At 42.2% G+C, this 72,089-nt stretch overlaps 1 protein-coding gene across 1 annotated transcript; it reads right to left on the bottom strand.

Annotated features, from left to right (window-relative positions):
• Nucleotides 1–18,771: 18,771 nt before the first annotated feature.
• pik3r4 (phosphoinositide-3-kinase, regulatory subunit 4) lies at nucleotides 18,772–71,502 on the bottom strand. The gene is made up of 19 exons (XM_055650959.1): nucleotides 70,717–71,502; nucleotides 67,041–67,174; nucleotides 62,763–63,345; nucleotides 61,991–62,125; nucleotides 61,640–61,861; nucleotides 56,673–56,846; nucleotides 55,488–55,633; nucleotides 53,639–53,842; nucleotides 48,133–48,334; nucleotides 44,693–44,886; nucleotides 41,134–41,359; nucleotides 40,090–40,255; nucleotides 38,533–38,697; nucleotides 32,820–33,031; nucleotides 32,420–32,551; nucleotides 28,655–28,755; nucleotides 26,810–26,898; nucleotides 22,260–22,380; nucleotides 18,772–19,550 (listed from the first exon to the last, which is right to left on the bottom strand). Exons 1-19 carry the CDS (start codon nucleotides 71,444–71,446, stop codon nucleotides 19,380–19,382), a joined length of 4,107 nt encoding a protein of 1,368 aa, XP_055506934.1. The 5' UTR covers nucleotides 71,447–71,502; the 3' UTR covers nucleotides 18,772–19,379.
• Between the last annotated feature and the right edge of the window lie 587 nt (nucleotides 71,503–72,089).

Here is a 72,089-nt window from a genome sequence, read left to right as displayed (position 1 = left end):
CACCTTCACTGGAAGCTCATTCCACACAGCCACCACTCTCCGAGTAAAGAAGTTCCCCCTCATGTTACCCCTAAACTTCTGTCCCTTAATTCTCAAGTCATGTCCCCTTGTTTGAATCTTCCCTACTCTCAGTGGGAAAAGCTTATCCACGTCAACTCTGTCTATCCCTCTCATCACTTTGAAGACCTCTATCAAGTCCCCCCCTTAACCTTCGGCGCTCCAAAGAATAAAGACCTAACTTGTTCAACCTTTCTCTGTAACTTAGTTGCTGAAACCCAGGCAACATTCTAGTAATCTCCTCTGTACTCTCTATTTTGTTGACATCCTTCCTATAATTAGGCGACCAAAATTGTACACCATACTCCAGAATTGGTCCCACCAATGCCTTGTACAATTTTAACATTACATCCCAACTTCTATACTCAATGCTCTGATTTATAAAGGCCAGCACACCAAAAACTTTCTTTACCACCCTATCTACATGAGATTCCACTTTCAGGGAACTGTGCACAGTTATTCCCAGATCCCTCTGTTCACCTGCATTCTTCAATTCCAGATCATTGATGTACATGGCAAACAACAGTGGACCCAACACAGATTCCTGTGGCACCCCACTAGTCACTGGCCTCCAACCTGACAAACAACCATCCACCATTACTCTCTGGCATCTCCCATTCAGCCATTGTTGAATCCATCTTGCTACTCCACCATTAATACCCAACAATTGAACCTTCTTAATCAACCTTCCGTGAGGAACCTTGTCAAAGGCCTTACTGAAATCCATATAGACAACATCCACTGTTTTACCCTCATAAATTTCCCGAGTAAACTCTTCAAGCTTGCTCTAAGCTGCTTACAAGCTTGCAAGCTGCTCTAAGAATCCATCTCGCAGGCTCTCTACAAACACTCTTTCTTGGGGTCCTGAACCAAACTGATTTTCCCAGTCTACCTGCATATTGAAATCCCCCATCACCACAATGGCATTACCTTTGTTACATGCCAGTTTTAACTCCTGCTGCAACTTACACCTTACATCCGGGCTACTATTTGGGGGTCTGTAGATAACACCAATTAGTGTCTTCTTGCCTTTACAATTCCTCAACTCAATCTGCAGTGACTCTACCTCGTCAGTCCCTATGTCTTCCTTCCCAAGTGACTGAATTCCATCTCTCATCAGCAGAGCTACCCCCCCCCCCCCCCCCCCCCCCCCCCCCCTCCCCCCCTCCTCTGCCCACCTGCCTGTCCTTCCAATAGGATGTATAACCCTGAATATTAACCCAGGCCCGATCCTCCTGCAGCCATGTCTCAGTAATACCCACAATGTCATATTCCCTTTAACTCTGTCCTTGACTATCCCATTTGACACCCCCTCCCCTTATTTAGTTTTAAATCACCCGTGTAGCAGTTGATTGACTCACGGCTGGTGGGCTGGCAGTTCACTCATGGCTATTCCTTGAAATTCCATATCAAGCAGTGCAGGCCACCAAATTCAACTTTATACCATTTCAAGCAGAGTACAGGCCACCAAATTCAATTTCATACCATTTCAAGCAGAGTGCAGGCCACTAAATTCAATTTCAATTTCATTCCATTTCAAGCAGTGTGCAGGCCACCATATTCAAATTCATTTCATACCATTTCAAGCAGTGTGCAGGCCACCAAATTCAAAACTATTTCATACCAATTCAAGCAGAGGGCAGGCCACCAAATTCATTTCATACCATTTCAAGCAGAGTGCAGGCTACCAATTCATTTCATTTCAAGCAGAGTTCAGTTCACTCATAGCATAGACTCACAGTTCTGGACTCAACTCTCACTCACAGTCTTCCACGGTGTCCAGCCTCCGGGGCTTTATACTCCTGGCCCCCCGGAAGGGGCGCTACCTTCATCACGGTGATTGACAGGCGAGAGGACCAATCAGCTGATCTCAAGATTTGTAAACATTCATAACTTTTTTATTTTTCAACGATTGGAAAAATCCTCAGGGCTGCCTCAGCGGAGGAGAACTGTGAGTAAGATGGCCAGAAATCATAGCGATATATGGTGCCGTTTTTTCTAAAATCAATATACAGCGTAGACAGGAATTGGTCAAGATGAGACTTTTAGTTATATAGATGGTATTATCATTGTATAAGTAGTAGAAACACAGAACTGTGGCTGCTGGTTAATTCGCAAACGGACACAAATTGCTGGAGTACTCAGCAGGTCAGGCATTTCTTGCCGAGACCCTTGCTTTAACAATAATCACAATACTATTTGATTGTAGTGGCCATATTAAAATATGACAACATTAAAATGAAAATATACATTTAAATGTAAAATTCTTATGCATTTAAAATATTTTACTAATTGTTTAAGCTATAGTTTGAACAACCGCTTGATAAATGCCTAAATAAAATATTTATTAAATTGTTACCAAAGTTTATTAAATTGTTATCAAAAAATTGCATTAAAATCTTTGGGGAGACAGGGAGGGAGAGACTGAACATTCCTTTCTTTTGACTATCAGCAGTCCATCATTTATTGCATTATAATGGCAGAAAATGGAAATTCTAAAGAAATTGTGCCCAAAAATAGAAATCATACGCATAAGCATAAGAGCATAAATAATTGCTCAATTGGATGGATCTGGAGTTTTCCATTATCATTTTAATTTCTGTACTTTGTCTGGGTTTTGTAAAATATATCATATGCTTTTAATTTAAAACTATGATGAATAATATCTTTGGAAGGGTTTGACCGTAAGCTAGTAAGCAATTCTCGCAATGGTCAACGCATTTGCAAGTGGTTGCATCTTCATAATCAAAACATCATTCTTGGCAATTAACCATTGTTGATGATTAATTCAATTGAGGCATTTGAAAACTAATTTCAACCATGTCTTGTCTTGTCAATTATATTTTCTCTATCACACTTATTCATTTTGGGGATCTGCACATCTCTTGACATGGCCAGCATTTGTTGCGCATCCCTAACTGACACTAATGAGTTGATTCTTTGTACCTATATAGGTTTTCTCGTGAATGTGTTCCCAGTATGCTTTTCACACAGAGTATATGTAAGGTCATAAGTGATTGGAGCAGAATTAGGCCATTCAGCCCATCAAGTCTTCTCCGCATTCAATCATGGCTGATCCACCTCTCCCTCCTAACCCCATTCCCCTGCCTTCTCCCCATAACCCTTGACACCAGTATATGGAACAAGCTGCCAGAGGAGGTAGTTGAGGCAGGTACTATAGCAACATGTAAAAGTCATTTTGGCAGGTATATGGATAAGAAAAACCTGGAGGGATATGGGCCAAACATGGGTAGGTGGGACTAATGTAGATGGGCATCTTGGTCAGCACAGGTAATTTGGGCCGAAGGGCCTGTTTCCGTTGTATGACTCTATGGCTCTAAGATTTTTGTTTTTTACATTAATGAGGATAATGTTTTTTTTTTAAATATCTCCATCAGTTAAATGTCATTATTATGTTTTAATTTTAATACCTGTAGTAAAATGTAGTTATTTAATTTTTTCAACTTTGAAATGTCTCTGATTAATAAATACATTCAGAAAACTCTTTGATAGCACAAGCTTAGTTTAGTTTTTTAGTTTAGATATACAGCACGGAAACGGCCCATTGAGTCCGCGCCGACCAGCAATCCCAGCACACTAACACTATCCCACCACACACACTAGGGGCAATTTACAATTTTAATAAGCCTAAGCTACATATCTGTACGTCTTTGGAGCGTGGGAGGAAACAGTAGCATCTGGTGAAAACCCACGCAGGTTCACAGGGAGGACGTACAAACTCCGTAGAGACAGCATCCATAGTCAGGATCAAACCCAGGTCTCTGACACTGTAAGGCAGTAACTCTACCGCTGCACCACTGTACTGCCCGTCAGCTGTCAGAATGCCAGTAGCGCTGTTAATGGGTTGGGACTTGGAGTAGGAATGAGTAGGTTAACCTATAATAAGCGTTTGCCGGCACTGGGCCAGTACTCGCAGGAGGTTAGAAGACTGAGGGGGGACCTCATTGAAACATACAGAATAGTGAAAGGCTTGGATAGTGTGAATGTGGAGAGAATGTTTCCACTAGTGAGAGAGTCTAGGACTAGAGGCCATAGCCTCAGAATTAAAGGACGTTCTTTTAGGAAGGAGATAAGGAGAAATGTCTTTAGTCAGAGGGTGGTGAATCTGTGGAATTCAGGCTGTGGAGGGCGTCAGTGGATATTTTTAAGGCAGAGATAGATTGATTCTTGATTAGTGCAGATGTCAGAGGTTATGGGGTGAAGGCAGGAGAATGGGATTAGGAAGGAGAGATAGATCAGCCATGATTGAATGGCGGAGTAGACTTGATGGGCCAAATGACCTAATTCTACTCCTATTCCCTATGGCCTTATGACCTGATGACTAATTGGCGTCATCAGCAACAATGATGAGTTGGCCTACAGGGAGGAGGTCCAGCACTTAGCAGCATGGTGCGCTGACAACAACCTGACCCTTAACTCCAAGAAGACCAAGGAGCTCATTGTAGACTTCAGGAAGTCCAGGGGTGGCACGCACACCCCCATCCACATTAACGGGACGGAGGTGGAACGTGTTTCTAGCTTCAGGTTCCTGGGGGTCAACATCTCCGATGACCTCTCTTGGACCCACAATACCTCAACTCTGATCAAGAAGGCTCACCAGCGTCTCTTCTTCCTGAGGAGACTGAAGAAGGTCCATCTGTCTCCTCAGATCCTGGTGAACTTCTACCGCTGCACCATCAAGAGCATCCTTACCAACTGCATCACAGTATGGTATGGCAACTGCTCTGTCTCCGACTGGAAGGACTTGCAGAGGGTGGTGAAAATTGACCAACACATCACCGGTTCCACACTCCCCTCCATTGAGTCTGTCCAAAGCAAGCGCTGTCTGCGGAGGGCGCTCAGCATCGCCAAGGACTGCTCTCACCCCAACCATGGACTGTTTACCCTCCTACCATCCGGGAGGCGCTACAGGTCTCTCCGTTGCTGAACCAGCAGGTCGAGGAACAGCTTCTTCCCGGCGGCTGTCACTCTACTCAACAACGTACCTCGGTGACTGCCAATCACCCCCCGCCCCCCCCCCCCCCCCCCCCCCCCCCCCCCCCCCGGACACTCCTCCCACAGGACACTCCTCCCACAGGAAAAACTATGTCTGTATATATGCTAATGTAAATATTTATTCAAATCATATTCTATGTTGCTCTTCCAGGGAGATGCTAAATGCATTTCGTTGTCTCTGTACTGTACACTGACAATGACAATTAAAGTTGAATCTGAATCCGAATCTGAATCTGAATCTAATTAAATCCTAGCCCTGTGACCCAGGCTTCCCTCCAGCATGGAAAGGATACAGGATGTTGGGAGGAAGTGGAACTACAAAAGGTTGTAATGGTGGTACACAAAAGTGCTGGAGAAACTCAGCGGGTGCTGCAGCATCTATGGAGCGAAGGAAATAGGCAACGTTTCGGGCCGAAACCCTTCTTCAGACTGATCGGGGGTGGGGGGGGGGGGGGGGGGGGGGAGGGCAGGGTTGACTTAAGCAGCAACACAAAGGTCAGTTCAACTTTAACATAATCTGTCCCAGGATACTAGACTTCCATGCAAGAGAGCTGAAGTATAAACGTATGTCTTATTCAAATTGTACAGAGCTGTTATGATAAGATGCTTGGAAAAACATTTATTTTTATGTCTCCAAATTTAAGGAATGTAACATCAGCCTTGAAGTCGACGTTAACATTTCCATTCTTATTCCCTTTTATCTCCCCATTTTATCTCCCCATTATGCCCACCTATATCCCTCCCTCTGACTTCACATCTCACTCCTCCTCTTCTCTCCTTCACTGACATATTTTTGTGTCCTTTTCACCTCTTGCCACTTTCTCCACCTATCGAAAGCTCCCTCACCTCTACCCACGTATCACTTGCCAGGTTTTGACCCACCTACACCTCTCTCACACAACCATGTCCCCTTTACTACAATCGGTTGGAAGAGGGTGTCCCAACCCAAAGATCACCTGGCCATCGTCTCCACAGAAGCTGCCCGACCCATTGGGTTCATCCAGCACTTTGTGTTTAGTTTAGTTTAGTTTAGAGACACAGTGTGGAAACAGGCCCTTCGGCCCACGCCAACACTGTCCTACACACATTAGGAACATTTTACACTTATACCAAGCCAATTAACCTACAAACCTGTACGTCTTTGGAGTGTGGGAGGAAACCGAAGATCTCAGAGAAAACCCACGCAGTCATGGGGAGAATGTACACATTAGGGACAATTATCCAAGGAGGCGCCGTCTAGTATGGTTGCCCTGCCAGCAGCTGTTAGTCTTTTCACCCTTTTTAAAATTTTTAGCGAGTTAGTGTTTGTTTCGGAGGTCTTCTAGTCTTTTATGTGGTGCGTGGGGGGGGGAGGGAAGGGGGAAACTTTATTTCCTAGTCCCTACCTGGCTGGAGAGGGGTCTTCCCTCCGAGCTGCTTCTTCGCCCCCTCCGAGCGGCCTACCATCGGACCGGAGCGGCGTTTCCTGTCAGGACCGGGGCCGGGGCTGCAGCTTCGGCGGCGGCACAGCGCTGGGACACCATCACAGAGCGGGCGATGCCTTACCGGGTCGCCGTGCGGTAAGCTCCGGAGTGCTGAGACCGCTGACTCCAACATCCGAGGAGCTGTGGCTGCGGGCGGCGCTGGATTTAAAACACCGCGGAACCTGGGATGGAGATCGCCAGAATCGGAGCTCCAACCAGTCCGGCCTGAGGACTACGGGTGCAGCGGTCTCCGGGGACAAAGCGGCTGCTTCAGACATTCCAAGCCGCTGAGGAGAGTTCACCCGGCACCGGAGTTTCATTTTCCCGGCAAGAGGGCCTGAAGCATCGGGCTGCCGTAGCGGTGACTGCAGAGGCCACAATAATCCCGACTATGTGTGAACAGGAGATGGGACTGGACTTTGCTGCCTTCCCCCACAGTGGGAACCATTGTGGGGGGGATGTTTTTATGCTTATTGTTAAATTCTTTAATGTTGTGTCTTATCTTTATTCGTGTGCTGCATTGGAAAGTCAAATTTCACTACACCAATTGGTGTATGTGATCATAAATGTCCTTTGTATCCTTTGTACAAACTCCGTACAGACAGCACCCATAGTCAGGATCGAACCCGGGTCTCCAGCGCTGCATGTAAATTCACTCATTTGTTCACTGGATGAAGGGGTTATCTGAGCAGGATATTTTTTTAAGTCTATAATCACTGGAGATTCGAGACACGACTGGTGATCTCATTGAAGCACAAGGTTACGAGCGAAGTCTGCAATGTGGTTGTTACATTACATTGGAGTGTCTAGAATGAGGTCAATTAGAATCAGAAAAGGGATTTAGTCACTCAAGACTAATCTGATGGAAAATGTCCTCACACGGAGGGTTGTAAAGCTTTGTAATTCTTAGTGTAGGAAGGAACTGCAGATTCACACAAAATGCTGGAGTAACTCAGCGGGATAGGGAGCATCTCTGGAGAGAAGGAATGGGTGACGTTTCGGGTCGAGGCCCTTCTTCAAACACCCATTCCTTCTCTCCAAATATGGTGCCAGTCCTGCTGAGTTACTCCAACATTTTGTGTTTATCTTTGAAATTCTTTACCCTGTTAAGGCTCTGGGTGCTTCATCATAGTCAAGTGTAAGATCAACAGATGTTTAAGGGCCAGGAAAATCAAAGGGTAGAGAATGATGTGTAAAAGTGGGTCTGAGGTGCAAGATCACACAAAGCCACTGCATTCTGCACTATTTGTTCCAACCGAGCACCTCTTGATCATATTTGTACAGTTATCAGCCACGTTATCCTTAACAGCAGGAATACCAGGAATTACCCACATCTGATGTTAGATAAACAGATCTTAAATTTCCCGTTTGAGTTTGTTTACCCTAAATATTTGGAATTTTGGCATTTTTTTAAAAATCGAATGGGATAATCCTTAGATCAAAACAATTTTCAAGTTAGATTGGGGAAAGCTGCTTGCAGCTAAAACATTGTCCAACAAATGGAAGACTTTTAAATGGGAGATGGTGAGAGTTCAGGGACCACACATTCTTGTGAGTGTTGAAAGGAAGAATGGCAAAATGAGAATCGTGGATGACAAGGAATATTGTGGGCTTCTTCTTCTTGTTGCGTATGGCGTGCACAGCTTGGACAGTAGGACAACTTGACAGAGAATTTAGTTGAGGCCAGTTCATTGGCTATATTTAAGAGGGAGTTAGATGTGGCCCTTGTTGCTAAGGGGATCAGGGGGTATGGAGAGAAGGCAGGTACGGGATACTGAGTTGGATGATCAGCCATGATCATATTGAATGGCGGTGCAGGCTCGAAGGGCCGAATGGCCTACTCCTGCACCTAATTTCTATGTTTCTATTTGATTGTGCATGCCAGGTTCATTGCATTCATTGAAACAGGGTGGTCCATGTGAAGGTTGCAATCTTCCACCCCGTGGGCTTGCTGAAAGAAGAAAGGGGGAGCAGGGGGCACAGGTATAGGCAATTGAAAGCAGAAAAGTCCCTTCAGAAATACAGAGAGCATAGAAGAGGTCTTAAAATAGAGATCTTGAGAGGAATCCGTAGGGAGAATGCATAATCTTTTACCCAGAGTAGGGGAATCAAGAACAAGAAGACATCCTGTAGGTTTAAGGTGAGAGGACAACTATTTCACTTATATATGGGTATATGGAACAAGCTACCAGAGGAGGTGGCTGAGAAAGATACTATAACAGCATTTAAAAGAGTTTTGGCCAGGTAATGGATAGGAAGGGTTCAGTGAGATATGGGCCAAATGTGGACAAATGAGACTAGCTTAGATAATGCATCATGGTCAACATGGAGAAGTTGCGCTTGTCTATTTCAAGCCTATTTCAAGCCTATAATCAAGCCTATTTCAAGCCTATAACAAGCCTATTTCCTTCGCTCCATAGATGCTGCTGCACCCGCTGAGTTTCTCCAGCTTTTTTATGTACCTTGGACAAGTTGCGCTTGTCAGGACTTTATGCTTTCAATTGCCTAGACCTGTCATACGCTCCCCCTTTCTTCTTTCAGCAAACCCACAATATTCCCTGTTATCCAGAGTTCTCATTTTGCCATCTTTTCTTTCAATACTTACAAGAATGGCTTGCTCCGGAATTCACCATCTCAATAGACAATAGACAATAGGTGCAGGATTAGGCCATTTGGCCCTTTGAGCATTCAACGTGATCATGGCTGATCATCCCCAATCAGTACCCCGTTCCTGCCTTCTCCCCATATCCCCTGACTCCACTATTTTATAAGAGCCCTGTCTAGCTCTCTCTTGAAAGTATCCAGAGAACCGGCCTACACCGCCCTCTGAGGCAGAGAATTCCAGACTCACAACTCTCTGTGAGGAAAAAGTATTTCCACGTCTCCATTCTAAATGGCTTACCCCTTATTCTTAGATCTCCCATTTGTTGAATGTTGTTTTAGCCACGAGCAGCTTTTCCAAATCTAACGAAAATTGTTTTGATTTAAAATTGATCCCCCTAGATTCAAAAATTGCCAACATTCCTGTTGTGAGGCAAATGAAACTTTTACACTACTCGGAATTTACTTCACTTTATTTAAGCTTTAAGCAACTCATTTCTGTAATACATAACTTCAGAAATGACAGAAAAACCCATGTGGAGAGCAGGGGAGAGACAAGACTTTGCCTTCCATCACAGTGAGGTGGAGATTCACTGTGATGGATGTTTGTGTGAATTGTGTTGGTGTGTGTCTTGGTTCTTTCCTTGTATGGCTGCAGATACCAAATTTCGTTTGAACTTCATGTGAGGTTCAAATGACAAATAAACGGTATTGTATTGTGAAATGATTTTCTCATCTCGCTCCTAAAAGATTTCCCCCTTATCCTTAAACTGTGACCCCTTGTTCTGGACTTCCCCAACATCGGGAACAATCTTCCTGCATCTAGCCTGTCCAACCCGTTAAGAATTTTGTAAGTTTCTATAAGATCCCCCCTCAATCTTCTAAATTCTAGCGAGTACAAGCCGAGTGTATCCAGTCTTTCTTCATATGAAAGTCCTGACATCCCAGGAATCAGTCTGGTGATCAAGAAGGAACTGCAGATGCTGGAAGATCGAAGGTACACAAAATTGCTGGAGAAACTCAGCGGGTGCAGCAGCATCTATGGAGCGAAGGAAATAGGCGACGTTTCGGGCCGAAACCCCAATCAGTCTGGTGAACCTTCTCTGTACTCCCTCTATGGCAAGAATGTCTTTCCTCAGATTAGGAGACCAAAACTGTACACAATACCCCAGGTGTGGTCTCACCAAGACCCTGTACAACTGCAGTAGAACCTCCCTGCTCTTATACTCAAATCCTTTTGCCAAAGCCTAAAAGCCTGTACATCTTTGGAATGTGGGAGGAAACCAGAGCATCCAGAGAAAACCCATGTGGTCACGGGGAGAACATACAAACTCCGTACAGACAGCAGGCGTAATCAGGATCGAACCCGAGTCTCTGGCACTGTAAAGCAGTAACTCTACCGCCCTTATAGGCTATTAGGAGCAGTAGATGAGGCCATTCAGCCCCTCATCTACTCCGTCATTCAATCATGGTTGATCTATCTTTCCCTCTCAACTCCATTCTCCTGCCTTCTCCCCATAACCCTGACACCCGTACTAATGAAGAATCTGTCAATTCCCACCTTAAAAAATATCCATTGGCTTGGCCTCCACAGCCGCATGTGGCAATGTTTTCCACAGATTCACCACCCTCACCACATCTGACCAGGCATCACCAGCATCGCCTACGTTCCCATCAGTAATGGACACAATGTGCTGGAGTAAGTCAGCAGGTCAGGCAACATTTCTGGAGAACATGGACAGGTGATATTTTGGGCCGAGACCCTTTCCTTGACAGTAATAACTGTCGACACCCCACGTCTGCCTCAGCTCATCGGCAGCTGAAACCTCTCTTCATCCCTTTGCTGTCCTAGTTATTCCAGTACTCAGGGCCAGTTTCACATCTTCTGCCCAACATATCCTGAAGCAAATCTAATACTGCTGACCCCTGTTTAACCCACCCATTTTAATTCCCAGTTACTCATCCCTTGCCTACTTTAGCTCATCGGCTGGCAATGTCTCCATTGCACAATTGCTATCCATTTTCTAATCCTTCATGGCCTTTAATGGATCTTCCCACCCTCCCCACGCCATCCACACAGACAGTCACACTTACTGCATTGTGGCATGCAATTACAAATATTGGAATGTCTGTCCTTAATTGGTTCTGAGTTCTGTCAAGCCTCAGATTATTTGCTCCAGCAGTAGAACTGCTTCGATTCCAGGTTTTCGGTCTGGAATTCACTCCATAACACCAATTCCGGCACGCAGGGATTTAAGTTAGAAAGGTGATGTCAACTTTAAGGACACCTCCCATTAAACACAAGGGAACCATGTTATGGGAATAATGTTGTCAAGCAGAGACGTTTTACGAGGACGTTGATAGGACTCGAGGGCCTAAGCTACAGGGAGAGGTTGACAGGCTAGAACTCTATTCCTTGGAGCACAGGAGGTTGATGGGTGATCTTATAGAGGCGTATAAATTATAGGAGCAGGGAGATTCTACTGCAGTTGTACAGGGTCTTGGTGAGACCACACCTGGAGTATTGCGTACAGTTTTGGTCTCCTAATCTGATGAAGGACATTCTTGCCATAGAGGGAGCACAGAGAAGGTTCACCAGACTGATTCCTGGGATATCAGGACTTTCATATGAAGAAAGACTGGATAGACTCGGCTTGTACTCGCTAGAATTTAAAAGATTGAGGGGGGATCTTATAGAAATTTACAAAATTCTTAAGGGGTTGGACAGGCTAGATGCAGGAAGATTGTTCCCTATGTTGGGGAAGTCCAAAACAAGGGGTCACAGTTTAAGGATAAAGGGGAAATCCTTTAGGACCGAGATGAGGAAAACTTTTTTCACACAGAGAGTGGTGAATCTCTGGAATTCTGCCACAGAATGTAGTTGAGGCCAGTTCATTGGCTATATTTAAGATGGAGTTAGATGTGGCCCTTGTGGCTAAAGGGATCAGGGGGTATGGAGAGAAGGCAGGTACGGGATACTGAGTTGGATGATCAGCCATGATCATATTGAATGGCGGTGCAGGCTCGAAGGGCGTAATGGCCTACTCCTGCACCTATTTTCTATGTCTATGTCTACGAGAAGAATAGATCGGGTTAACGTACTGAGTCTCTTGCCAAGGGTGGGGGAATTGAGAACCAGAGGATATGGGTTTTGGGTGAGGTGGGGGGGAAGGATTTATTAGGAACCTGAGGAGTGATGTTTGCACACAAAGGGTGGTGGGTATATGTAATGAGCAGCCGGAGTAGATGGTTGAGACAGGTACTATCGCAATGTTTAAGAAACATTGAAATAAGTACATGGATAAGACAGGTTTAGAGGCATATCGGCCAAACACAGGCAGGTGGGACCAGTGTGGACGGGACAGGCTGATTGTTGTGGGCAAGTTGGGGTGAAGGGACTGGCTCCATGCTGTTTCATACTTTGTCTAGGCAACGCAGTGGAGTCCCTGCCTCACAGCACTAGAGCCTTGGTGGATGCTGGAGCAGTAATAATGAGGAACAAAGAAATAGTGGACATACGGAATATATTTTCTTGCATCAGTCTTCACAGTGGAAGACCCAAACAATATGCCAGAGTTTAGATTAGTTTATTGTCATGTGTACTGAGGTACAGTGAAAAGCTTTTGTTGCGTGTTATAACTGATCAACGGAAAGACTATACACTATTACCATCGAGCCATTCGCAGCATATGGATACATGACAAAGGGAATAATGTTCTGTGCAAGGCTAAGTCTGATTAAAGACAGTCTGAGCGTCTCCAATGAGGCAGATAGTAGCTCTGGACTGCTCTCTAGTTGTTGATAGGATGGTTCAGTTGCCTGAAAACAGATGGGAAGAAGCTGTTTGTGAATCTGGAGGTGGGCATTTTCACATTTCAATGCCACTTGCCTAATGGAAGAGGGGAGAGGGGAGAAGAGAGAGTGAGATTCATCCTTGATTATGCTGGGGGCCTTGCCGAGGCAGTGTGAAGTATAAACAAAGTCACTGGAAGGGAGTTTGGTTTGTGTGATGGTCTGGGCTGCATCTACAATTCTCTACAATTTATTGCAGTCTTGGATGGAGCTGGCTGTTCCCAAACCAAGCTGTGATGCATCCCGATAGATGCTTTCTACAGTGCATCTGTGGAAGATGGTGAGAGTTGTTGGGGACATCGTGAGTGGATGCTGCTTAGTTGGATTTTCAGATAGCCTTTGATAAGTTGCCTGAGGCTGCTAAACAAGATAAGAGCCCACGGTATTAGAGGCAAGGTACAAGAATGGATAGAAGAGTAGCAGTCACGGTGGTGCAGCGGTAGAGTTGCTGCCTTACAGCGAAAGCAGCGTCAGAGACCCGGGTTCGATCCTGACTGCGGGTGCTGTCTGTACGGAGTTTGTACGTTCTCCCCGTGACCTGCGTGGGTTTTCTCGGAGATCTCCGGTTTCCTCCCACACTCCAAAGACGTTCAGGTTTGAAACATGGAAACATAGAAATTAGGTGCAGGAGTAGAGGCCATTCGGCCCTTCGAGCCTGCACCGCCATTCAATATGATCCTGGCTGATCATCCAACTCAGTATCCCATGCCTTCTCTCCATACCCCCTGATCCCCTTAACCACAAAGGCCACATCTAACTCCCTCTTAAATATAGCCAATGAACTGGCCTCAACTCCCCTCTGCGGCAGAGAGTTCCACAGATTCACCACTGTGTGAAAAAAGTTCTTCTCATCTCGGTTTTAAAGGATTTCCCCCTTTTCCTTAAGATAAGGTTTGTAGGTTAATTGGCTTGGTAAATGTAAAAATTGTCCCTAGTGGGTGTAGGATGGTGTTAATCTGCGGGGAACGCTGGTCGGTGTGGACCTGGTGACCTGAAGGACCTGTTTCCACACTGTATCTCTAAACTAAACTAAATTGGCTGACTGGCAGAAAGCAGAGAGTGAGAATGGTGATGAGGAGGAATTTCTTTCGCCAACGGGTAGTCAACTGTGGAATTCATTACTACAGACATCAATGGAGGTCATGTCATTAGGTATTTTTAACGCAGAGATTGCTAGTTTTTTGATTAGTAAGGGTGGCAAAGGATACGGGGAGGAGGAAGGTGAATAACGTAGAGAGGGAAACATAGATCAGCCATGATCGAATGGCAGAACAGGCACAATAGGCCAAATGGCCTCATTCTGTTCCTATGTGCTATCTTAGAAAACAAAACCAAGGTCCTGTGGGTCAGAACCACACATAGAGTCATAGAGTGATACAGTGAAACCTGGTTCTTTGGCCCAACTCGCTCACAGCGGCCGACAATGTCCCAGCTACCCTAGTCCCACTTGCCTGCGCTTGGTCCACAACCCTCCAAACCTGTCCTATCCATGTACCTGTCCAACTGTTTCTTAAACGTTGGGATAGTCCCAGCCTCAACTACCTCCTCTGGCAACTTGTTCCATACATCCATCACCCTCTGTGTGAAATATGCTGAAACATTCCAACAACAGCAAAATTTACAAGCACTACGAGACTGTTAAATTGTACAACATCCAGATGGTTTGTCCAGTGGTTCACTTTCGAGAATTGTGGAGGAATAATTTTTAAAGGAATTTGGTGAATACACAGTGAATTGTTGAACAGTGAATAGAAAATTGTGATCTAACCACTTAAAAATGAAATTACTGCTTATAAAAACACTAAATACAAACAAACGAGGGTTTACAAACCTGTTGTGATGCTGCAAGTAAGAATTTCATTGTTCCGTTTTGGTAGATATGACAATTAAACACTCTTGACTTTCTAGGAATAAAAATAATAGTTCAACAACAGCTGAAAAAATATTGCTCTTGTGGAAATACAATTTGCCAAGTTCTTTTAAACTTGGGAAGCGGCAAAATAAACTTTGTGCCACGTTAAGTAGGGCCGAGATGGCCTGTTTCCATGCTGAAATTGTTATATGGTTATATGGTTAAACAATTTTGATGTCCAACAGAATTATTAAAAAAGTAAGGAAGAGCATTGGTCCTCCATTTTAATTGTTGTAGCATTTCCCAGAGGAAAGTTTGAACACACAATACTCCTAAACACAGTCTAGGTACGTGCACAAACACCGACACCTTTGCCCAGGTCCAAATTCCTCTTCTTCCAGTTCCCTTTGCCCGCTTTCCCCCTTCTCCGACTTCTCTTCCCTAGTTCCCATCCTCTCTCAAAGCTCCTTATCCCATTCCCTTCCAGCAAATATACACTTCCCTTTTCTCAATTCTAGTTTAGTTTAGAGATCTGGCATGGAAACAGGCCCTTCGGTCCACCGAGTCATTGCTGACCAACAACCACCCATGCACTAGTTCTATCCTACACATTGGGAACAATTTACAGAGGCCAATTGACCTAAAAACCTGCATGTTGGAGGAAACAGGAGCACCCGGAGAAAACCCACTGGGAGAAAATACAAACTCCATCCAGAAAGCTCCCAGTCAGAATGAAACCTGTGTCACTGGCACGGTAAGGCAGCAATTCTACCACTGCGCCATCTTCCTTTCAGCTTCTTTCCCTTGCATTCACCCCCTCAAACTCAGCCCCTTTAATGTACACAACACATTCTATTGTTAGTAAGAAGTTATTCGGCCCGAAACGTTGCCTATTTCCTTCGCTCCATAGATGCTGCTGCACCCGCTGAGTTTCTCCAGCACTTTTGTCTACCTTCTATTGTTGTGTATACTCCTGTTGTATTGCTTCATCCTTTCAGCACATGTTTTTGTTCCCCTTTTCTTTTGTGTACTTACCTAAATTCCTTTGACAGTATCTAAAGTTGTTGCCTCAACCCCTTCCTGTGGTAACAGATTCCCCACATCCCAACCTCTCTCCGAATATGTCAGTTCTCAGTTCCTTACATATTGGGGCTTGTTATAAATCACCGTGGATATGGTGACCCCGTGCCGGGTCGACTTCGGGAGGCACCCCCAAGAATACAAAGGTTGAAGGTGGTTGGGTGAGAAGGAGAATGGTTTGCTGGACGATCCAGATGGTGATGATGGCTCGAGGCCCCGCAGCCGTCTGGGGCTCGCCTAGATCGAGTGCCGCTCCAGACTGGACTGGAAAATTGCGCCAAAACCTGGCGCCCCTTGCATGCGGTCTCAATGGATTATTTCCATGCACGCTATACTAATCAATGATTGTGCTTAGGTATGGCCAATAATTTCACTCTACACACAATAATAAAGAATGATTGAACAATTGAAGAGGTTGGAATTGTCAAATCTGTTCAGGAAAGTTTCTCAGACAATATGTAGAAGGGAGAGGGCAAAGCTTGATTTCATCTTAGGGAATTTGGAAGGGCAAGTGACTGAAGTGTCTATGAGCTAGTCTTTTAGAACCAGCTTCCACACTGTACGACTCTATATCTTCAGATAAACTGATGTTAAGTATCGATTTAAATTATCTGCTAAATCCTCGTTTTGGATTATTAATTCCGAAATCTCACTCTCTCGGAGTCCACATTTCAATATCTCCACTCTTTCCTTTGTAAAAAGCATGTATGTTCTCCCCCTGACCTGCATGGGTTTTCTCCAGTGCTCTGGTTTCTTCCCACACTCCAAAGACGTACAGGTGTGTAGCTTAAATGGCTTTGGTAAAATTGTAAAATGTTCCTAGTGTATACGATAGTATTAGTGTGTGTGGATCGATAGTCGGTGCGGACTCGGTGGGCCAAAGGGTCTGTTTCTGTGTTGTATCTCTAAATTAAAGATACAGTAAACCCTCATTTTAACAGACCCCTTTATAATGGATATAGCAGACAGACCAACTGATGCCACCCGTGACTCGATGCCACCTTGGCAGAGGCTGCAGGTCAGAGAGGAGGGAGCCCCATGGTGACCAAGTAAAAGAATCCATGTACATTTTCAGTGTAGAGTCATGGAGGCACACTAAAATTATAATCAATTCCTGATAATGAAAACACTAAACTAATGGCATCTCCCAGAAGGTGAAAATTATGTTAGTGAAACTTTTATTCTTATGTTATTATTTCCACAATAAACAAAAAAAGTTTCCAGTTAATAGCTGTATTAGTGCACACTTTAATGCAGATTTATATTAGCACAACATTTAAATTGAAATAATTGTCAAAAAATAAGTTATTTTTATCAACATGCTTTTATTCATTATAATCCGCTGTGCAACGAACTGGCCTCCATTTGTTTAACATGCCTATCCTTACACCTGTCGGAGGTTCAGTGGCTCTTGACATCTTATTCTTCAGCAATTAGACGTTAAACTTTAGAGATACAGTAAGGAAACAGGCCCTTCGGCCCACCGAGTCCACGCCGACCAGCGATCACCCCGTACACTAATTCTATCTTTCACATCAAGGACAATTTACAATTTCACCAAAGCCAATTAACCTACAAACCTGTACGTTTTGGTGTGTGGATAGAAACCGGTGCACCCGGAGAAAAGCTACGTGGTCACAGGGAGAATGTACAAACTCCTTACAGACAGCACCTGTAGTCAGGATCAAACCTGGGTCTGTAAGGTGCTGTAAGGCAGCAGCTCTACCGCTGTGCCACTGGGCCATACCTTCTGCTTCATTGATACTGCTACAATGTTCTAATGTGTGATTACACTACCTCAATTAGCACTCAGGAATAAATGTGCTAATTGAAAGGTTCTGTAATTTTAACTTTTTATTTTAATGATAAAGTTTCCTTCCCCAGTGTTATAATGGATCAGGTTTGAGAGGATCACAAAGAGGGGCATCAGGGCACCATACAGTTTCATCATAATATTTGCAACATAGAAGCAGTCTCCAATGGCATAAATACTTTCAAGAACTTCAGCAGCACGAATAAATTTGAGAATAGCAAACTTTAGATTATAAATCGCAAATTTTTTGCATATTTTACCTGCTTGACAAAATATGACCTCAACGCCAGCAGGCTGCCAAAACTGTTTTACTTCGATTATAGGTTTCCAGAAGCTGAAAGCTTAATTTAAATCAAAAGGAAATTTTCCTTTTGCAACATGTTTTTAGTGTTTGCAATATTTCTATATCTTTACCGAATAAGGCGATATCCAAACATACCAACTAATCCTAAAAAATCCAGGTACTTTACTATACTGAGCAGCTTAAATGTTAAAGCGATTTTGCTCACTGACAGCTACATGCTCATGTACTTTTTTGACTTGAAAATATTTGGCAGTGTTTTTACATTTGTCAAAACCCTGCCAAAAAGTGTCCAAATATAAAAAGAAAAAAAATTGTTTTGGCAATGATGACTTTTGTCTTTGTTATAGTTTTTTTTTAAATTGATGTCAATTATCCTCATACAAACTATGAACATTTCTAACATAAACTTTGAAAATCTAAATTGCATCCAAGGTTTTTTGAGTTTATTTTCTTTACATCATTTGATGGCTGCTTAATCATTTTGTACTTAACCCACTGCAGCACCCTGTGCACATTATTAAATATTTAATTATTCTAGACTACCTTCATAGGCCAAAAGTTTATCTCACCTAAGGACTCATTACACATCTAAGTTTAACTTAATAAAAATCACTAGAAAATCCCTGATGGTCAATATCCTGGAACTTCAGTCTAAATGCATTGTGAAACTCAGCCTATAGCTGTGGTCAACAACCTATTAACAAAAAAAAAAAACTGGAACGCAAAATGCTGCAACCATTCAAGAGTTTACTTTTAATGATTCTGGTCATACCCTGTTTCCAAGTGGTCTCCACACAGAACCAAACTAACATATGAAGAAACTTACATCAGGCATATTATCCATCTGAAGGTGCCCAAAAAATGTTTTAATAATTTACTTAAAGTTATATGCTCTTTTAAATTCCAAAGTGCTCTTGAATAATTCACGATGAAATTATTTGGAATTGACGCAAACCTGACTTTAAAAAACATTATACATATTCTTGTATTAACAAAGTTCAAACACTGAGAACAAATTCTTTACACACACACACACAGAATGGCGAGAATAATACATTCAAAGCTTATAAGTTGCTGTTAGTCATATTCTGGATTAGGAAGTAATATGTGCAAACTCCTTTCTGCAGTTCGAACATCATTTAGGATGTAAAGGTTAAATAATTAGAAAATGTGAACATACTCTTTCCCATAAAAATAAGAACGTTACACATATTAGGCTTTCATTTTCATGAGGCAATTATCTACATAATTTCCGCTGCTCCATACTGTAAACAAATGTATTAATGCAGTTGTTTCTTTAACATTATATTGATGAAAACCAACTGAAATACATCTGCACTTCTACTTCCAAACTTTGACAATTCCATCTCGTGAAGCAGTTACGATAAAACCCTGAGTGGTTTGGAAAGCCGCAAGATCTGTGATAATATCGTGGTGTCCAACTGGGAGGGATTCCGGACCTCTGCGTGGCACATCGTCTGATGATCCAACTTTCTGCTTGCTGTGAATTTCCTTCCAAAACAAATTATGATGTTCTCATTTAACTGAAACTCTTTAAAACATTTTTTAAAAAGTTGTATAAATGTCATTCCGAAATATAATTTCCATAAAAGGAAAAGCATTACTTAACTTGTTTCAATGTTTAAAGTCAAATACAACAAAGTTAGTACTTTTGACTATTATGAAGCTTCATTAATCGATGTATCATGTTAAGCAAAGTACACAAATCAAATTCCAATTATTCCAATCTTTTTGTACACTAGGTGCCCTGGACAAAAGTTTTTTTTTAAATTGTCAAGACAATTTGGCACAAATTAGCGAAAACCAACAAGAATTTCATGATTATATGGTTATATGGTTAATCCGAGCAGTTACAATTTGATATATGCCACTGTTTAATGGAACCTTTCATGTAGTTAGGACCCCCAAATTCTTCAAGGTATTGAAATACAAGTAAAGTGGGAGGTCACTGACCTGACACAATAATAGTTTCTCTCACCACTGAAAGCAGTCTGACCTGCTGAATCTTTCTAGCATTTACTAGTTAAGATTCTGCACAAAATCCCGTGTTGGCTGCTGACTAAATGCAGGGCGTATATGAATTCCTCTGCTTGCGTTAAAATCCAGCTCTTGTACAACCATCTAAGGGAGTATATTGGGCCTTGCATGTTTTGCTTTATTTGAGGAATAGCACAAGTGTAGTATTCCTCAGTGAGGGCGCTGATTATGTGGCCATAACCTTTGGAAAACGGCTACTACTTCTATTGAGTCAAATAACATACAGAAAAGCAAAAACACAGCCGAAAATAATAAATCTGAAATCCAAAAAAGTCTGTTTAACTTGTCAGAAATAAATTACCTCTTCAAAATATTACAATTTATTTCTTTATATCATCCTTTAAATTGCCGTATTTCTCTCTTTTCTAATTTTTTTTTTAAAGTTTTGACCATAACTAAACTCAACAAAAATGTGGCCTTTACAGTGTTTTCAATTGAATGCATTTTTTTGCCAAATTAAAATTCAGCTGTTAATTTGTAAAAAAAAAATATACCAATTTTCGAGCCAGCAGTGCAGACTCGAAGGGCCAAATGGCCTCCTCCTGCACCTATTTTCTATTTTAAATTATTTTCCCTTTTCAAGCTTTTTCCGCCCTGCTACCGTCTGTACCCATTTCATAATGAACCTTAAGCCACACAAAATTTTGATTAATTTGATATTTTTATTTTTCTCAGGGGCCAGGCAAAAGAACAGGTCAGTGTCAATAGACAATAGACAATTGACAATAGGTGCAGGAGTAGGCCATTTGGCCCTTCGAGCCAGTACCGCCATTCAATGTGATCATGGCTGATCGTCCCCAATCAGTACCCCGTTCCTGCCTTTTCCCAGTATCCCCCGACTCCGCTATTTTTAAGAACCCTATCTAGCTCTCTCTTGAAAGCATCCAGAGAATCTGCCTCCACTGTCCTCTGAGGCAGAAAATTCCAGTGTCATAGAGTGATACAGTGTGGAAACTTGCCCTTCTGCCCAACATGCCCATATCAGCCATCATGTCCCAGCTTCACTAGTCCCACCTGCCCGCGTTTGGTCCATATCCCTCCAAACCTGTCCTATCCATGTGCCTTCTAACCGTTTCTTAAATGTTGGGATATGTCCCTGCCTCCTCTGGCAACTTGTTCCATACACCCACCACCCTTTGTGCGAAAAAGTTACCACACAGATACCTATAAATTAGTTTTCCCCCTTCATATTAAACCTATGTTCTCTGGTCCTCGATTCATCTACACTGGGCAAGAGTGATGCTATCCCACGTGGACGGCAACACAAATTCCTTAATGACAATTAGTTAAATTAAATTTAGTTAAAATTAAACCAAAATAAATCTAGAATACCTGATAACTAATTGTAAAATAAGTTGTGTGTGTGTGTGTGTGTGTGTGTGTGTGTGTGTGTGTGTGTGTGTGTGTATACTGCATTAATATATTTTTAGTTCATTCTTTCTTTTGTCTAATTTATTTTTAAATGTTTTTCATATTTAATTCCTTTCGGCCATGAATAGGAATCAAGATAAAAGTTGTTTGATGTATGTCTATTTCTCCAGAATCTGCCTGACATAATACGTATTCCCATCTTTTGAGGTTTTATGAAAAAACTGCCACCTTGACTAATGCATACCATACAATATAACAATTACAGCACGGAAACAGGCCATCTCGTCCCTTCTAGTCCGTGCCGAACACTTATTCTCACCTAGTCCCATCTACCTGCACTCAGACCATAACCCTCCATTCCTTTCCCGTCCATATACCTATCCAATTTATTTTTAAATGATAAAATCGAACCTGCCTCCACCACTTCCACTGGAAGCTCATTCCACACAGCTACCACTCTCCGAGGAAAGAAGTTCCCCCTCTTGTTACCCCTAAACTTCTGTCCCTTAATTCTCAAATCATGTCCTCTTGTTTGAATCTTCCCTACTCTCAATGGAAAAAGCTTATCCACGTCAACTCTGTCTATCCCTCTCACAATTTTAAAGACATCATATATCAGGGCTCACTCAACAGTTTGTTAAAGAAACATTTAAATGAGTTTAAAACTTAATCAAATGTTGGTGGCTCTTTATTATGTCACAAATAATTAATATTTTGTACAAAAAACGACTTTAGCACGTTTCAATAAAGGTTTGAGAGATCTTTCAGATAGTTATACACAGATAAGCCTACCTGGACAACCTCAGTGCCTTCAATTATCTTTCTGTAGTAAGAGACAGATGGGCAATGCAGAGCATCATTTGCACCTCCTGCTACAATGTATGATCGCTCTGGATATGCCAAATCCCAGAACCTGTGTGAATATAAATGAATTGTTAAATTAACCCTTAACATTAGTTCATACCAGTTGTGGTTGTTCTAGTGGCTACAGTGGACTTGTTACAAAATGTAGGTTTGTGAGGATGCTGCCACTGAAGTAGCTCATTTGTGCTACTGACTCATTGGAGAAGCCTCTGTTTACTTTAGTTTAGAGGTACAGCATGGAATCAGGCCTAATGGGCCCACCAAGTCCACGCCAACTACCACTCACTAGTTCACACTAGTTCCACATTATTACACTTTCTCATCCACTCCCTTCACGCTAAGGGACAATTTATAGAGGCCAATTAACGTACAAACCCGCACACCTTTGGGACAGTAGGAGCACTGGGAGAACATGCAAACTCCACCCAGACAGCACCCGAGGTCAGGATTAAACCAAGGACACTGACGCTGTGAGGCAACGGCTCTACCAGCTACGCACTGGCTTTAGGAAGGAAGGAAGGATGCATTTCCATAGTGCAATTCACAACTTTAGAAACATAGAAAATAGGTGCAGGAGGAGGCCAATCGGCCCTTCGAGCCTGCACCGCCATTCATTGTGATCATGGCTGACCGTCCCCAATCAATAACCCGTGCCTGCCTTCTCCCCATATCCCTTGACTCCACTAGCCCCTAGAGCTCTATCTAACTCTCTCTTAAATCCATCCAATGATTTGGCCACCACTGCCCTCTGTGGCAGGGAATTCCACAAATTCACAACTCTCTGGGTGAAAAAGTTTTTTCTCACCTCGGTCTTAAATGACCTCCCCTTTATTCTAAGACTGTGTGGCCCCTGGTTCTGGACTCGCCCAACATTGGGAACATTTTTCCTGCATCTAGCTTGTCCAGTCCTTTTATAATTTTATGTTTCTATAAGATATCCCCTCATCCTAAACTCCAGTGAATACAAGCCTAGTCTTTTCAATCTTTCCTCATGACAATCCCGCCATCCCAGGGATCAATCTCGTGAAACTACGCTGCACTGCCTCAATCACAAGGATGTCCTTCCACAAATTAGGAGACCAAAACTGTACACAATACTCCAGATGTGGTCTCACCAGAGCCCTATACAACTGGAGAAGAGCCTATTTACTCCTATACTGAAATCCTCTTGTTATGAAGGCCAACATTCCATTAGCTTTCTTCACTGCCTGCTGTACCTGTAAGCCAACTTTCAGTGACCGGTGTACAAGGACGCCCAGGTCTCACTGCACTTCCCTTACCTAACCTAATCCCATTGAGATAATAATCTGCCCCCTTGTTTTTGCCGCCAAGGTGCATAACCTCACATTTATCTATATTATACTGTATCTGCCACGCATCTGCCCACTCACTCAATCTGTCCAGGTCACGCTGCCACCTCCTAACATCCACTTCACAGTTCACACAGCCACCCAGCTTTGTGTCATCTGCAAACTTGCTATCGTTGCTCCTAATTTCCTCTTAAATCATTAATATATATATGGTAAACAGTTGCGGCCCCAACACCAAGCCTTGCGACACTCCACTCGCCACTGCCTGCCATGCTGAAAAGGACCCATTCACTCCTACTCTTTGCTTCCTGTCTGCCAGCCAATTTTCTAACCATGTCAACACCCTACCCCCAATACCATGTGCTCTAAGAACACCTCATAGCACTTTGTAGCCAACAAAGTAAATTCTGAATTGTAATTAGAGGTGTAAATTCAGAATTGTAATTAGTTCAAGAAGAAACTGCAGATGCTGGAGAATCGGAGGGGAAGAAGAAAGGAGAAGCTTCCCCCCCCCCCCCCCCCCCCCCCCCCCCGTATCACTCTGAGGAAGGGTTTCGGCCCGAAACGTTACCCATTTCCTTCGCTCCATAGATGCTGCCGCACCCGCTGAGTTTCTCCAGCAATTTTGTCTACCATGAATTGTAATTAGACACCTAATTCCATAGTGTAAGGTTCCAAAAACAACACTGTGGTAATAACTGTGGGGCATTGGTTAAGGATTTATTTACTTAATGTTGACCACGCATTGCCCTTCTTCCTTTATGTCCTGAGAGGCCAGGACCAATTTAACATCTCTTTTGAAAGATAGCCTCCAAAAATGCAGCTTTGCTTTTGCACAAGTTTGTCAATTTAAACTTTACTGCCATTGAAGTCAAGCGGTACTAACTGAGATAGCTCTGCTGAGTTTCTTTAACCTTGTGAGGCGTAACATTTGAAGATTATGTTTCCTGTATGGAAGAGGAAGATCTGCTAAGAGACAACTTCTGTGAGCTGATGATGATGTGGTGAGCTGATGATGATCTGATCAGGCTGGAAATTTATGCTGCAGTGATGAAACAGCTGATAGTCACCAAATCTTGAAATTGGACACAAGCGGTGGTATTGATGTCAGTTGATGATTAACAATTGCGTAGGAAAAAAAACTGTCTGCTAATTAATACTGACCAAAATCAATTTCACAGCTCACCTCAAAAGATTGAATATCTAAAGCTGGTCTACATATGGAAGTAAACCAGGCTTTTGAACCTTTTGCCAGAATCAGACATTTTCTCCTCTTCCGGGAGAAATAATTAGCCTGCTTCGGCAGATGTTCCAAAATTCCCTAACTATTAAGTACAACTTTAAATGCTCTGTCAACAATGTGGTTGATCTGCCAGTTAGCTAATGATAACACGATTATAAAAAGGAAATTAATACTGTCTGTTGATTTTAATACATACATTTAAAGTGAGCGAGATGTGCCAAATTTGCCAATTGCCAGGGAAGAAATACAGATGACAATAAATAAATGAATAGCTTTCAGCAGTTTTCCCACAAGGTCAAAGGCAGATAGTGGACTTTAAATACAATGAAGTACCATTAATCCCACCTGAAAACAGCAGAATGTATAATGCTCATTGTAATGCTTCAAGGAGATAGACAATAGGTGCAGGAGTAGGCCATTCGGCCCTTCGAACCAACACCGCCATTCACTGTGATCATGGCTGATCATCCACACTCAGTACCCATTCCTACCTTTTCCCCATATCCCCCGACTCCACTATCTTTAAGGAGTCCTATCTAGCTCTCTCTTGAAAGCATACAGAGAATTGGCCTCCGCTGCTTTCTGAAGCAGAGAATTCCACAGATTCACAACCCTCCGTGTGAAAACGTTTTTCCTCATCTCCGTACTAAATGGCTTAAACTGTGGCCCCTGGTTCTAGACTCCCCTAACATCGGGAACATGTTTCCTGCCTCTAGCGTGTCCAAACCCTTGATAATCTTATACGTTTCAATAAAATACCCTCTCATCCTTCAAAAGCGAATGCCCCCAACTTGAGTGTGAACAATACTTTCTTCATGCAACATGGGAAATTTACTAGCTTTGTAGTGGAATAATGCGGAAATAGAAGTCATCAATAAAGTGGCCAGCAAACTCACAATTCATAAAACACGACAACCAGCTCACTGACATATATACACTTGAAAGGTTTGGGCCAGTGATATCCTGCCACTTCACTTCTGCCATTATAGTTTGAATTCTATCAATCTTGTTTCAAATAACTCCCTCTCTTGAAACACCCCCACCCCCTAACTCTCCCTTGCCCTCTCTGCCCTCCCTCTACCCCCCCCCCTTCCCCGCCTTCTACCTTTCATCTCTACCCCCCTCCCTCTCCACCCCCCTCCCTCTCCCTCTCTACCACCCTTCCCTCCCCAAGGATTGAAGAGGGAGGGTGAAGAGGAAGAGGAGGGAGTGCTGGGGGATTAGGAGAAATGAGCCGTGCCTGTGCAGTTGGGGGCTATGCGTGAGTGTTGCAATATTGCATTGGCGGAAACGGCTTGCGTTGGGGGAACGGGCGAGTGGTGGAATCTTGTGTTGGGGGAGCAGACTCAACAGGTCTGCACTTGATCTATTTTTCAATAAAAATACAAAAATCTTGTCAATAAACATTCTAAAGTCATACCAAGCAAATTGAAATTTCCAATAAATGTTCTAATTTTCTTCTCATTGTTATAGTCCCCTGATTGGGAAACAAAGAACTTTACAATAGTTTAGAAGTTCAGGAGCAAAGATAATCAGGAACTTCACCTACTATGTGCTGTGATATTGCAAGGACTAGTTTGTTATATCACAAGGGCTACTTTGTGTGCCCGTGTAGCAACATGTATATGTGGGAATGACATAATATGGGCACGGCACTCTGGTTGCAGATGGCCTCGAAATAAACAGAGCCTTGATTTATGCTCAGCTTCAAACCCCTAAATACGTGTACTTGTGGTCATTCCAGAGTCATAATAATGGTATCACAGATACCGGATCACGAAGTCCAACACTCAGTGTGGACGACACATTTAATTTGTGGATCTGTACTCTAGCTGCTAAAAATAGCAAAAATAATACTGCTTCAGATAATAACAAATATGTTCTTCACCCAATTTTAATTTAAAAAAATTCAAAATGTACAATACCTTATTCTCATGTCTGATCCAGCTGTTAGCAATAGAGGATTCCCATCTGCTGGACTGCAGTAGATTCCATGAACACTATGCGCTGAAGGCTAAAAAGTAAATATAATCAATTGGACCTCAAACTTGCTTTGGTTACTAACGCAACAAGCCTTAATTTTATCTCTATGCAATAATAATTGTAAAGATGCCTTCAATAGTGAAGACAGAAACACTAATCACAGATGAGGAATCCCAAGCGTGAGTAATCATATATGCAGACAGAAAATAGATGCCTGCCCAACGATTTATTAATCATGTCCTAACTGACCTGGGATCATTACCAGCTGTTACAATGGATCACTTGATCCAAATCATTAGTGTAGATTGTAAATAACAGATGTCAAAACATTTTACAATGAGATCTTTACACTGAAATCCTAATGATGCTCCTTGTGCCAAGTAGCAAGTTACTGACCAAAATGATTAGTTCAATCTTTCTCTTCTCTGCCCATTAACAAATTCTCTGTCCATTAGTTGTTCCCAACTAATGAATCCTCACTAATGCACCAACCTCCTGAGGCATATTATTGAATGTTTTAAAAAAACAAATCAAGATACATCCACTAGTTTTCCTTAATTCATCATCTTTGGCAGCTCCTCGGGGTTCAAGAGGAATTACTTCCACTCCAGTTCTCTGCTTTCAGTGGCTGATAAAATGTCATAAAACCATGCTGTCTCTGCCATATGAAATTGTGTTTTTCTGTGTGTCTTATTATCATCTACTTAAGAATGGACTCAATTTCTTTCCTGGTAAAAGTCACCTACCCTTCTCTATCTTCCTGGCACTGCAGTAGTGTGTTAACCTATATTTTATACTGAAGTCAATAGTCAATAGTCAATAGTCTATTTAATTGTCATTTGGACCCCTGGAGGTCCAAATGAAATGCCGTTTCTGCAGCCATACATTACACACAAATAGACCCCAGACACAACATAATTACATTTTACATAAACATCCATCACATAGCTGTGATGGAAGGCCAAAAAAACTTATCTCTCCACTGCACTCTCCCCCCCCCCCCCCCCCCCCCCCGATGTCAGAGTCAAAGTCAAAGCCCCCGGCTGGCGATGGCGATTGTCCCGCGGCCATTAAAGCCACGCCGGGTGGTGCGAGGTCGCACACCGGGTCTTGGTGTTAAAGACCCCGGTGTGCGCTCGCAGAGTCCCGCGGCCATTCCAAGCCGCGCGGGGCAGTGGTGTTAGGCCCCGCTCCAGGAGCTCTTCGACCCCACAACTCGGGCGGGAGAAGTCGCCGTTGCAGGAGCCCCGAAAAGCGGTCTCCCTCCAGGGACCCGCGGGCTCCCGGTGCCGCCGTCCGCAGACCCGCAGTAGCAGCCTCCGCATCAGCAGCAGCAGCAGCAGCGGCAGCAGCAGCAGCAGCTCGCTCCTCCACCGCTCCACCCGCTCCGGTCTCGGCCAGCTCCGCGACGGCGACGGTGAGTCGTAGCACCAGAGTCCCCGGCTTCTTCCTGTTGGAGGCCGCTCCTCGTTGCGGCCCCAACGACAACTGAGACCAGACGAGAAAAGGTCGGGTCTCCAGTGCAGGGAGAGATTCAAAAGTTTCCCCCCCCCCCCTCCCACACACACACCCCAACATAAAATAACAAAAACTACATAAAAACACAGACAAAAAATAATTAAAACGCGGACAGGCTGCAGAGGCCGCTGCTGACCAGAGTCGCGCCGCCTACCGTCTCCAGAACAGAGTTTGAACTCAGTCTTCGGTCTCAAAGACATGGGTGCAATGAGGCATGAATAACAACTCGAGTAGAACACTTCCTAAGCATTGAAGATATAGCTTCCAACCTGCATTTCTGAGAGAGGTGGTGCACTGCTGGCCCAGAGAGTGAATCGCCGGTCTCCAGTTTCCATGTCCCACATTGAAACTTCATTATTTCCCTGCACAGCTGAGGAGGAATATCAAAATAAACATTCAGAAAACGTGGAGTGGAATCTTCAACAACAAAAAACAAAAAAAGTGCTGGTGGGACTCAGGTCAGGCAGCATTTTTGGAGGGAATAGACAGGTAACATTTCAGATCAGTACCCCAAGTGTGACGGTCACTTTAACAATGAAATTATAAGGTGTATGATTAGTGGAGATGGTTCAGCTGCTCCGGTCAGGCAAACGACTCCGTTGCCATGCTGTGAGAATGGAGAGGTTGAGAAGGAGTTTCTTCCCAGAGGCCATTCAGACTGTAAACTCCTACCTCACCAGAGACTAACTTTACTGTACCATTCTACTGTTTTTTAAAATGCTGGGGTTTTTTTTTTTCCTTTTTCCTTCCTCCCACAATATGTAATATGTAAAAGAATATGTGATTCTGTTCCATTGTGTTTGTAGTTTGTTTGTTGTTTGTTTTTTGCACAAAAGTCCGCGAGCATTGCCACTTTTCATTTTACTGCACATCTCGTATGTGTATGTGACGAATAAACATGACTTTGTCCATTATGCCTAGAAATGTTGCATTCTAGATATAAAGCAAGCAGTGAAATAACAATAGAATTGAGACTTCAAATTAAAGGTTATGTAAAACTATGATTAATTACCAAGAGGAATCAATCATCAAGCGAATGGTATGTTAGCTTTCATTGCAAAAGGATTTGAGTATAGGAGCAGGGAGGTTCTACTGCAGTTGTACAGGGTCTTGGTGAGACCACACCTGGAGTATTGTGTACAGTTTTGGTCTCCAAATCTGAGGAAGGACATTATTGCCATAGAGGGAGTGCAGAGACGGTTCACCAGACTGATTCCTGGGATTTCAGGACTGTCTTATGAAGAAAGACTGGATAGACTTGGTTTATACTCTCTAGAATTTAGGAGATTGAGAGGGGATCTTATAGAAACTTACAAAATTCTTAAGGGGTTGGACAGGCTAGATGCAGGAAGATTGTTCCCGATGTTAGGGAAGTCCAGGACAAGGGGTCACAGCTTAAGGATAATGGGGAAATCCTTTAAAAACCGAGATGAGAAGAACTTTTTTTCACACAGAGAGTGGTGAATCTCTGGAACTCTCTGCCACAGAGGGTAGTTGAGGCCAGTTCATTGGCTATATTTAAGAGGGAGTTAGATGTGGCCCTTGTGGCTAAGGGGATCAGGGGGTATGGAGAGAAGGCAGGTACGGGATACTGAGTTGGATGATCAGCCATGATCATATTGAATGGCGGTGCAGGCTCGAAGGGCCGAATGGCCTACTCCTGCACCTAATTTCTATGTTTCTATCAAATATCATATAGATAGACACAAAAAGCTGGAGTAACTCAGCATCTCAGGCAGCATCTCTGGAGAAGGAATGGGTGACGTTTCGGGTCGAGATCCTTCTTCAATATCATATAACTGACATTGCAATTTACAAAGTAAGAAAACAATGGAAGTGTTATTGCTGGATCATGTACTAGCTACAGTAGCACTTCATCAAAAACAAAGAGCTCTAAAGTAACATTACACAATGTTTAACTCTAAGTTTGCCGGTATCTGACTTGTTCTTTTGGAAACTTGCTGGTGCAGTGTTGGACCCATGGTGGTGGAGGACATGGAGGGGTGAGGCTATTAAAGGGAACACCATGGACTTCAACAATTGTACTATACACATTTTTACATCTCACTCAAACTCCATTGACATTCATTTTGGAAAATCTGAATCGAAACAGTGAGGAGGAACACTGTAGATTTCCTGCTACAGCTCCATTGGAAAATAGACTGATATAGCATGGAAACAGGCCCTTCGGCCCACACCAGCCAATGTATCCCAGCCACACTAGTCCCACCTGCCCGCATTTGGTCCATATCCCTCCAAACCTATCCTATCCATGTACCTGTCTAACCGTTTCTTAAACATTGGAATGGACCCAGCCTCAACTACCTCCTCTGGCAGCTTGTTCCATTCCTTTGTGTGAAAAAGTTACCTCTCAAATTCCTATTAAATGTTTTCCCCTTCAACCTGTCCTCAATTCACATACTCCGGGCAAGAGACTCTGTGCATCTGAGCTATTTCTCTCATTATTTTATACACCTCCATAAGATCACCCCTCATCCACCTACACTCCAAGGAATATATCCCTGCCTACTCAACCTCTCCCTAAAGCTCAGACCCTCCAGTCCTGGCAACATCCCCGTAAATCCTCTGTGCAACCTTTCCAGCTTGACAACATCTTTCCTATAACATGGTGCCCAGGACTGAACACAATACTCAAAATGCAGCCCCACCAACGTCTTATGCAACTGCAACATGACCTCCCAATTTTTAATACTCAATACTCCGACTGATGAAGGCCAATGTGCCAAAAGACTTTTTAACCACCTTATCTAACTGCGACTCCACCTTTAAGGAACTACATCTGCACACTTAGATCCCTGTGCTCTACAACACTCCCCCAGCGCCCTACCATTCACTGCCCATGCTATAGACTTCTCAAAATGGAACACATCATATTTCTCTGTATTAAATTCCATCGACCATTCCTCAGCCCACCTGGTCAATCGATCCAGATCCTGCCGCAATGTTTCATAACCATCTTCACTATCTGCAAAACTACCCACTTTTGTATCATCGCCAAACTTGCCCTATATGTTCTCATCCAAATCATTGAAATAGATGACAAACCGTAAAGGGCCCAGCACCGAACCCTGAGACACACCGCTAGTGACAGGCATCCAGTCCGAGAAACAACCTTCCACCATCACCCTCTGCTTTCTTCCGTGAAGCCAATTTTCTATCCATTCAGCTATCTTTCCTTGGATGCCACGCGATCTAACCTTCCGAAGCAGCCTACCATGCAGAACCTTGTTGAATGCTTTGGTGAAGTCCATATACACAACATCCACAGCTCTGCCCTCATCGACCTTTTTGGTCAAGTCTTCAAAAAACTCTGATTTGTGTGTCACGACCTCACACATACAAAAACCATGCTGACTATCCCTAATCGGCCCTTGTCCATCCAAATGCCTGTAAATGGAGACCAATTCAGTACAGTATTAATTAGTTTTAAATTGTGGAGGAACATTGTCCGGCTCTGCAGCGTTGCAGTTTCCAAGATTCATGGCAATCTTATCACAGACTAATTCATATGCTTAATGCTCCAAGCTCTTTCCGTATTCTTGTGCATATCTAAACTCCTTCACATCCCCATTGATGGTTTCACCTTCTGCTGCCAAATTACTAAACTCTTGAATTTCCCTCCTTCCTTATGACTTCCCAAAAATCTTTTCACTATTACAATGTCTTCTTTCACTAATTGTTCTTATCTGCCCGAATATGTTTGTCAAACAAAATAAAATTCACGTTCTCTCTCTCGCTCTCTCTCTCTCTCTGAGAGTATGCACTAGGATGTCATCAATATACTAGATATGTTGCATAAATGGAAGATTTTGCTCTGTACAGAGAGATGGCATTAATTAGTATCAAACAGCAGATAACATAGACAGAGAGGACCAAGAGCCCTGATAAGGTCAGCAATGCTGAATTTTAAAGTGTTAAACGACAAATTGTTTGGAGGAGACAGGATGGCAAATGCAGGGGCAATGAAGCCAAAAATATTACACCATGTAATTGAAGTGAAGCAATGTACGTACCTGCGATGACCCATGACTGGCAGAGAGGATGCATTAGCAGCTGTCGAATGCGAGCTCTGGCTGGGTGACAATGACTTGAAATGGGCAGCTGAAATCTCATGTCCCAACAAGCCATAGTTCCACTACTTGTTCCTTTATAAAATAAAATAATCCAACTCTAAATATAAATACAGCAAATGCCATGTAGTGCTTCCAGAAAAAAATACTTACTGCAAAAACAACTGGTCTGATTGTGTTTGAATGGCAAATAAGCCACATTCATTTTTGCTGTAAAGATTTACTACTTAATGCCAAAATCAAATTTTGCTGATAATGATATTTTTCTTAATTAAAGATTATTGAAAAATGTGTAGCAAAAGCAGCAGACACAAGATAAATAGCCATAGGAAATCAAACATACCTATACAGAGCCAGCATTGATGTATATCTACAGCAAATGAGGTTATGAGTCCAAGTCTCAAATCATGCTTTAATGTCCAGGCATTTGTTGATGACCTCAGGTCCCAGCCAACTAAAGAACCATTTACAGTTGCATATGCCAAAACAGACTGAGCACCTGCATTAAAGTGGTGAATATCCACCACACACCCATCTTCTTTCTGGTCCAAAATCCTTCGGGGAAAGAAAAGGGAGATGTATTTATTTAAATATGAACACAAATTGCATGTGGTCAATGCGATACATAAAAACCTGCTAATACTTACCAAGAATTGATTTTGAATTAGAAATATATGTGTGGAATGTGTTTATAATTACATGCATTCCATAAATGGAATAAATTAGCATGGCAATAACTACGATGGATGGAAGATAATAATTTTATCTTTTATAAACAAATGTATCTGGTCAAGTAAAATATGACCTAATATTTTCATCAAGAATAGCTATAAATTTAATGTCATTAAGAAAATTATTATTGTTCTTATTAATGCAATTATAAAATGTAAAAGTTGCATTAGTACCAGTAGATTAACAGATTCAAAACAAAAAATGGGAACCGATTTGAGACGAGATGCTGATAACAAACTGTTTTCCATTTTTAGTATTTAAGAATAATCAAATGCAAAATTCCAACCACATTCTCACATTCAATATCTAGCTTGCAAATATGAAAGCAAGCGTCTTTAATATTAAATTAAATACACCTAATTATTAATACCACATGCAAACTTCACAGAATTTGAAATTAGAAAAAAGGAATACATGTTAGTGACAAGGAAACCATCCCACACTGTTAGCTCCAGCACTGTTAACAAAGCTTTTAGGAAATAACCACATTGAAGGGGGTAGGATCAGTATATATTAACATGGTTTTCTCATTCAATTGTGTCAGTTCCAGGATGTTTTAAAATCAAAGGTCACTAGTTCCCTTAGAAAACAGGAAATACTATTGCCTTCATCTGTATCAATCATATAAAAGAAAGTAGCAAATAATTGGCAGTTTCTTCTTAACAGGAAAAAAAGTTTGTACATAACATTGGGTAATGTGCATGATTAATGTTAAAACCTAATTATAATGATACTAAGGGTTTCTTTAAAGAAAGGAGCATATTGTGTGAATTGCCTTAGGGATATTTATCTCAAGGATGCATTTTCATCTCTAAAGTTAAATAATACATCATTGTTTCCTATTTTAGTGCAGAGGAAATTAGTTCCTCATGTCTTGAAACAAAAACGAAATGCACATATAACAATGACATAAATGCAAGTCGAAGAGATTAATCATGCTAAAATCAGGGCTTTAATATCGTATTAAATATGTATAAAAACTTAGCAAATGAATGACTGAAAATAAAATTAAGCATACACATTACAGATGCAATGGTCTTCCTTTCTGTGGAGAAAAAGATAAAAGGTCACCATCAAAACATAATAGCCCAAATCTTGCACCACCAATACCTTAGCTTTGCTACACAGGGTCATCTGCCGCATCAAAGGTCAATTACTCATGGTGTTCTATATCAAACATCTAGCAGTTAGGAATAAAATATCTATCTATTTGTTCCATTAATGGCAGACAAAACAAGAAAGTTTTTGATTTGTGCTGATGAAATTAATAACTTTCAGAACATATAGAGAAACCAAAGGTCCAGAAAAATGCTGGAGAAACTCAGCGAGTGCAGCAGCATCTATGGGGCGAAGGAAATAGGCAACGTTTCAGCCCGAAACGTTGCCTATTTCCTTCGCTCCATAGATGCTGCTGCACCCGCTGAGTTTCTCCAGCATTTTTCTGGACCTTCGATTTTCCAGCATCTGCAGTTCCTTCTTAAACAATATGTAGAAACCATCCTGCTAGAGGATAAACACAAGGATATAGTCTGCTCTAGTTTGATGATATTTAGAAAACATATCAACGATGGCTTGTATGCTTTGAGAAAAAAAAAAAGAATCATGGCTAGGATACTATTTTTCAATGAAATATTATATTCCTGTAAAGGCTGTAGACCACTTCACGGATCAAAGTTTAGTATGTTATGTAGCCCAAGCAAGGTAGATTAAATCCTGCTGCCAAAATGAAGGATATAGTCCTCTAGTTTGAGCATATTTAGAAAAATATCAGTTTATGCTTTGAGAAAATCTGACAATGGGAATAGGCCAGGATTATTTTTCAATGAAATGAGTAAAGGCTGTAGACCACTTTACACCAAAGAAGTATGTTATGTAGCCCATGCAAGGTAAATTAAACTGTGCCAAAACGAAGACCAGGAGCACAAATATAGTTTCGACAACATCTGACAATGGGTAGGCCATTTAGGACTGAGATGAGGAAAAACCTTTTCACCCAGAGTTATGAATCTGTGGAATTCTCTGCCACAGAAGTCAATGAGGCCATTCCACTGGATGTTTTCAAGAGAGAGTTAGATTATAGCTCTTAGAGCGAACAGAATCAAGGGATATGGGGAGAAAGCAGGAACAGGGTATTGATTTTGGATGATTGGCCCTGATCATATTGAATGGCGGTGCTGGCTCAAAGGGCCAAATGGCCTACTCCAGCACCTATTTTCTATGTAACATTTACATGTTTTAACATTTAGAAACCAGGCACTTGATAAAACGTGTTTAAGAAGGAATTGCAGATGCTGGATAATCGAAGGTAGACAAAAATGCTGGAAAAACTCAGCGGGCGAGGCAGCATCTATGGAGCGAAGGAAATAGGCAACGATTCGGGTCGAAACCCTTCTTCAGACTGATGTGAGGGTGGGGGGGTGGAGGAAGAAAAGAAGAGATGGAGCCAGAGGGCTGAGGGAGAGCTGAGAAGGGGAGGAGAAAGTAAGGACTGCCCGAAATTAGAGGTCAATGTTCATACCTCTGGGGCGAGGATGCGGCTATTATCCGAGTCGCTTCCTCGCCCCCCCCCCCCCCCCCCCCCCCCGCCGCCTACCAGCTGGATTGGCATGGCCTTTCCTGCCGGGACCGGACCAGAGCTTCACCAGCGGCGGCGCAGCACTGGGTACATCGCGGAGCGGGCGAGGCCTTCCTGGGATCACCGCTTGGAGCTCCGGAGTGCTGGGCCGTTGTTCCAACATTGCGGAGCGGTGGATGCGGAGCTCCCAACGAGGGCGGCGCTGACTTTAACATCGCGGAACCCTTTGGCGGGGGTCGCCAGCGCGAACATCGGGAGCCGCGGACTCCGGTGGAAGGTGGCCGACGAGAGGTTTCCGGCGAGAGGGCCTGAACATCGGGCCGCCCGTAGCGGCGACTACGGGATGCTCGGGAAGGAGGTCGAGTCCATCCGCAAGGAGGTTGACTGGACTTTGGTTCCTTCCCTCACAGTGGGGAACTTTGGTGCTGCTGTGGGGATGTTTGTGTTGTGGACTACTGCGTTCTGTGTTTTGTGTTTTTTTTATTTTATTTTTTTGTATGACTGCATAGGAAAAATAATTTTGTTGTCTCTTCATTGAAGACAATGATAATAAATTAAATCAAATCAAACTGCCCAAGCGAAATATGAGGTGCTGCTCCTCCAATTTACGGTGGTCCTCACTCTGGCTATGGAGGAGGCCCAGGACAAAGAGGTCGCATTCGGAATGGGAGGGGGAGTTGAAGTGCTGAGCCACAGGGAGATCAGGTTGGTTATTGCGAACCGAGCGGAGGTGTTCGGCAAAGCGATCGCCAAGCCTACGCTTGGCCTCACCGATGTAGATCAGCTGACATCTAGAGCAGCGGATGCAATAGATGAGGTTGGAGGAGGAGCAGGTGAACCTCTGCTGCACCTGCTTGTGTCCTTGAATGGAGTCAAGGGGGAGGTAAAGTGACAAGTGTAGCATTTCTTGCGGTTCCAAGGGAAAGTGGCCAGATAGGTGGTGGTTCGGGTGGGAAGGGACGAATTGACCAGGGAGTTACAGAGGGAGCGGTCTTTGCGGAAAACAGACAGGGGAGGTGAATGGGAAGATGTGGCGAGTGGTGAGATCACGTTGGAGGTGGCGAAAATGTCAGAGGATTATTTCTTGTATGTGACGGCTGGTAGGGTGGAAGGTGAGGACAAGGGGGACTCGGCCCTTTTTACAAGTGGGGGGGGGGATGGGGAGTGAGAGCGGAGTCACGGAGTATAGAAGAGACCCTGGTGAGAGTCTCATCTATGGTAGAAGAGGGGAACCCCCGTTCCCTGAAGAATGAGGACAACTCCGATGTCCTGGTGTGGAACACCTCATCCTGGGTGCAGATGCGGCGTAGATGGAGGAATTAGCAGTAGGGGATGGAGTCCTTACAGGAAGCAGGGTGGGAAGAAGTCTAGTCCAGATAGCCATGGGAATCAGTGGGTTTATAGTGGATGTCGGTCGGTCACCTGCGACGGAGGTAGTGAGGTCAAGAAATGGTAGGGAAATGTCGGAAATGGTCCAGGTGTATGAGTGCCGGATGGAAGTTAGTGGTGAACATGTTGCGAATTATTTTTCAGATATTTATTTTACTTCAAATATTTGCAACAAGGAAGTCAGGCTGCACAGTTAACTGCAGTACTATTAACAAAAATATGCAACATTGTTAACTAGCACAAGGAACTTCTAATCTTCCAATTACACTTCATCATTGATCATAATCGCACTATTGCAATGTTTAAGAAACATTTAAACAGGTACATGGATAGGTTTAGAGGGATATGCGCCAAATGCAACCAGGTGGAACTAGTGTACATGACAAGTTGGCATGGCAAGTTGGGCCAAAGTGCTTGTTTTCACGCTGCAAGACTATTGCTATAAGATTTATTAAAAATGGACAAGTGCAAAGCAACCGGTGGGGATTTTACATTCAATGTTGATGCCAACCACAAAGAAAGTTGTCCACAAAGATTTTCTAGTCTTCGTGGCATAGATTTCCAACTTTGACTTCTTATGGCATCAGGCATCACCTCAAGGAGACTTGGGTAACTGTCAGCCATCATTACAAACTAGTTGAATGCTACATTACACAATTATCACAGAAATTTACAAGATCCAGATGCATAACATGTTTTTTATTGTGCCGAGCTGGATAATTCATAATTATGGTTTATGGAAGTCAATAGGAATTCACTTAGATTGCTTGCAATGAAGCATATAAACCAGATTGAGTTGGAGCCAGCCCACCCTCATGCTATCCCTGTAACCAACATTAGTACTTGCAATCCTGCGGGTCCAAATATACTGCAGATCTTGCTGCTACAGTTGATAAAAGATACTCAAAACCAACTCAAAAATGATTTCAAATACGGGTCCACCACCTATTTTTCGGCAGCCGTGCTTCCAGAGTCTTTCTTGATTATCCATTTTGCCAGATCAATAGAGGTCATGGCCTTGGGAGGGGGCGAGATACCGGCCCGCAATGTTGGCCGCGGAAGTCGGTTATGGAAGTGGATCTGCCGATAGACATAGAAGTCCCGATGAGGTAAAGATCGACAGCTCACCCGGCCTAGATACCACATTTTCAGGGTGGACTTCAGCAGAGGGAGGGGATGGATTTTGTCCGGATTAAAAGGGAAGTTGGACTACCAGTTGCCAGAAAATTGGTGGTGGACCAGTAATTTTAATTTAAAATCAGATTATTTAAAAAAACATTCAAGTGTTCAAAATCTAAAACAAAACTGACCTAGAGAAAATTAACATGATAAAAATCAGTTCATATTCAAATGAAATTACCTGCTCTGGAGGGGATGTATTTTTGGAGATTTTGGAGGTTTGCTCGCTTCAATTCCCAGGAGTTGGACCGTACCATTATCAGAAGCTACTGCCAAATAATGGGAGCCCTGACAGAATGCCAAAGTTTTGATTTTTCCTCCTATTCGAGAATAAGTCAAAATTGATCTGCAAAATAAAGACAAATTCAGAAAAGGAAAATTAATCGCATCAAATGTTTGGCGTAATGTTTTTTATTTAAAGCAGCAACTCTATCAATGACTGCTAATTTGCTTCATGATACAGAAACTTTCATGCTGAGCTTCATGTCTGAAAAAAGCACTCCTCACACAAACCATAAATGGAAAATGCAACAAACTTCTCCAAAAAGCTGTTCTGAACTGCAGTGGAGTGATTGATAGGATCAACTGCAAATCTACATAAGCTGGTTTATGTAAAAAGACAAGGTGCTGGGGTAAAGCAGCAGGTCAGGCAACATCTCAGGAGAACATGGATAGGTGACACAAGTGGATCCTTCTTCAGACGGATTGTGGTGGGGAGAAAAATGGAAGAATAGCAGCAGGACAATGCCTAACAAGTGATAGGTAGATACAGGTGAGGGGTAATTTTTTTATAGGCAGATGGTTGCACAAAGGCCAACCATTTGCAAGTGCTCTCCAGAGATGGTTTGCTCATTATGATTAAAGAAGGAATGAGGCCAGTAATTTAAGATATTTGACTTCAAAGCATGGAAAACACAAATGATTTTGGAATGCATTATTGTATACTTGATTAGAGACGGTCTGCATGGCTTTGTGGTTGGGAAATAGTCTCTCACAAATCTGATAGAACTTGTTTTGAAGAAGTCATGTCATCAAGAGGATTCACAACAGCAGGATAGTGGAGTTTGTCTATTAACTTTGGCATACCTTTGACAGAGTCCCCCGTATGGCACACTAGCCTGGAAAGATTGGGCACATGAAACCCATGGTGAGCCAGCCAAATGGATTCAAAATTGGCTTGGAAGAAGCAATCAATGGGCAGTTGTAGAAGGTTGTTTTACTGATTGGAGATCTGTGACCTGTGGAGTGCTGCAGAGATCCTCTGTTGTTTGATATCAATATTAATGACTTAAATGACAATGTAATTAATTTGCATACGCCAAAATTTGTGATGTAATGGACAGTAAGGAAAGATATCCAAGTTCATAACATGAACCAGATCAGTTGGGAAGGCAAATAAAGGAACAGGATGTGGAATTTTAACTCTGGCAAGTGTGAGGTATTGCAAATTATAAATGTAAATATACAGTGCCTTCCATAATGTTTGGGACAAAGACCCATCATTTATTTATTTCAACAGCACATTGAACTGGCTACAGCGCCTGGCGGGCTTTACATAACGTCTGCTGTCTCAAATGCAATACACGGCTTGCTCTAAATGCACTTGCATAGTTGACACCTTGTGAGAGCATTATGCACAAGGTGGTGTGGTCAACATTTCAGGCCAACATTGGCCTGTTCAGACCCGAAAACAATCCTGTACGATCAAAAGCCCTGCCCTGAAAAATTTCAACAATACCTTGTTGTTGTTGTCTTTCCTTCCATCTTCTGACTATCCCAAATCTTCACAGTCCCATCATTTGAGCAAGTGGCAAAAATTGAATGTTCATCAGACACTCGGATTCTATTCACTGCCGATTTATGTTCATGAAGGTGTGCAACCAAAAGCCCTTTGGGATGCCAGCCTAGACAGATAGTAGAAATCACTCATTTTAGTTGCAATGAGTTACAATCCTACAGTGCATTTATCCTTACACTGGCACAGCACTATGAACATTATATGTGAATAATGCCATTTAATATAACCTCTGATACATGATTAATAAAAGTTATACAGTATATGAAAACAAATTTTACGTTGAAAAGCAAAATTTAAAAAATCAGTATACACTCGTCACAAAATAATTGCAAATACTCAACTAACATGAACATATGTCCATGAACATGCCAGAAAACAGCTGGAAACTGAAGAAACCATTATTTTTTAAAGAAAAACTGAAAAATATTTGAAGCAAATGCAGTTTAAAGACTGAAAAGTATGTTATTACATTACTTGTACAATACACATTGACTTCATTGTTTCAAGTTGTTTCACCAAGTTTCTGTTTCAAAATCAGAAGGTATGTTTGAATTGAACCAGTGGGCAATTCACACCTCAGGACAAAAGGTCTTAATTCGGTAACTACACCCAAACTGGTGCATATTTTTTGAGCAAATGTCTATACATCTATAAAAAGGTACACATTTTAATGAATCCAACATCACGTTAAATCATTGCTCAATTATGTCATCAATCAGTTCGTAGAAATAACATTGAGATGCTGCGAATCAAATAACTTCAAAAAGCAACCCTGACCGCATTCTATCAGAGATAGTCCCTCTCCTATACAATCATGCTGCCCTCCCTTCATATTTGTTTTCTTTCTTCTCTGGTTCTGACATATAGTTGTCAACCTGGAACATTAACTCTGCATTGCTTTCCACAAATTCTACCTGGTCCATAGAGTGTTTCCTGCAATTTCTGTTTTTTTTTTTTTAATTTCAGTGTGTTATCTTTGTGTACCTGGTGGTGGCGATTTGCTCTCCCATTCAGCACTTTCCATTAGTTGTTTGGCCATTCGCTCAGCATTGCACTGCTCTCGCTTCTGCTGGACCAGGTGTTGGAGCTCAGTGACACACGTAGTAATACGTCTCTGGTACGTGGAGGGCAACAATGGCACAGCTCCACTCTGCAGAACTGGCAAGGAGGCAGCTGGTTTCCTTGTTGGGACCACAGTTCCTTCAGCTACCTTTAATAATATTAAGAAGAATGAAAGGATACTAGATTTTCCAATTTTAAATCAGAGTAATATAAACATTAAAAGCAGCTATTAGTTTATAAAGGACAGCTACAAAGAACTTGTAGGCTGTGGGTTAATAGGTTAGAAATTTGTCCCAAATGGATTCATCCTGCCATTGAAACTGACAGTCCCACTAAATGTTATCAACTACAATCTTGTTGTTTTCTACATTGTTCTCTTTCTCAAATTAAGCTTGTATTTCAATTATCCATCCATACCCGATTCCATATGATGATAGAAACATAGAAAATAGGTGCAGGAGTAGGCCATTCGGCCCTTCGAACCTGCACCGCCATTCAATATGATCATGGCTGATCATCCAACTCAGTATCCCATACTTGCCTTCTCTCCATACCCCCTGATACCTTTAGCCACAAGGGCCACATCTAACTCCCTCTTAAATATAGCCAATGAACTGGCCTCAAATACCTTCTGTGGCAGAGAATTCCACAGATTCACCACTCTCTGTGTGAAAAAGGTTTCTCCTCTCGGCCCTAAAATATTTCCCCCTTATCCTTAAACTGTGACCCCTTGTTCTGGACTTCCCCAACATCGGGAACAATCTTCCTGCATCTAGCCTGTCCAACCGCTTAAGAGTTTTGTAAGTTTCTATAAGATCCCCCCTCAATCTTCTGTGCACATCTTTCCCAGCAATATGTGCCTCAAGCTATTCAAAATAATAATTCAGAATCATTCTGAACAGCTCAAGGCACAAATTCAGTAACATTTCCTCCTCCCTCCCCCCTCTCACAACTATCTGCTCCCTTGCTGGTCAGCTTCCCTTCAACTTCTGAACCTGCACAATCAAATGCCAAAGTTAAAAATAAGCCATCGCATTTGACCTCCTAGACTACTACTAGGGAATAATACAGGGAATGTTGTGGTGAGAAAGCACTTTGTTCCTTATCTTTATGCAGAAAATTGCTGGTGAAAGTAGCATTAGCCCATTAATCTGAATGTAGTTGTTGCCCAGGAAAAATAGATTTCAATGATTCACTCGGATTCCTTATTTTAATGTTTTCAATCAATTTCTAGGATTCAGGCTACTTAATTCTATTTAATTATTTAAATGTATTGTAATTGTTTTAAAGGCATTTAGATAGTAATGATTTAGAGGGGTATGGGCCAAACCCAGGCAAACTAGCTCAGCTAGTCTGAAGAAGGGATTCGGCCCGAAACGTTGCTTATTTCCTTCGCTCCATAGATGCTGCTGCACCCGCTGAGTTTCTCCAGCTTTTTTGTGTAGCTCAGCTATAGAACTTGCAAGGCGTGGACAAGTTGGAACAGAGAGTCTGTTCCCAGCTGCGTGACTCTATTTCTAATGGTCAAACATGGTTCAAATTGACATCAGAAATATGACTGGAAGCTTTACTGTGTTCCAGGGTGGGACCTTCAGGCTACAATTGCCCAATTTTAAATCGCTATTCAAGGCTTGGTATGCTTCATTTATAGGAGACCTTGGGAAATGTAAATCAATTGGCAGCATAGTTTACAGGAACCATGGGCAATGAGCTAGGTCATTTGGTATAAATACGATCAGTCCCATTGCAATAACATTCCTGGAAGAAACAGCTGACCATGACATTTATGGTTCATAGTGTTTAAGCTAGCCAATAAGGGATATCAAGCCTAATCCCAATGTTTAAACTTTAAAGGTGAAGTTTTCTGTTTACAGCACCCTTTCAGGCAGTGCATTGCAGACAGAACCAGTAGGGAGATGGGAGAAAAAGTTCTCAACTTGTTTCAAATCTATGTCTCCTAATTATTGATCTCTCTATATTAGGAAATATATCTTCCCTATTGACACCCCTAATATTTGATATATCTAAATTTTACTTCTACCATTCTGAAAAAAATAATTCCAGCACATACAATGGATCATACTGTACAGTGTTCAACAACAAAACAGAGTGGCATTCATTGAATGGATATGCAACATTTCATCTTTTCCTGTTGGAAGCAAAAGAGCAGTGATATTCTTCCCACAGAAAAATATTGCATGTTTTGGTGATTAGTGATTAGCAATAAATACTAATTTTGCTAGCAGCATCCATGTCCTGAAAGTTAAAATGACACCTGCCATATTTCTTTTCACCACCTGTTTAAATCTCTTGAACCCTAGTATAGGAGCAAGTAGGTCATACTGCAGTTGTTCAGGGCCCCGATGAGACCACACCTGGAGTATTGTGTGCAATTTTCATTTCCTAATTTGAGGACAGACATTATTGCTATTGAGGGAGTGCAGTGCAAGAATGCGGGACAGATGCACGATGAAAGAATGGGTCGACTGGGCTTGTATTCACTGGAATAGGATGAGAGGGGATCTTACAGAAACGTATACAATTCTTAAAGGATTGGACAGACTAGATGCAGGAAAAATGTTCCCGATGTTGGGGGATTCCAGGACCAGGTGTCACAGTTTAAGAACAAGGGGTAGGCCATTGAGGACTGAGATTTCACCCAGAGAGTTGTGAATCTGTGGAATTATCTGCCACAGATGACAGTGGAGGCCAATTCACTGGATGTTTTCAAGAGAGAGTTAGATTCAGATCTTAGGGCTAAAGGAATCAAGGGATATGGGGAGAAAAAAAAAAAAAACGGGATATTGATTTTGGATGATCAGCCATGATCACATTGAATGGCGGTGCTGGCTCGAAGGGCCAAATGGTCTACTCCTGCACCTATTTTTCTGTGTTCCTATTGCTAACTTCTTCACAGTTCATGATCCTTACAGGTTTTGTATCATTTCTGTATTGGGAAATTGTGCCCTATTTTCTCACAGTGGTGCAGTTGGTAGAGGAGCAGCTGCCTCAGTGCCAGAAACCCGGGCTCAATCCTGACTTCAGGTGCTGTGTTTGTGGAGCTTGCAAGTTCTCCTTCTGACAAGTAGGTTTGCTCTGGTTTCCTACCACATGCCAAAGCGTGGGTTTGAAGGTTAAGTGGCCTCTGTTAGCCCGCAGTGTGTCGGACGTGGAATAACATAGAACTAGTGTGAACGAGTGATTGAGAACCAGTGAGCCGAAGGGCTATTACCATGCTGTACATCTAAACTAAATTGAATTATGAAAATGGGTGGTCCTAGTGGACCAACTCCAGACCATTTACAGATACCACAAAACCAAGCCAAGTGCTTGGGAAATTGAAAACATTCCCTCTATCATCTCTCCAGTCACATTGACCAACTCTCCAATTATTGTATTTATGAGATTGCTTTCAAATCTCTTAATGTTTTAAAATTCTGCCAAACGGACCGCTCTTTATCGCAATTATTTTTTTATTAACCTGTTGCAAAGCCGAGTTGGTTACGGTCATCATTCCAGGTGAAGACTCCGATCTAAGGTTTTTCCCAGTGGCATTTTCCTGGTCTCCAGGGGCTGCAAGGACCTTCAGCTGAACAATATTTGAATGCTCAAGAGAGCCAAACATGCTCTTCCATTCTTCATTTAAACTAGAGTCTTGTTTAACATGTCTTCGTGCTGTAAAATACCAAAACATCGAGTTCAGCAAACCCTGTAGTCATCTAAAATCTATTAAATTACTGAGAACTTTTTGAACTTCAAACATTGTTCCAGAAAACAAGTTGCTGGTAGCCAAAAATAAACTGCTGGAGGAGCTCAATGGGACGTGGGCAGACAATGCTTTGGTGAGGAAACACAGACGGTGGTTCTATCCGCAACAGTGGTGGTGTGGGGGGGGTTGAATGGAGCAACTATATTTCCTCAAGAAACAGGGCACATGAGATATCCAAGTGGAAAGCCTCACCTTAAAGCAGATGCATCGGACACAGAGAAAGGGATGGGAGAAGATATAGTATACGTGGCTATGGAAATCAGTGGATTTGCAGTAGATGTCTGTGGATAGTCTGCCTCACATCTTCCCTCCCCCACCTGACCTATCTGTTAATCAAGGATAACTCCTTACCTTGATCCACCTAGCACTTGTCAGTTCTTGCCCCGACCCATTCCCCCTTACCTCTCTCTATCAGCTATCTCCCCTCTACTACAGTCGCAAAAAAGGGTTCCAACCAAAAATGTTGTGTGTCCATTTACCTCATACTGATGCTGCCTGACCAGTCGAGTCCCTCCAGCAGTTTGACTTTTGCTCTAGATTACAGCATCTGCAGCTTCTGGTGTCTTCAAAATTTGCTCATATTTTGATTTAACCTTTCTATCAAGGTTAAAGCATTTTAATTGAGAAAGTTATTTTTGATATATCCACTCAATATGAGGATTCTCTGCTGAAACTGCATCCGAAAAAATGACTTTACAACATTTTTATGGACACCTTTAGAGATCCAAGTCTTTGCTTATGTTGAGATATTGCAATCAAAAGAAATACTCCATTTATTATGCCTATTATTCCCCCAAATTTTCTTTCAGGCTTTTCAGAACAAATGATGGCAATTAGCAATGTACCTTTACAGAGAGCTCAGGAACCTTTCAGACATGCAGAGTCTGAACCAGAAAGTGCAAGTTAGAATATTTTATTCCATGTAAAGTCATGTACAAAATGCAAAGAATGAGCATTAAGGGAATGACAGCAATAACAAACAATGTATTTCTTCAATCTGTGGATTTTGCAACAATTATTACATTTCCACTGCTACGTAATTGTTCTCATCAACAAGGTGGGAAATTGAAATGTCTGAAGGTGGATAAGTCACCTGGATCAGAAGGACTGCACCCCACCCAGGGTTTTGAAAGAGGTGGCTTTAGAGATTGTGGAGGCATTAGTGGTGATCTTTCAAGAATCAGAAGAATCACTAGAACCAGATTATTGGAAAATTGGAAACATTACCTCACAGTACAAGAAGGGAGCAAAGCAGAAGAGTGGAAACTATAGGCCAGTTAGTCTAATTTCAGTGGTTGGTAAGATTTTGGAGTCCATTATAAAGGATGAGGTTTACGGCGCACTTAGAAGTTCATAATAAAATTGGCCGAACTCAGCATGGTCTTGTGAAAGGCCGAGATAGAGTGGATGTGGAAAGGATGTTTCCACTAGTGGGAGAGTCTAGGGCCAGAGGTCATAGCCTCAGAATTAAATAACGTTCTTTTAGGAAGGAGATGGAGGAATTTCTTCAGTCAGAGGATCTGTGGAATTTCTTTAGTCAGAGGATCTGTGGAATTCATTGTCACAGAAGGTTGTGGCAGTCAAGTCAATGGATATTTTTAAAGCAGAGATAGATAGATTTGTGATTAGTACGGGTGTCAGGAGTTATGGGGGAAAGGCAGGTGAAAGGGGTTAAGAGGGAAAGATAGATCAGCCATGATTGAATGGCAGGGTAGATCTGATGTGCATAATAGCCTAATTCTGCTGAAGGTAGGCATGCAGGTGCAGCAGTCAGTAAAGAAAGCGAATGGTATGTTAGCTTTCATTGCAAAAGGATTTGAGTATAGGAGCAGGGAGGTTCTACTGCAGTTGTACAGGGTCTTGGTGAGACCACACCTGGAGTATTGCGTACAGTTTTGGTCTCCAAATCTGAGGCAGGACATTATTGCCATAGAGGGAGTGCAGAGACGGTTCACCAGACTGATTCCTGGGATGGCAGGACTGTCTTATGAAGAAAGACTGGATAGATTTGGTTTATACTCTCTAGAATTTAGGAGACTGAGAGGGGATCTTATAGAAACTTACAAAATTCTTAAGGGGTTGGACAGGCTAGATGCAGGAAGATTGTTCCCGATGTTGGGGAAGTCCAGGACAAGGGGTCACAGCTTAAGGATAAGGGGATCAATCCGCCAAAATCGAGATGAGAATTCATGTGGCTTTTTTCCACACACATTGTGGTTGGCCTTCTTTGACTCAGCATGCCTTCAGAGCGAGTAGTTGAGTCTTCATCTCTTCATTCATGCCCTACATAAGAGGAGCCACATGAGATCGGGTCATAGTGAAACCTAAATGGTGACTTTGGGTTTCAGGGGATAAAAGGAAAGAATTTGGACAGGTACGAATGGTAAAACAATTAATATTCCAATTCCATATAGTTCAAGCTTAATTGTATAATAACATGACAGCTATGAGTTTATATCAACAAACCCTACACTGGAGACTGCAGCACCTTTGGGAATGCCCGCATGCGAGAGGTACAAAAGAGAAAAATAATTTCTATGGTTCTTAGGAACTTATAGTCAATTTCAGCCACAAAGGATTAATAATTATTCGAATCCACAAAACAACCTAGAGCTCGTAAAACCTGTGCAGCATTGTTTTAGCCAACAATTTCCTGCTTTCCACATTTGTCCTATGTCATTAGAACAACATCCTTGGAAAGAGTGCAGTCTCAAAGTGGGTTTGTAGGGAGCTGGAGCACCAATTTTAAAATTTATTTTCTCACGAAGAAAATGGCCATTATATTTGAGGAAAAGCAGATTTCAATAGCATAAAGGACATTTAATGAGAGTAGATTATGAGCAGACCGCCAAGTCTTTTAAAAGAGAATTCAGAGCTAGCATGTTCCAGAAAGGAAAAGATGGCAAGATTAGCAAGCCCTGATGACCCCCCAAAAAAAGTATAATGTCCAAGGAGGACCACAAGGGGATTAGATCTGCATCTTTAGTTCTGCCAGTACAAAATTTTAAAGGTATCTACATAATCCTGTTCTCTATGTTTCGACTGGGCGAATGACTAAACAGCTGTGGCAAAGCTCTCACTATGTATATACTACTTGACAATTATAATCAAGGCAGCGAAAAACGGAAAAACGGAAAGATAAAGAGGACTACCTCGTTTATCATCATTTTCTTGCTTTGTCTTCACAAGATCAATGTGCCTTCGAGGGATTCCTAATGCAGCCAGATCAATCACGCCACTTTGAGCGCTGTCATTCATGTGGCTTTGGTCCACCACATTGGCTTTGGCCTTGTTTGACTTCAGCATGAAATCCTTCAGAGCGAGTAGTTTGTCTTCATCTGCTTCATTCATGCCCTACATCAAAACAAATGAGCCACATGACAGATCGGGTCATAGTGAAACCTAAATGTTGACTTTGAGTTTCAGGTTGATAAAAGCCAAACTAATATTTGGACCAGGGAAGAATGATGTAAAACAATTAATATTCCAATTCCATATAGTTCAAGCTTAATTGTATAATAACATGACAGCTATGAGTTTATATCAACAAAGCCTACACTTGGAGACTGCAGCACCTTTGGGAATGCCAGCATGCGAGAGATACAAAGAGAAAAATAAGTATCATGGTAGCGTTAGGAACTTATTCTGGAGTCTCACTTTCAGCCACAGAAGGAACAGTTCCCCTCGTATTCGAATCCCCCACTATTACAGCTCACCTAGAGTTTGCCTTCCCCACCTGTGCATTCATTCATCCCTTGTTATTGCCAGGACCGGTTGCAGAATATTCTGAGTGAAAGAGGGGGGGGTGGGGAGAAGCGCTATATTTCATAGGTAGAACAACATAGGTAGAAAGAGGATCAGAATCCTGAAAAGTGGGTGTAGGGAGCTGGCCGGCCTCTAGGGTTATGATCTCACGACTTGGGTTGTTAATTTGAGGAAAAGCAGATTTCAATAGCATAAAGGACATCATGAGAGTAGATTATGAGCAGGCGCCAAGTCTTTTAAAAGAGAATTCAGAGCTAGCATGTTCCAGAAAGGAAAAGATGGCAAGATTAGCAAGCCCTGATGACAAAGGATAGTGAAGGCTTGTACAGAGGAGAGAATTTAAGAAAGAGAAAGGAGGACCACAAGGGGCCATGAAGTATCCTTGGCAAGTAAGATTTATGACATTCTCCAAGTTTATCAGGAGTAAAGGGTACCCACGGAATGATTGGATCTCCTAAAGATTAGTGTGAATGGGCGAATGAGGATCGGCGTGGACTTGGTGTGGCAAAGCTCCTGTCTCCATGCTGTATCTTTTGATCAAATAAATAAAAAACATAGGGTTGATGAATCCACGGGGCTGGATTAAATATATTCCAGGATGCTATTGGAAGCAAGCAAGAATGCAGCTGGAGCTCTGACAAAGATTTTTGCACCATTATTAGCCACAGGAGAGGTGCCAGAAGATGGAGACAGTTAATGTTCTTTCATGATTTATGGACACAGTGAGGTTTGTGTCCATATACAGGAAGCTATGAAGCGGTTAGAATCTATGTACATTTAGAAAGACTGCATGCAGAGTCCGCACAGCTTTATCTGCCTCACTAATTGGATTGGGGAGGTAATTAAGATTGATGAAGGTAGGCTGGTATTGTCTAAATGAACTTCAGAAAACAAGATGCTAAAGGGGCTGCCCCACTTGGGCGACCTAATTGGCTAGTTTAGAAGAGTTTGAAAGAGAAAAAAAAATGACATGTTGAAGACCTCCTTTGACTACTCTCGAGCATGAAGAAGAGTAACGAAGACCTCCAACGACCTTGTGTCGACCATGCTGTGAGTACGAGTCGAGGGCAAACTCGCCAGAACTCACGGATTAGGTCGCCCAAGAGGGACAGGCCCTTCAAATCTTTATTAAGGGTCCCTAAATCTCATCCCTTGCCTCTCTCAATAACCTGTGATAAATCCCATCAGTCCTGGGGATATATTCACCTTAATGCTCTTCAAGTGCCCCAAAACCTCATTTTTCTTAATCTCAATCTGCCCTTGCATATTCATATACTCCACAACCAACTGAATCAGTCCGAGGAAGGGTCCCAATGTCACCTATCCGTGTTGTCCAGAGATCCTGACCCGCTAAATCACTCCAGCGCTTTGTGTCCTTTGGGTGGGTGAAGAAGGGCTCATTGGTGCATTTTACGAGTCAGCAGTGGAGTCAGAAGCCGGGGCTCTAAACGGCCATGGAGATGGTGAGAGCCAGGGATGGGTCATTCCATTCACATTCTGCTTATATTTTATATTTATATTTATTTACATTTCTGAGACTCCATGGTGCCTCCAAGTCATGGGAGCAGTGTCATTAGTGGGCCAGGGATGTATAGTCATTTCATTATCTCGTGAACTCTGATGGTCCAGAAAAACAGATAATGCAGAAAGGCTCTGGTGCTGGAAAATCGGTGTTCATAGAAACATGGCAAAATAGGTGTAGGAGTAGGCGATTCGACCCTTCGAGCCAGCACCGCCATTCAATATGATCATGGCTGGTCATCTAAAATAAGTACCCCATTCCTACTTTATCCCCATATCCCTTGATGCTTTTAGCCCTAAGAGCTAAATCTAACTCTCTCTTGAAAACTCTGTAGTTAATGAATCAATATCCCATTTCTATATATTAATTTGTTCGGCGCAGAGGGAGAACAAAGAGGGAAGAGACAGAGACTTTAAGATTTTGCCTTCCATCACAGTGAGGAGTTGTTTGGTGAACTCACTGTGGTGGATGTTAAATTTGTGTTGATTGTGTGTTTTTGTCATTTTTTATTACATGCATGGCTGCAGGGAAACAAAGTTTTGTTCAGACCGAAAGGTCTGAATGACAAATAAATTCAATTCAATTCTATTCATTCTACCCTTTTCTATGCATATATAAATGTTGACTGGTTAACTTTCTTGCAATAAATGGTTAGTTTCTTACAAGCTTCAGTACATTTGCATTTCTGGGCAAGGAAATCGTGTTTCATTTCCCTGGATGCTCACTAAATGTACCACAAACTATGTGTTAGCGGGAGAATAGCCTATACCAATGTAAATTAAGATAATTCTTTTTATAACAAATCTCTAAATGTTGGCTGAACAATCCATTACGACCACTTTTCAAGTTCAATTACTTCTCTGTTTATACTGGAGCACATGAGAAATAGATTCAACAGAGCACTCTGCGCCCCTCGGTCCAACTCCACCCTTTCACAAGATCATGACTGATCCTTTCTCTTAAGTGCATTAACTCCAGATCCCCTATTATCCACAAATCTATCACTTTCTGTTTACGTACAGCGTCTAAGATTCATACTCGTCTTTGACACAGAATTCCAAACATTTGCAATCTCTAGATGAAGAAGTCCATTTTAAATTTAATAACTCAGCGGGTCAGACATCATCTCTGGAGAAAGGGAATAGGTGACATTTTGGGTCGAGAATCCTTACCTATTCCTTTTCTCCAGTGATGCTGTTTGACCCACAGAGTTACTCCAGTTGTTCGTGTCTATTTTCAGTTTAAACCAGCATCTGCAGTTCCTTTCTACATACCCATTTAACATTTTCTGAATTATCAACTATTTGAGATACCCGATTCTGGATACTTCAGCCAAGACAGCCATCTCTGAATCAAACCTCTTAAGCCACAAAATGCTCTTTTGTATTTCAATTACGGTAGATCATTTCTCATCCTTCTAAATTCTAGACTGCATCGGCCTGGTCTACTTAAAGGGCCTGTTCTTGTGCTGCACTCAGTTCTTCTTGCAGGAAAGGCAAAGTACTGTATTCCTTCCTAACACGTTATAGTCTCACATTACCTTTCAGTGATGCGTATATGAGAACACCCAGGTTTCTCATTGTTTAAATAGTGCTTCATTTTCCTATTTCTTCTGCCCGTGAAAGGTTGCTAACTTTCCATGTTATATTCATCTGCCTGATCCATGCTTATTAACTTAGAAATGTCAAGCCCCTTGAATACATACAAATACTCAGAATACATACAAATAGTTTTGTGTTCCGAGTACGACTATAAATATTACTTTGTGGCGGCACCTGGTGGCAACCCAAGGGCACAATAAACCATCGACTCTACAGGACAGCGTCTTGGTGTGGGAGGCGCTAGTCACAGGGTCGGTACCCGAGTTGGTATTTAAGGCCGGGCAACGCCCGTAACCTTGGAGGAGCAGGGAGCTGTAATGGAGAGAATAAACATGTCCAGTGCATGCAACTCGTGTCCGATTAGTTTTTGGCTGGACTCTTTCGCGTGCCCGCCACACTTGTGACCTCGACGCCCAGGAGTGTAATCCTGGAAGGGAGATTTGAAAAGAAAATGCATTCTGCCGCTGCCGCCTATGCGGCCGACCTCAACGCGGTCTCCCTGACGATACCTACATTTTGGACCTCCCAGCCGGGAGGTTTGGTTTATACAGGCCGGATCCCTATTTTACATCCGCGGCGTTACACCCAATGAGATCATTGATTAGATTGTGAATAGTTGGAACCAATTACCAACACACCAGTCAGAATCTCCCATCCCAATTATTTTTTTCTCTGTTAAAAAACTACTGTTTTGATTTGTTAACCAGTCCTCAACTGAGTACACATTTTGTTTTCTTATTAATAACTTTTGCGTGGCATTTTATCAGTCTCATTTGCCCCAATCTATTCTACTAACTACACTCCTAAACAATTCTAAATGGCACATCAAATATGATTTTCCTTTCATAAATCTATGTTGACTCTGCACAGTCCCATTAGCAATAGTTTAAAGCAACTTTCAGTTACTGAAGTCTGAGTAACTTGACTGCAGTTCACTATTTTCTCTGCAGATAATTTCTTAAATAGTGGGTTATCTTTACTTTCTTCCAAATTTTAGAAGATAAAAGCTAATGTACCCACCATTTTCATAGCAATCTTCTTCAGAACATCATAAAACCATGCCATCAAATCCACCCTCCACCAGCTTTTCAAAGTGTATTCCAGGTTCCCGTCATCTTCTGGGTAGAATAAAAAATCCTCACCGCCCATCTAACCCTTCATTCCTCACCATATGCCTTTTTGTTGCCTGTTTAACATCTCCATCACAAGGAAAGATTTCTCACTATCTAAGCACCTCACAGCTTGATATATCCATCTAGAAAAGTTTAGATTAACATTATCAATTTATATCCAAATTGTATGGAATCTATTGAGAGGACTAATTTTGGGAAGGGAAATCTTATCCAGAGCAAATAACACAAAGAAAATAGGTGCAGGAGTAGGCCAGCATCACCATTCAATATGATACGCATGATATCTACAATATGTGTTGTGACCTATTGGATCTTTGTAATGGTTTCAACATATACGTCTATAACCGACCAAGTCTGCCTTATTACTTACATTGTAACTTACTACCAACACAAAACAATCTGTAGAAACAGAAAGAAAGCCCAATATTGGTATTGAAACTAAAATTCACTGAAGATCCCTTGTTAGATAATTAAATGTAGGCTGAGCAAACGTCTTACTGAGCATTTAGTCATTTAGCCCTGATGACTTGAAAAGTACAATGAGCCAAATTTTGTCCCTGACAGATTGGTCAAAAGTGAATAACAAAGAAATTAGGAGATTCAAGATTTGTTGTTAAACTTGTATGTTAAGTATTACCTGGGAAAGCAATTTCTTTAACAACTGGGCAATAATTGGGTCCTCGGGGATTGGGCATTCCAGCAGAAGTCCATTTCGTATTTTCTGGCGCAAGTACAAATGCCTGTAGAGATTCATTATGTCCTTCGATCGCAATACATAGTCAAATATGGAACGGTTGACTGGCTCTTTGAGGACGCTCAGCAACACAATTTCCTTGTCTATCTGGAAGACAATCCCCAAAAAGACAGTGAAAAACATATACTAGACTAATATTTACATACAATACCTCTAATAAAAACAAATACGATAATAAACATAAAAACAAACACCATAATCTCTAGACTAAAGCCACTGCAGATGCTGGTTTACAAAAAAAAAAAGACAAAATGCTGGAGTAACTCAGAGGGTCAGAAAGCATCTTTTGAGTTCTCCATGTTCAAACACTGGTATTCTCCATGCTCTCCAGAGATGCCACATGGCACGCTGAGCTTCTTCAGCACGTTGCATCTTTACCGCAATCACCAGAAAAGTGATGTGTTTGAATGAGAGACCAGGATATTAAACAGGCATTTTTCATTTGTTTATTTCCCTCTCTTATTTCATTTTATTACATTTGCCACACTTTGCAAATGGTTCTGGCCTTGAATCCTGGGGTGTTCTGCTGTGTATTTCCCTCTGGCAAACATTCATTGCTATTCTCCATTATTTGCAACTTGGGTAGTTTTCTGCCTGTGCCATTACCCTTTTTCCCCACGTGCTTCAATCCTGGAGAAAGGCCAATTGTGCGGTATTTTATCTGTGTCTTTTCGAAATCCATACAACAAGTACAATCAACATGACATGGCCACTCACTTTCATCAATATGTGAAGCCTTCACTAAATTAATTGCAGTGATGAGGTCTTTAATTGAGCGAATAGACTAGAGAAACTGCATTTACTTTTCTTGGAACAAAAAGTAATCTCTGGTGGTACTGAAACATGATATATTGAGATGGTAGACAGAAATGTTCTCATTGCTAATTGACTGAAAAACCAACAGCATCAAATTCTGTAGACAACCAAAGAACCATGATTGGTTTAAGAGGGAACTGCAGATGCTGGAGAATCGAAGGTTACACAGAAAAGCTGGAGAAACTCAGCGGGTGCAGCAGCATCTATGGAGCGAAGGAAATAGGCAACGTTTCGGGCCGAAACCCTTCTTCAGAAGAAGGGTTTCGGCCCGAAACGTTGCCTATTTCCTTCGCTCCATAGATGCTGCTGCACCCGCTGAGTTTCTCCAGCTTTTCTGTGTAACCAACCATGATTGGTTAGTTTCTGCCACAACAGGAGTTGTCATAGAGGGAGATCAAAATATGGTGTTCAAGAGCAGTTGAAAACAAAATGATGAGCAATAAGAAGATGGCAGAGAAAAGGGACTAAATTGATCATTTGTGCATTGGACTGGCATGGATTTAATGGACTTTGGCTTCTATCACTATTTTTTTTTGTAGTTTTATAGCGTTTATTCTTGTTCCCAGTCATTAAGGGAATGTTACTGTAAAATAAAAACCTTAAGTAAAAAGTACTTAAGTACAAATGCAATTTGTATAGGCGCCAAATTTGTATCTTTTTTCCTAAAAGATGGATTAAGTTATCAAATAGAAACCAGGGAAAAATAAAAGTACAAGCACAAATCCCACATTGTAATCTCCAAATTCTTTAAGGTATGTTGCGAAAACTGGTTAAAACTGTAACAATTATCTCATGCACTATTATTTGTACTAAACATTACAATAAAGAAAATAAATGGAGACATTTTAACTACATCAAAAGACAATCAACTGCATTCTATTTAACCATGGAACAAGTCAGGTAACACAAATCGTACCTGTATTATTGGTTGGGAGATGAATGGATTGAGGAATGGCATCAGTTTGCAATAAACGTCAGCAATATTCAGATGCTGTGCAACCACCGTTATGAATCCCACAGCTCCATAACGGATCCAGAGATTTGGGTGGCACAAAAACGGTGCTAATGTGAAAAAGGAACAAGATTTATTTATTTATTTATTAATATAAAGTCCACAAATGTTAACACAGACAGGCAGTTACCTGTGCACTTTGCATGGATTTAGTTAGTTTAAACCATTCCATATTTTAACAACATTAGTAAGGTAATTAGAAATACACAAATACCATTAAGTACATCATTGTTTTAGTTATATTCTACGGAAAGCTATACTCAGGATTCTAATGATCCTTCCAACAAATACATCATCTTTTCACAGGAAACTCTACAATATTGTTTCTGGGTACAATTGAAAAGTCATTGTGTATACCTTACCACTTGAGAAAGAGAATACTGGAGCCCCAATACAATTGTTTATTAATTCACTCAGACATCCTTGGCATTGCTGCCTTGGCAAATACAAACTTAATCCTCTCACACAGACATTAAATATTAAAAGGGAGCTTTTACATGTTGCTATAAAACTTTATATCCTAGAGATTTAAATTCCTGTTTGTTTGTGGGTTTTTTTTTTTTTAATCTGTATTGATTTTCCACCACCATTTTTCTTAGTTGTACAAGACCTCACCATCCAACTTTTTATATATGCTATCCGGCCCATATCCCTCCAAACCTTTCCTATCAATGTACCTCTCCAAATGCATTCTAATTGTTGTTATAGTACCAGCATCAACCATCTTTTCTGGCAGCTCATTCCATATACCCACTACCCTGTTAAGGGTTAAGGATGTTAGATAACTCAACACAAGAGGTAATACGGAGTGGATGGACCTTTTGTTCCCAAACACAGGGTTAATAGTGGTTTTATGAGAATTAATAGGAGATAGAAATTAGCTTTCATGTTGCATACAATAAATAGCCTAATAATCATCCTCCATTCAATATGTATCTGAATGAGGACAGGCATGTTTGAGCTGGACCGTCTTACATAAATGCAAAGTTTTTGTCATCTGATTACCATTACAGATAGTGACTATGACTAATATAAATATTCCAATAAGGAAAAAGAAAACATATCCCTCTTAACAAATGTAAAACTTACCAATATCGTTGGCAAACTCATAGATGTGAGGTTTTTGCAGAAGTCCCAACTGACACATGCATGTCATCGCATTGAGGGCTTTATAGATCACAAACTCCTCAGCATCACTGAGTCCTTGTTGAAGAAGGGGCTTGAGGATTGATGAGCTCTGCCATCCAACATAAGCGGCCACACCTAAAAAAATAAAAACACCTTAATCAAGAACAATGCATCAAATAATTATCAGGACCCAAATGGTAACCATGTGAAGTTTTTCAGAATCTGATAACAAAAAGTTATTGGAATTTCTTTCTTATTGGTGAATTATATCATATATTTAAGCCTTTTTTTTTAAATAACAGGAAAGTCAGAATCAATTTTTTTTTTTAAATAATCTGCTTCATTGAAGATGGGGATTAGCTTTCCTTTTCTGTAGGAAAACGACTCCTGCACAGCACCAAACAGGCACTTTATAAACAATATGTGCTGTTGTTATACACTACTTTAAGGTAAACGATAGGAACTGGACTAGACTTGTCAAATAAATTTGGCACAAAATGCTGGAATAACTCAGCGGGCCAGGCAGCATCTCTGGAGAAACGGAATAGATTGTAGCGGCACCTAGTGGTTAGGCCACTTTTGCTATGCAAATCCTCGGCAGTCACGGGATATAGAGTGGTGCCCAGGTATATAAGAACTGACCTTTCCTCTCTCTCTCTCGCTCTTCCTCTCTCTTCATGAGAGTGTCCTGCCACTTCAGCAGGAGCTCAACCGACGCCACAAGGCTACAGCCTTTCAGCAACAACGATAACTATTATGTTAGAGTGCTAAACATGCATGTATATCTAACCCACAATGCCTGAATAAAGAATCCATTTATTCACGATGTTTGTGCCTCTACACGGTGACGTATTGGGTCGAGGCTCTTCATCAGGCTTAAGTTTGCGGAAAGCTTGACTTGTATTGCTATTCCACCAGAAGAAATTATATGCCTCATGCTTCCAAAGAGGATATGAACAGAGGGTGAAGAAGGTGTCCTGAATTGAAATGTCACCTAGATATGCTAGATGCTAGATATGCCATTTATTGTCACTATACATGTACAGTGAAAGTGAAAGCTTACCTATTCAGGACTTCCAGAGATGTTGACTGACCCACTGAGTTACTCCAGCAATTTGTGGGGTTTTTTGTAAACCAGCATCTGTAGTTCCTTGTGTCTCCGTGTGAACTGAGTACTGTATATATACTTTTATGGTGGACCAAACTACACCAATTATAGACAATAGTTCCAAGGGGAACTAATGTCATTCAGCTTATTCCAGGCATGTTCATTCCAAAATGACACTTGCTCACTAGAAAGCCTGGATACACTTCAAGAGACAGATGCCAGGGCACCTATCGCTAAGATCTTCTGCTGGACACATTAAGTTCAACAAGACCCACCACACAGCAATTCTCCAGTACTCAGGAATCTAACACTCTAATGCTAAGCTAGTCAAAACTGGCAGATAAATCCTTCTTTGTTTGAATAAGAATTCCCAAGATGGATATTAAGAAGAGTCGTACATGACACCGAGCAGGCCCTTTGGCCAACGTACACATGCCGACCAAGATGCCCCATCAACACTAGTCTCACCTGCCTGATTCTGTCCAAATCCCTCCAGAGTCTTGAGAAGGAAACTAATTTTTACCTTAAAGTATAGAATTAATTTTTCATGCTTGGATTAAATTAGAATTAACTTTTTCAATTATTTTTTTTAAACAAACCCTCAAATGCTATTAAAGAAACTAAAGCTGCATTGCATTTTTGTGCCGTCAAACGTTATGGAGGCATTCCAGGGCTGGGGCCTCAGCCACATTTTGCGTAAGATCTACTCATCAAGGCCTTTCAGCACCTTGCCAGATGCCTCCCAAATGTAGAGAGTCAGCAGATTCAGCATCTGCATCAGCCACACAAGTACAAGCAGACAGGGACAGAATAGTGTTCAATTGGGCCCAACGTAAATAAACTCAGTTTACATTGATTTTGGCATGCACACACTGTAGAGCTGTCTTACAGTTAAGTGATGAGCATACACATTGCCACCATCAGAAGCAGGATGCTGAAAGGTTAAAGTTACTTTATCTCAGTCACATTTTGCTATAAAAGTGACAAAAGTTAGTCATTTGACATTCAAAACCCATATATAACATACAATTTGCGTTGAACAAGTGCGAAGAAAGGTCTAAAATTAATTGGGAGGCACAAGAGACTGCAGGTGCTGGAATCTGGAGTAACAATCTGCTAGAGGAACTCAGCAGGTCAAGCAGCATCTGCTGGGTGCGGTGAAGGATGTGTTTAAGCTTCAGGATGAAACCCTGCCTCAGGACTAGAAGTGAAGAGGGAAGATGGCTAGTATAAAAGAGAGAGGGCTGTGTCGAGACTGAGACCCGTTTAATATTAACTGTTCCTGCTGAGTAATTTAAATGATTACGTTTTTTTGCAATTGACATGGAGCAATTTTCTTTCATCCCGACAACAAAAAATTTGAAGTAAATAAATTTGAATTTCCGTATATTCTTTTAATATCTTAGAGAAATTAAAAAAGAAAAATGACTCCCTGAAATATAAAAATTACATTTTAAAAAATTGAACAATTGGTAGATGGTAATTTCAGTGCTCATACACAGATTTAAATTATGACTATGTGCTTTTCAATTTTCATTTTGGTGCGAGGAGCCTTTCTCAAATCATTGAAAGGAGGTTTTATTGTACCACCTGGTGGTCGACTTTAGCAAAACCAATGAACTACTTTAGAATGAACAAGCAAATATATATGAATGCTTTTGAAACACACAAAATTATTTTGTTAGCACAAATACATTACAAAAAAATCTAAGACTATTCATATTTTTCAATATGATGATGGCACAGCTGGTAGAACTGCCCTCCTACAGTGCCCGGGAGCCTGGTTCGATCCGGACTACAGAAGTTTTCATATTCTCCCTGTGATAATGTAGGGCTTCCTCCAGGTGCTCTGGTCTCTTCCCACATCCCAAAGTCATGCAGATTTGCAGGCCAATTGGTCTCTGCAAATTGCCCCTTATGTGGAAGGAATGGTTGAAAAAGTGGTATAACATAGAACTAGTGGGAACCGATGATTGATGGTTAGCATGGACTCGGTAGACCAAAGGATCTGTTACCACGCTGTATCTCTAAACTAAACATATCCTTCCTCTTACTCTCAAGATAATAGTATTCTTAAACAAAAGGCATGCTCCTCGTGTGGCCACCTGTAATTAGCTGTTTCTAGACATGTTTTCACCTCTGAACCAAAAGCACAAACAACCCGATGGAAAATAATGCTAGTCTTGTACACAATAAATATAATACGTCAAAAAAGTGTTGAAATAAGAAGTCCTTGTTTGAAAATAGTGGATGAGACCAAATGTTACTTCAATGATAGTGAAGCAAAAAATTGTTTTATCTCTGAGCTTATCGTCCTTAAAAATATCTGTATTAAAACATTTGTAGAGAATATGGGATGAATCTGGAGAAAACCCACAGGGGGAACATGCAAACTCTGTACAGGCAGCACCAGTAGTCTGGATCATACCTGGGTCTCTGGTGGTGTAAGGCAGTAACTTTACCACTGCACCACTGTGCCATCGTAAATACTGGCAATTGAGATAGAAGAGGGAAATATAGAAAACAAATAAACAGGATAAAACTGAAATTTAAATCTCCAAAAGTAGAGAGAAAAATAAGATGGTGAATTGTAATTGTTACATTTAATAATAAGTCCCAAGGGCTACAATAGGCCCAGACAAGTGATAATTTAGGTTTATCATTGTCACGTGTACGGAGGTACGGTAAAATGTTGCATGTCGAGTAACTCAGCGGGACAGGCAACATCTCTGGAGAGAAGGAATGGGTGAGTTTTGGGTCGAGACCCTTCTTCAGTCTGAAAAGTTGTGTTTTGCACACTAACCAGTCAAACTAAATAATACAAAACATACCCACATTCAAGCCAAATTCAAATACAATATGTAGAGCAAAGGGTAAAATACAGAATACAGTTCTCAGCTTTGTAGGACATCCGTTGCACAGACAAGTCCAATGTCCTTCAGCCCAATTTGTCCATGCTGACCAAGAAGCCACATCTACACTCGTCCCACCTGCCCGCGTTTGGTCCATATCCCTCTAAACCTTTCCTACCTATGTACCTGCTCAAATGTACAATAAAATGAAACTCAATACAAAGTATTTTAGCACATGTAAACAAGAGGAATTTCAAGTAATCTTTCCAGAACACTGAATTACCCTAGTCAAATTGTGGGATAAATGCGATTTATTTTTGGTATAGTGATCAGCAGTAGATTAAAAGGTAGATAAAAATGCTGGAGAAACACAGCGGGTGAGGTAGCATCTATGGAGCGAAGGAATAGGTGACGTTTCGGGTCGAGACACTTCTTCAGACTGATGTGGGGGTGGGAAGAAGAAAAGAGGTGGAGACGGGGGCTGTGGGAGAGCTGGGAATGGGAGGAGAAGGAGAGAGAAAGCAAAGACTACCTGAAATATGAAGCAGTAGATTAAGTTTGCTTTATATTTTTGACTTACATTTTTCTGAAAAACAATTATCAGCATCTCAGGTCCAGCACTGTTTTGTCTCTCAGCGGCCTTAATTTATCTTCCTCTATTTACACATTTCCCATTAACAAGCCATGATTAACAAGCATGTATCATCTTTGACAACACCAAAGCATTTATGTCAACTGGACAATCTTGGTCTCTAAACATTACCCTACTCTGAAATGTAAACACACTCATCTTCTCCTTTTCAGAGTTCTGGAAAAAGTCATCAGCTTGAATAGTTAACTCTTCTCCATTCATATTTGCTACCTGGACAACTGGGTATCTCTACTATTCCTATTAATACAGTAAGATATAACATTGGACACAATTGCAGCACAATAGCAAGTTATCAAAATGTTCATACTGTACTTACCAACAATACTATCAAAGAAGGCACCTCGAAGATGCCAATCATTCTTATCATTCAAGAAGGTGATCATGTGCGACAAGAGAACATCATTTGCCTTCTGGCGACCAAAGAACACACAAAGTCGAGTTATCCCATTCTCCATTAAGGTCTGCTTCACAATATTTTCTGGGTCACTCAACAGCGTCACCACCTTTTGCTGAACCATCTCATGGAGAGCTTGTAATTCTACAAACATGGGATTCAGTTCATTAGTTAACAGGATTTTGCGGAATTGAGTTAGAAGAGTGAATAATTGTATTACCTTGTGAATAATATTAAGTTGCTATGAAAATAGATTATAATGTGAGAGATTACCAGAGTCGTAGTTTTCATTGGGATGTAGTATTTCTTCTGTTTCCTCTCCATTGAGCTCACTTTCCACGTTTAAATTATTTAACTGGACTATTTCTAAAAATCGGAGAGCTGTCTCAGCCAAAAGTGCTATGTTTTCTGTTAAAATACAATAGAAAATTATGATTAGCAATTCAGAAAGTATCGTTTGGAGAGACAGCGCAGAAACAGGCTCTTTGGCCCACCTAATCCGTGCCGACCAGCGATCCCCACACAATAACACTATCCTACACAAGACAATTTACCCAAGGCCACCAAAAGTATCTTTTACTGAAATAAATTGTAGTTCGGCGTTTGCCATGTTATAATATTCAGACAATTAAAGAAATGGAATAGTGTCAGAAATGTTGGTTTAAATCGAAAGTAGACACAAAATGCTGGAGTAACTCAGTGGGACAGGCTGCATCTCTGGAGAGAAGGAATGGGTGACGTTTCAGGTTGAGACCCTTCTTCAGACTGAAGGGTCTCAACCCAAAACATCACCCATCCCTTCTCTCCAGAGATGCTGCTTGTCCCGCTGAGTTACTCCAGCATTCTGTGTCTACCATACAAAGTTTAATGGTAGGTTATAACTTGCCAAGTCATGGAGACAAGAGACAACTGCAATCCCAACAGTGGAGCAATGGGGCAAGGACGGGAAAGAGGCAAAAAGAGAGGGGTTTCAATTCATATCCAGTTGGTTCACCCTATGAACCGGGTACAGATTAGAATTATTTATTTTATCTACGTTCCTTACCTGCATATGCTAATCTGACAAGAGTTGCTTCATCCTGAGCCAAGTGAGCAATACCTGGCAAGATGTACTCGGGGTAAATATTGACATCATTACGTGGCACCTCTTTGACAAGGGCTAGGACTTTTGTCAGTGTTCTGACTGCTTCAGCTCGGACCCTTGGTACGGAATCATTGGCAAAATGTAAGAGGTAAGGTGTTATTCGATCAAGTAGTATCTCACCACTTAGTCTGGTTGCTAAGTGGAGAATTAGTTCCAAAGCAGCTAATTTAGAATCACAGAATTGGAGTGTCTGCAAGCAAGAGGTGATAACAGACACTAAAATAATCAAACCATACTCTTTTGTTTCTCCATTGTTTTTATCCGTCTGGTCTTCTCCACACACATTTTGTAGAATATTTTCCAAGTCCTTCCTTATTACCAAGATGCGTTCATCAGCAGATTGGAAAGTCTCTTTTGCAAATTGTGCCATATAAGGTTGCAGAAAACTGTAAAACAACTCTGGGAAAGCTCTGCCCCTCTGTTGTTTAAGATGTTCTTCAGCTGTTAAACGTTTTTCAGGGTCACGCTGTATCATCTGAACAACCTGCAACATAGGAAGATCAATGTTCTAATCTTTAAAATAAAGCAGACAGGAGCAAATTATATTTTGATCATGTAATTACACAAGCAAACATGGAAATGTGGATTGCGAGATCAATATCCTAGAGGGGCTTCAAATCTTACAAATTTGTTTATCCGCCTGATTTACAAGCAACAAAATGCCATCTGTAGCAAACAGTTTGAGACTAAAAATTCATGGTTATAAGCAAGTAACTATATTTCAGGAATCCTCTAATTCCTTGACTTCCTGACCCACAGACTCCAATCAGTGAGAATAGGGGACAAATTATCCTTTACTATAATCCTCAACACTGGTGTTCCACAAGGATGCATTCTCAGCCCTCTGCTTTACTCCCTGTGACTGTGAGAAGGCATGTGACTTGTTGAATGTGACAATCAAGTATTCATTCATTCATTGTACACCCACAATTGTGCAGCCAAGTACAAATCCAATTCAATTTACAAATGCACAGACAACACCACCGTTCTGGGCCAGATATCAAATAATGTTGAGGCGGAGTACAAGGAGGAGATTGAGAACCTCGTGACCAGGCGTCACGACGACGATCTTTCTCTCAATGTCAGCAGAACAGAGGAGATAGTGGTCGACTTCAGGAAGCGAAGTGGTACACATATCCCAGTCTGCATTGACGGCACCGAAGAAGAGATGGTTGAAAGCTTCAAATTCCTAGGAATAAATATCACCTGCAACATTTTCCTGGACCTCCCACATTGAAGCCACAGCCAAGAAAGCACATCAACGCCTCTACTTCCTTAGAAGGCATAGGAGGTTTGGCACGTCCCCAACAACTCTCACCAACTTTTACAGATGTGCCACGGAAAGCTTTTTATCAGGATGCATCACATCATGGTTTGGGAACAGCTCCACCCATGACCGCAAGAAATTGCAGAGAATTGTGGATGCAGCCTGGACCATTCCACAAACCAACCTCCCTTCCATTGACATCTCACGCTACCTCGGCAAGATCACCAACGTATTAAAGGGCGAGTCGCTCCCCGGTCACTCCCTCCTTCCTCCCATCAGGCAAAGGGCATAGAAGTGTGAAAGTGCACAACCCCAGATTCAGGAAAAGTTTCTTCCCAGGCAACTGAACCATCCTTCCAACACTAGAGAGCAGTTCTGAGTTACTATATACAACTTTGGAGAACCTCAGACTATCTTTGATTGGATTTTACTGGACTTTGTCTTGCACTAAACGTTATTCATGTCATTCCATTCATCATGTATCTTTTGTAATCAATTGTAATCCTGTATGGTCTATTCGCTGACTGGTTAGCATGCAACAAAAGCTTTTCACTGCACCTCTGTACAGTCATTTTTGTTTTGTACAGTAATCAACCATAACTTACACGAGCTAAAATAATTGGAAAGGAAATATCGAGTAAAAATGGAAAATGCTTTAAATACTTTGCATGTTAACAAGCTTCTGAGGAGAGAGTAGTCAAGTACACATTTCAGGTCCATAATCTTACTGGTGAAATTCTCATCAATCTTGAACATTAGCTCCGATTCTCCCTCCACAGATGTTGATATTTCCAGAAGTATGTGTGTTTCATTTCAGATTTCCAGTATCTTCTGCTTTTAGTTTTGCATGTTTTGAGAAATAATCAAGGCTCCTGGTCGCTAATCACTATCCAACAGCAAAAATACATGCAAAGTGTGAAAAAAAAAATTATAGCTTTGCTAACCCTCTCTAGCTCTTCAATGAATAATGCTGCTTCCAAGAAGCCATCACAGTCGTAACAGAACCTGAATTCGTAGTCATCGTCAAAACCAAAAATGATAAATGGACAATGTTAAAATCATCAATGAACTATGATTCCAAAGAGAGAGAGTGTAAAGAGTAGGATCATAATTGTCATTTGGACCCCTTTCTAGAAACAAATTGAAATCTCCTGGCAAACCGTTTTTGCCTCCAAAATACATTTCAAATATCAAATAGACCCCAGACACCATTGGGGTTACATTTTACATTCACGTGGTCCACCACATTTCTGTGATGAAGGCAATCAAAACTTATCACTTCAACTAAGATCAAATCTCCCCCCTACATCTTTAGGCTGTCAAAGCCAAACCCCTGGCTGGAAGATGGCGATTAGTCAACAATCGGCCAAAACCACCAGCCAAACTGCCACTTAGCACGACTCGCACACCATTAACTTGACATTAAAGCCCCCGAGTTGCGCTCGCATGCAGTCCCGCGGAGCAATTCCAAGATGGCGCGGGGGGATGCATGTTAGGCCCCGCTCCAGGAGCTCTTCGACCCCGCAACTCGGGCGGGAGAAGTCGCCGTTGCAGGAAAACAGTGGTAAAATTTCTTTTAAAAAGGGAATATGAGGACTGTCTGATGCCGCCGTCCCAACCCAAAGTTGCAGCCTGTCCATTTCAGCATCTACAGCAGCTGCCTGGCCCGCCGAGTTCCACCCGCACTGGTTTTTTGCAGCTACGCGACGGTGAGGTGATTCCAAAGCTTGTTCGCAGTGTAAAGCAATTAGGATCTTATATGCTATATTATCATATTTCTAGAAACATTATTGTAATCTCCTGGCAAAGCTGTTTTTGCCTCAAAAATGATTTCAAAATCCATTACCCATGGCCAACCATTGGGGTGTACTATTGTAAACGGCTGTGGTCCTCCCCGTTTCAACGAATGCAATCAAAACATCTGTGCACTTTCAAATAAGAGTCAAATAGTTTGGAGGGGATGTGAGGGGGGGGGGGGTGAAGGGGTAAACTTTAAAAATTAGTTAAGGGGTTGGACAGGCTAGATGCAGGAAGATTGTTGCCGATGTTAGGGAAGTCCAGGACAAGGGGTCACAGCTTAAGGATAAAGGGGAAATCCTTTAAAACCGAGATGAGAAGAACTTTTTTCACACAGAGAGTGGTGAATCTCTGGAACTCTCTGCCACAGAGGGTAGTTGAGGCCAGTTCATTGGCTATATTTAAGGGGAGTTAGATGTGGCCCTTGCAGCTAAGGGGATCAGGGGGGATGGGCAGATGGCTTAGGTACGGGATGCGGAGTTCCGGATGATGTGGCCGTCGACTCCCAACAATCGCGGAGCAGGCTCGAAGGGCCGAATGGCCACTCCTGCACTGGATTTCTATGTTTCGCACAAGTTGTCCTAGGGGTTTAGGCTGTGCACGCCATACGCAAGAAGAAGAAGATGGCCAACAATCAGAAAAACCACCACCTAAACTGCCACAAATCCAATAGGGTTCACACAATGAAACAAATCTTTCACCATTAACTTGACATTAATGCCATGAGTTGGAAAATGAAATGCAGTTGCCAGAGCAACTACAGATGGACAATAAGGGATGTCTTTTTCCTTATACTATGTCATTGATGGAATCACACATCTTCATACAAAACAGTGGTAACATTTCATTTAAAAAAGTCGAATATGAGAAAATGTCTGATAAAGTGTCCCAACCCAAAATTCTGCCTGTCCATTTCCCTCTACAGATTCTGCCTGGCCCGCTGAGTTCCTCCAGCACTTTGTTTTTTGCTGAGCTACAACATGGTATACGCATTCCTACCATCTCCACTTGAGCAACATACGTATATTGAATAATCATTTTAAAGACTGCAAAATGCACTATATTTATGGCTGCATATTATATTTTAAAATAATAATTTGGAACCATTTGCTTACCAGACCCCTTATGGTAATATCCTCAATCTTATTCAGCACCTGTTCATGGGCAAAATGGCCATTTCTGTAAGCCAGCAATTGGGATAAATCAAACATTGGTACTCCTTCTGTGAATAGCTCTGCAATAACACACCCTACAATAAGAAAAATAATCTATTAGTGCGATTTGAACATTATGTATATTATGCACCAACTGTGCAAAATTAGTAGCCAACTATGAAACTTTTGCTTTCTTAACGTTTCTTTTCTCATGACGATTTCCTTTACGCAATTAGACAAAGTGTTACAAATTAAAACCAAATGAAAGGTGGTTGACTAGGAAAAGGGGAGATGCAGCGAGACCTGGGTGTCATCGTACACCAGTCATTGAAAGTAGGCATGCAGGTGCAGCAGGCAGTGAAGAACGCGAATGGTATGTTAGCTTTCATTGCAAAAGGATTTGAGGATAGGAGCAGGGAGGTTCTACTGCAGTTGTACAGGGTCTTGGTGAGACCACACCTAGAGTATTGCGTACAGTTTTGGTCTCCAAATCTGAGGAAGGACATTATTGCCATAGAGGGAGGGCAGAGACGGTTCACCAGACTGATTCCTGGGATGTCAGGACTGTCTTATGAAGAAAGACTGGATAGACTTGGTTTATACTCTCTAGAATTTAGGAGATTGAGAGGGGATCTTATAGAAACTTACAGAATTCTTAAGGGGTTGGACAGGCTAGATGCAGGAAGATTGTTCCCGATGTTAGGGAAGTCCAGGACAAGGGGTCACAGCTTAAGGATAAGGGGGAAATCCTTTAAAACCGAGATGAGAAGAACTTTTTTCACACAGAGAGTGGTGAATCTCTGGAACTCTCTGCCACAGAGGGTAGTTGAGGCCAGTTCATTGGCTATATTTAAGAGGGAGTTAGATGTGGCCCTTGTGGCTAAGGGGATCAGAGGGTATGGAGAGAAGGCAGGTACGGGATACTGAGTTGGATGATCAGCCATGATCATATTGAATGGCGGTGCAGGCTCGAAGGGCCAAATGGCCTACTCCTGCACCTAATTTCTATGTTTCTATGAAACTGATCAATTGTTCCCATGTAACTTCTTGAAGAGTTTTTTTTGTAATATTATCCATCATCATTCATCATATTTATTGAATGGATTAAGGTAATCCAGCACGACTTTAAGAACAAATCATGATTAATCAAATTGAAATATTTTTTTGACGAGATAACAGAGAGTGCTGATAAAGGTACTTAAGTTAATGGATTGTATGTGCACTTCTAAGCAGCTTTTCATGAAAAGCCACTTTGGCTTACGAACAAAGTTGAGGCACATGCAATAAAATGGACACGGTTAGTACAGATATGAAGATGACTATTAAAAGATCACAGAGGGTTGTGGTGAATGACTGCTGTCAATCAAATGAGGTAAAATAATGGCACTCACCTGATTGGAGCAACATTGGGGGATCATTGTTTTTTTTTTAACATATATCAAAGTCTATATTAATGGTTCAAATTGCAGGTGCAGTTGACAATTGTTTTATATTTGAGGGTATCAGAGAGATGCAGCTTGGAAGAAGGCTTGCTAGCCCACTAAATGCACTCCTCCTTACACATGACAATAAACTAAACTGAAATAACCCAACCATCAACCACTCGCTTGCATTAATCTGATTGGCAGTACTGTGCAGTAACTGCAAAGGGGACGGTAATAGAATGCAGCAGGATATAAATAGACTGGCTGAAAGTGTAGATGCATGGAGGGTGAAGGTTAATGCAGAGAAATGCTATATAATTGAATGAGAAAAATGCAAAGAAGAATAAAGGATACTAAAAGGGAATGTGGAACAGAGGAACATTAGACAACATTTCGTTTGAACCTCAATGGGGTTCAAATGACAAATAAATTGTATTGTATTGTATAGATGTAGGTGCACAGGTCACTGAAAGTGGCAGGACATGTTCAAAGTGTGTGACAAGAGAGTGTGACAAGAGTGAAATCATGCTAAACCTTCTGGTGAAGCCTCAACTGCAGTGCAGTGTTCAAAGCACTACTAGGCATTAGAGAGGGTGCAGAACAGATTTGAAAATAACTGTAGCCTCTTATCCCAGGACAATGTATATTAGAGGCACAGGGATTAGAGTTTTGTAGAAGGCACAGGACAGATTTGTTACAAGTATATAAAATAATTTGGGGCCTTGATAAAGCGGACAGTGGGAGGTTGTTTTATTTAGTTAAGGGGACAATGACGAGAGGTTACAGGATAAAATAAAGGGGAAAATAAGTAAGAATATTATAGGGAGAACATATTTACATAGTATGCAATTGGAATCTGAAATTCACTACCTGGACCTGTAGTGGGGATACTGCATGCAGTGAAGAAAACTAATGGTATGTGGCACTTCATAATGATTGGAGTCGAATATAGGAGCAAAGAGGTCCTTTTGCACAGGGCCCTGGTGAGACCTGGAGTATTGTGTGCAGTTTTGGTCTCCTAATTTGAGGAAGGACATTCTTGATATTGAGGAAGTGCATTGTAGGTTCACAAGGTTAATTCCCGCTCTGGCGGGACTGTCATATGATGAAAGAATGGAGCGACTTGGCTTGTATTCACTGGAATTTAGAAGGATGAGAGGTGATCTTATAGAAACATTAAGGGATTGGACACACTAGATGCAGGAAACATGTTCCTGATATTGGGGGAGTCCAGAACCAGGAGCCATAGGCTAAGAATACGCTATTTAGAACTGAGATGAGGAAACCTTTTTCACACAGAGAGTTTGAATTTGTGGAATTCTCTGCCTCAGAAGGCAGCGGAGGCCGATTCACTGGATGCATTCAAAAGAGAGTTAGAGCTCTTGGGGCTAGTGGAATCAAGAGATATGGGGAGCAGGCAAGAACGGGGTACTGATTGTGGTGATCAGCCATGATCACATTGAATGGTGGTGCCTATTGTCTATGTAAAAGTTGTCTTAAAGTTGTTGCAGACTGGTACCTCCATTGGGAATCTTTAGAAAAATTCAGTGTCAAGACAAACTTTTGTTTTCAATTTTAGATTTTCAACATTCTCAGATTTACACCTCGGATTCAAAGTAGGTATGACTTTTACAGCTATGGGATTTCCACTTTGTGCCTGGTCAAGCAATGGTTCTTTTGGGCAGGAGATTAAGTTTTTGGTACCAGCCTGGAAGTGGGTCTACAACCCAGTTGAGTGGACGTGGGGGTGTGGGGGAAGAGGGTGAAAATTGATAGAATTAGTGTCCCCGGCCCGAGGACTCTTTTGAACTGATTGTAGAGTCTCAGTGCGGAGGAAGGCCCTCTCTCACCTGAAAGATCAGAGTTCTAATACAACCTATAACCAAACCAATTAGGAGCAGACGAGGGCATTTGATCCAATTTGTGATTCCAGCTACCAAGACAGATGTGTACAACAATTCGTTCTTCCCGCACAATTAAAGCATGGAATAATCTTCACCCTACCATAGTTACCCAACCAGATACAACTAAATTTAAGGTAGCTCTTCCTTCCCAAAAACCCTTTCTGGCTTAAGTCTTCCCTCCACCATCTCCAGTTTAAATTCCATTTGGAATATTTTGGAGGACCAAGAAACCTACGTCCACACAATAATGACTTTCCAATTCTATGATCCACGCACTTTCCAACTAACAGACCACATTAGCAAGTGCACCTGCAGAGAAAACGTCCATGGCCGGTTTGAGTTCTCCCCTCATCCTCTGGCTGTTGGGAGTCAGATCCACCAGTGGGGTAGTTGAATCCCTCGCCGATTCCAGCTCGGTGCTGAACATGGTCCCGTCCACAAACCGCTCGGGCGCGATGTAACAGGTCCTCCTGCGGGAGGTGTCGAAGAAGTAATTGAAGTCTGCCGGGTTGTCCTCGGGCAGGTAGGTGGGCTTGAAGCTGGCAAAGTCGGTGAGCAGCACCCAGTTCCAGCTGGTGACCATCACATTCTCCGTCTTGATGTCTCCGTGCCGGACTCCGGCCCGGTGGGCCTGTTCCACGGCGCTCAGGAGCTGGAAGGCGATCCACTTCTTCTCCATGTTGTTGAGGAAGGGCCGGGTGCTGATGCGGTCGTACAGGTTGTCGCGGACGTACTGGCGGAAGAGCATGGCGGCCTTCTCGGTGAAGCCGGCCCTGAGGAAGGGCAGGCAGTTGGGGGCGCCCAGCAGTTTGTGGCGCAGCTCCTCCAGCTCCTGCTTGTAGGCCGTGAGCGGCAGCGACGGGTCCTGGACGGCGAACACCTTGACCACCACCAGCCCCTCGCGGTGCTTGGAGCGGGCCACCTTGAAGAAGCGGGTGCTGCCCAGGCTCTTGTCGTACTCGAACTCGTGGATGTCGGAGAAGTAGCTGTCGACCGACAGGATCTGTGAGGGCGCGATGCCCGCCAGCTGGTTCCCCATGGCTCGCCGGGGTCAGTGCCGTCTCCGGCCGCCGGGGTCAGTGCCGTCTCCGCCCGCTGTGGTCAGTGCCGTCTCCGCCCGCCGGGGTCAGTGCCGTCTCCGGCCGCCCGCTGTGGCTCCTGCACCCGCCGGGGTCAGTGGCGTCTCCGGCCGCTGTGGCTGCGGCGCCTGCACCCACCGGCGGAACAAATCTCCGGGGAAAGGCGGGAGGACCGGCTAATTCATCCCCCACCCTCCCTCCCTCAATTAAAATAAAAACTTGATCCTTTCGGCTCAACCGGTCACGTCAAGCAAAGTCAAGCAAAGTGCGCCTCATCAAACTCAATCAACGTGAAGCTGCACCAAGACTTTCTCCCGTCAGGGAGCCCGGAGGGAATTGGCGGCGGTACAGGGGCGAGGGAAGATAAACCCGGGCGGACCGGGGCCGGGGCTGGGACCGCCTCCTCCCACGGACGGCGACTGCGCGCGTTGCCCTGGCAACAAGCCAGCCCGGCCCGGCCCAGGTCAGGTCAGCACAGGTTCATTGTCACACGCGTCGGGAACGGGGCGACGGCATCCAGCCCCCTCCCCCCCCCCCCCCCCCCCTGCAGCCCCCCCCCCCCCCTGCAGCTCCCTGTCTCAGTCCTTTCAATTGAGGCAGAGA

The sequence above is a fragment of the Leucoraja erinacea genome, chromosome 2 (assembly GCF_028641065.1).
Source record: "Leucoraja erinacea ecotype New England chromosome 2, Leri_hhj_1, whole genome shotgun sequence".
NCBI classification, from domain to species: domain Eukaryota; kingdom Metazoa; phylum Chordata; class Chondrichthyes; order Rajiformes; family Rajidae; genus Leucoraja; species Leucoraja erinaceus.
Note: the sequence above shows the minus strand (reverse complement) of the source record. Positions and strands in the feature narration are given on the sequence as shown.

Coding starts and splice junctions, on each gene's coding strand:
- pik3r4 (XM_055650959.1), bottom strand. CDS start 71,446: ATGGGGAACCAGCTGGCGGGCATCGCGCCCTCACAGATCCTGTCGGTC. Junction 53,843..55,487: donor TCTCCCAACCAATAATACAG/GTACGATTTGTG, acceptor ATTGTCTTCCAG/ATAGACAAGGAAATTGTGTT. Junction 19,551..22,259: donor AAGGCACTGAGGTTGTCCAG/GTAGGCTTATCT, acceptor TTGTTTTGGAAG/GAAATTCACAGCAAGCAGAA.